The sequence below is a fragment of the Cherax quadricarinatus genome, chromosome 88 (genome assembly GCF_038502225.1).
Source record: "Cherax quadricarinatus isolate ZL_2023a chromosome 88, ASM3850222v1, whole genome shotgun sequence".
Taxonomy (NCBI): Eukaryota; Metazoa; Arthropoda; class Malacostraca; order Decapoda; family Parastacidae; genus Cherax; species Cherax quadricarinatus.
In genome coordinates, this window is record NC_091379.1 from 14,504,039 (window position 1) to 14,576,127 (window position 72,089).

General features: G+C 40.8%; 1 protein-coding gene across 2 annotated transcripts; it reads right to left on the minus strand.

The window, feature by feature from the left end:
* Positions 1-7,053: 7,053 nt before the first annotated feature.
* Positions 7,054-59,636, minus strand: LOC128698633 (NFX1-type zinc finger-containing protein 1-like). Of its 2 annotated transcripts, none has more exons than XM_070103997.1 (4): positions 59,483-59,636; positions 55,617-55,834; positions 30,558-30,799; positions 7,054-8,082 (listed from the first exon to the last, which is right to left on the minus strand). In XM_070103997.1, exons 2-4 carry the CDS (start codon positions 55,742-55,744, stop codon positions 7,400-7,402), a joined length of 1,053 nt encoding a protein of 350 aa, XP_069960098.1. In that variant the 5' UTR covers positions 55,745-55,834; positions 59,483-59,636; the 3' UTR covers positions 7,054-7,399. The 2 variants fall into 2 exon arrangements, with proteins under 2 accessions (XP_069960098.1, XP_069960097.1); XM_070103996.1 differs by lacking the exon at positions 7,054-8,082 and adding an exon at positions 25,279-27,173.
* Between the last annotated feature and the right edge of the window lie 12,453 nt (positions 59,637-72,089).

Consider the following 72,089-nt stretch of genomic DNA (forward strand, 5'->3'; position numbering starts at 1 on the left):
ACCTTTGTAAATTGTGAATTCATTACCTCTGTAACTTGCTCAGCTATCAAAACTTTGAGGCCCAGTCCCTGGACCCATTATGTACCTCTGTAGTCTTTTGACACCGCCCACAGGATGGGTATGGGGTGCATAATAAACATATTAAACTAAAAAACTAACTTGTCATGATTGTGACTAGACCTACCTGGAGTTCATTACCTTTGTAAATTGTGAGTTCATTACCTTTGTAAATTGTGAATTCATTACCTCTGTAACTTGCTCAGCTATCAAAACTTTGAGGCCCAGTCCCTGGACCCATTATGTACCTCTGTAATCTTTTGACTACCGCCCACTGGATGGGTATGGGGTGCATAATAAACATATTAAACTAACTAACAGAGTGCGCATCTCACAACTCACAAGTTCCCACAACATATGTCAAGTGTACCATGGTTTGGTAGGCAACACACTCGCTTCACACACCGAGTGTCCATTGTTCAATCTGTTATAAAAATAATCTTTATTTCTACAAGTACTTGATACAACTTATACAGACCTGACACACTGTTTAGAAAGGCAGAGCATTTTGGATTACTAATAATGTATTTACCACTGAATATATCATTGTTTAGTTAATCTTAAGTTAATTTTAAGCCTGCCCATAATGCTCTGCATACAAGGGGCTTTGGCATGTTGCACTGTAATAACTTTGTACTTCACTGTATCATGTTCAAATTAATAAATAAATAAATAATGTTAATCATGCATCCAGGATGTGATCCACACCAGTCGACTAACACCCAGGTACCTATTTGCTGCTAGGTGAACAGGGACAGCAACTGTAAACACGTCGTATGTTTCCGCCCGTATACCTGGAGAGGGTTTCGGGGATCAACTCCCACGAGGCCTGGTCTGAGACCAGGCCTCGTGGTGGATCAGGGTCTGATCAGCCAAGCTGTTACTGCTGGTGGCACGTAAACCCACGTATGGCTGATCAGGTAGTGACTTGAGGTGTCTGTCCAGCACCTTCTTGAAGACAGACAGGGGTCTATTGGTAATCCCCCTTACGTATGCTGGGAGATAGTTGAACTTATTGTACTGTCTCGTGGCGCCCCTGCGTTTCATTGGGGGAATGTTGCATCTTCTGTCGAGTCTTTTACTTTCATAGGGAGTGATTTTCGTGTGCAAGTTCCTTTAGGATTTTCTACGTGTATATTATCATGCATCTTTCTCGCCTGCATTCCAGGGAATACAAATCAAGGGAATTCAACTGTCCCCAGTAATTTAGGTGCTTTGTCATACGTATGTGCGCCGTGAAAATTCTCTGTACATTCTCCAGGTCAGCAATATCGCCAGCCTTGAAGGGGGCAGTTAGTGTACAGCAGTATTCCAGCCTAGAGAGAACAAGCGATTTGAAGAGAATCATAATGGGCTTGGCGTTCCTAGTTTTGAAGGTTCTCATTAGTCATCCTATCATTTTCCTAGAAGATGAGGTAGATACATTGTTGTGGTCATTGAAGGTGAGATCCTCTGACATTATCACTCCCAGGTCCTTCACATTAGTTTTTCGCTCTATTGTATGGTTAGAATTTATTTTATACTTCTATAAAGTTTTAATTTCCTCATGCTTTCTATATCTGAGTAGTTAAAATTCGTCTTCCTTGAACTTCATATTGTTTTCTGCAGTCCATCTAAAGATTTGGTAGATGTCCACCTGGTGTCTTGCAGTAAGGTCAATGGAGGACACTGTCATGGCAATTCGGGTGTCATCCGCAACTGAAGACACAGAGCTATGGCTCTGTCAGTGTCAAATATGAGGATGAGGAACAGGATGGGAGAGAGTACTGTGCCTTGTGGAACAGAGCTTTTTACTGTATTATTATTATTATAATCAAGGGGGAAGCGCTAAACCCGGTAGCTGCCTCACACTTTACTTTTTGTGTTCTGTTTGTCAGGAAGTTATAGATCCATCTACCAACTTTTCCTGTTATTCCTTTATCACGCATTTTGTGCGCTATTACACCATGGTCACACTTGTCAAAGAATTTTTGCAAAGTCTGTGTATATTACATCTGCATTTTCTTTCTAAAGTTTCCAGGACCTTGTCATAGTGGTCCAGTAGCTGGGACAGGCATATGTGTGTGTGTGTGTGTGTGTGTGTATGTTACGTAGCAACTTTTGCTCCTCTGGCGTCATTGGTTACTCGTTCTGGGTTACTATAAAAAACAAATGCTTTAGGCCTGTTTATCATCAATAACACAAATACATTAAACATCATTATTTCCCCTCAAATCAAAACAAAATCATTAAGAATATAAAGGTGATATCATAATTATCAAAAATTTCATTAATAAACAAGAAATAATATAACTTAAAACATTTCAGATGAAAAAAAATTTTCAGACTTACATATCGTGAATAATATTATTTTTTAATATTTAATAATGAAGCATTATGATTGTTTCCTCAATACATTTTAAAATGTTAAAGGCCTAAGATAATCAGAATTTAGCGTTTACCTTATTTTTAGGCTTAATTTGTGTCTAGTATTTTTTTCAGACTGCAGTGAGAAAAGTTTTAACTTCGTAAGGAATTTGTCGCTGATCACAAGCGACAAATTCCCACGAAGAGCTGGACACTGTCCACGAGCCAGTAATTTGAGGCCCACTGGTGGAACTAACCAAACAATAAAGGATCATAAACATTTAATAAGTCTACAACAAATGAATAACTTTCATCATTCCTAAAACATTAAAAAACAGAGAGGCACAATACCGTAAGTGTAACAATACACACATATCCCGCACAGTGTGACCTGTACATGATCCAAGTTGGATCGAAATGTCGTCATAAGTTCCTCTCTCCTATGTCCGGGTTATTTGTGTAAGACACACATTAACATCTCTGGTTCATTAGTATTGTTCCTCATCATCTGTTAAGCTTGGATAGCGTATTGTACAACCTATCTCTCTTTTACGCTTATATTTGGCTACATTCTGAAGAAAGAAGTGTGTTAAGGTTTCCCTTAGACATATATATATTTAAGTCTGGGCTGTGAGAATCGTGAGAATGATGTACATAGCCTATGTTAGGTCCTTAATTGATTATGCTGCTCCCATGTTGATATTAGCTAGAGAAAGTTCTCTCCGACCCTTGGAGTTAATGCAAAATGAAGCTCTCAGGATTATTCTTGGCTGTCCCAGATCTACAAAAGTTCTTAACATGAGGAAGGAGCTTGGTATTTCTAGTATCAGTGATAGGATTGTTGAAATTAACACTGTACTCGGTATTAGAAAGTTGAGAAACGAACCAGACACTGTCACAGTGAATCTTACCAAGTGTCTAGAGGTAAATACACACAGATCTAAATGGATTGTGAAAACGTGCAATTGCATTAAGTTTTATAACCTGCATGAACTGTATCACTGTAGGCAACAAGAGCATTTCACCCCTCCATGGAAGATGTGTTCATTTAATATCACATACCTACAAGTCCCTCCCAAGAAGCTCATTGCTAGTAATCCCTTCCTTAAATCTCTTGTTAGAGCAACTGCTCAAGAAGAAATTTCTCACCTAGCTGGTAGTAACAAGTTATCACAAGTTATATACACTGATGGATCTAAACAGGAGTCTTCTGGCAGGGCTGCATCTGCTCTTGTTGCCACCTCCCTAGTTAAGAACGATAATAAATTTGTTGAGTTAGGCATAAGAATTAACAACTGGGCGTCTACACTGCAAACTGAATTGTTTGCAATCCTAATGGCGCTAAAGCTAACCTATGACACTGAGCTTGACTCTATCATCATTACTGATTCTATGTCATCATTGAAGGCTCTTGGCTCATATAATGACTCCAACAACATGCTCATTGGGGAAGCCAGGTATAGATACTCAAAAATTAGGGACAAAGGAATTAATGTACAATTGCTATGGATCCCATCACACATTGGATTACTCCTTCATGATAAAGTTGATATGTTAGCCAAGAAGAGTATCGAGAAGGAGAATGTAGAATATAACTTTGGTATAACTGTGTCTAGCATTAGGAATAATATTAGGAGAGAAATAATGAAAATGATTGTTATAGGAATGCAGTTAGAAGCCTGAGTAGATCTATAACCCACTATGATAACATGAACGTAGATAAGTATGTTTATGGAGCAACTTGCAATGTGAACAGACTGACTGATGTTGTAGTGGCCAGGCTTAGGCTTGGTTACAAGTACTTCTGGCAGTTTGGGAGACACACAGATGATGATCAAACTAAATGTAAATTATGTGATCAGGCATATGGTCACTCACTTGAACACTATGTGCTTAATTGTCCACTTATTGAGGAATACAGAGACAGACAGTATAATAACCTATGTGACATGTCAAGATATCTTATTAATGAAAATAAGATACCAGATATACTAAGCAAATTTCCTAAATTTGCTTGTAACAGATAAGTGAACTATAGATATGTAGATATAAATCCATATGTATTCCTGTTAACCCTTTGGGGCCTAGTTCCTAGGCCTTTTGTGTATCCATATGCTCTCGCGCTACCGTCCACAGGATGGATATGGGGTGCACAATAAACTAGCCACTTCGGTGGCAAAATCTAATCTAAAAAAAGACAGTCCAGGTATTTCCTGTCAAAGATCTTCGTCAAAATATGACAGGAACTAGAGAAAGGATTACAATATAATACATCTTAAGATTACATATTGTTAAACTGTACAGGTTAACATTACATATTGTTAAACTGTATTTTTATAACACAGAAGAAAATATATTGGCCCTCACCCCATTATGCACTCCATTAACCACCGCTTCTCTGGTCACCAGATGATTAATATATTTATTAATCACACTATACCCATGGTGTAGGTGGTAGTCAAAAGACTACAGAGGCACATAATGGGTCCAGGAACTGAGCCACAAAGTTCTTATAGCTAAACAAATTAGTGGTAATAAACAATTTACATGTTTATAACTGGTTACAATCGTAATGAGTTATTTATGCAGATGTTAATTCACAAAAATATTGTCTTATATTTTAAGAAGGTGGAAAACATTGAACTTAAGGTGAAGGACTCATACAGGATCCAGGAGAGACAGGAAGAGATAAAAGCAATCAGTGAAATTGAAAGAAATTTGAAATATTTCTTTTCATATGCCAAAAAAAAGGGCAAAAACCACATCTGGTATCGGGCTCCTGCTCAGAAAAGATGGAACTTACACAGATAACAACAAAGAAATGAATGAGATACTGAAATCTCAATACGACTCTGTGTTTAGCGACCCATTAATCAGTCTAAAGGTCAACAATCCAATTTTTTCATGAATGAGCTCAAAACCCTGTCAATGTGCGCCAAATTTCTGACATAACCTTAGCTTCACTAGACTTTGAGAAAGCCATTGACAACATGCCCATGCACTCAACCCCAGGCTCAGACTCGTGGAATTCTGTGGTCATTGAGAACTGCAAGAAACCCCTTTTGCGGCCCTAATTGTGCTTTGGAGGAGCATAGATACAGGTGAAATTCCACAGTCATTAAAAACAATGGCATAGATCCACTCCATAAAGATGGAAGCAAAGCATTAGCTAAGAACAACAGACCAATAGTTCTAGTGTCCAACATCAAAAAAATCTTTAAAAGAGTTCTAAGAAGAATTGTAAACCACTTCGATTCCTAACAACTGCACAATCCAGGGCAACATGGGTTCAGAGCAGGTCACTCCTGCCTCTCTCAACAACTGGACCAATATGAAATGGTCTTGGATGCACTGGAAAACAAACAGAATGCAGATGTAGTATACACAGATTTTGCAAAAGCCTTTGACAAGTGCGACCATGGTGTAATAGCGCACAAAATGCGTGCTAAAGGGATAACTGGCAAAGTAGGCAGATAGATCATCAACTTTCTAACCAATCGAACACAAAGAGTAGAGGTAATCAGAGCCTTAGTAAAAAGCTCTGTTCTACAAGGCACAGTACTTGCGACAATCCTGTTCCTCATCCTCATATCAAACATCATTCTTTGCAGACGATACTAGGATCTGAATGAGCGTGTCGTCCACTGAGGACAGTAAATATCCAAGAAGATATAAACCAAGTTTTCCAATGGGTAACAAAGAACATCATGAAGTTTATTGAAGACAAATTCCAACTACTCCATTATGGAAAACTGGAGGAAATAATAACTAGAACTGAGTATACTACAAACTCTAATCACACAACAGAGTGGAAAAGTAATGTGAGGGACCTGGGAGTGGTAATGTCTGAGGATCTCACCTTTAAGGATCACAACAGTGCCACTCTTACATCCACGAAGAAAATGATAGGATGGATAATGAGAACGTTCAAAACAAGAGATGCCAAGCTACTGATGATCCCTTTTAAATCACTTGTTCTCCTTAGGCTGGAATACTGCTGTACATTAACAGCCCCATTCAAGGCAGGTGAACTTGTAGATCTAGAAAATGTACAGAGAACATTTACTGCACATATAAGTTCTGTCAAATATCTTAACTACTGGAAACGCCTGGAAGAACCTGACTTGTACTCAGTGGAGTGCAGGCGAGAGATACATCAAAATCTACACCTGGAAAATCCTAGAGGGACTGGTCCCTAATCTGCACACAGAAATCACTCTCTCGAAAGCAAAAGACTTGGCAGGTGGTGTAACATACCCCCAATAAAAAGTAAAGGGGGGGGCATTAGTACACAAAGAGAAAACACAGTAAGTGTCCGGGGCCCAAGACTGTTCAACAGCTCCCACCAGCCATAACGGGAATTACCAATAGGCCCTCAAGAGGGAGCTGGACAGATACCTAAAGTCAGTGCCGGATCAGCCGGGTTGTGGTTAGTACGTTGAACTACGTGCGGCCAGCAGTAACAACTTAGTTGATCAGGCCCTGGTCCACCAGGAGGCCTAGTCATGGACCAGGCCGCGGGGGCGTTGATCCCGGGAATACCCTCCAGGTAGGTACCACCGTGGATAAAATACTTTAACATTTCTGAGTTAATTGTCTCTGAATTCATTATTATCGAATTCCAGCACATAATGATGCAAGAAATGCCCATTCAAAGTTTACATTTAATTTGGTCTACATCAGCTGATGATGCTGATGTAACCTTCCAGAGATACTTTTAACCCAGCCGGAGCCGGGAGGTAGTGACATCACGAGTATCAAGAATCACACATGGACAAGGTCAGCCTTAAATACTACAGCAAGGTAAATTTCCCATCTATGCATGGAGGTACTAGTTTAAACATTGATTATTATTATACTAATCACTAACCCATAAGAATCAATTAAATACTAACTCTTTGCTGTTCAAGAGAAATAATTTCACACATACAGTGTATAACCCCTATGAGTAACTAATACAATAAAGGACTTCATAATAGATCAGGTTATTTTGCTTTTACCGGTAACTATTACGAGCAGTGAACAGTTCTGCAGCTACAGTGTTGTCACTGCGAAGCCGATGATTTCTACCACCAATGGGCTTACCACATTCAGGGCATTTGCTCTCAACCACAGCTCGTCCACAATTAGCTATGCAGTAATAATGACCTTTGGGACATTTGTACCAATGGCCCTGTTTCAGTCCCATAGCATTAATTATCTCCATTCTCTCAGCATCAGTAATTCCAAGTTGACCAAGGTATTTCTCGCTTTCTTTTAAGAGTTCTCTCACTTCTCTTTCTTTCTCGTCGTTAAACTTAACTGTTGGACTGAAGATCTTTGTAATCCTTCTGTGTATACTCATTAAAATATGTTCATCATTCTGAATTAATTTTTCTGATAGGTTCCAGTAGGCTGGTAGAATTGCCAGACGTTGAAGTTCACCAGTAATTTCTTCCATCATTTGTGTGGTGATGCGGAGTTTCTGCTCCATGACTCGACTCACTACAAAGTGAACTTTTTCTGCAAGTTTCCTTGTGTACTGTGGAGCTTGTGTGAGTACTGAGTTTGCTCTGTGTATAATACTACCTTGAAACTGAACGAGGTTCAGTTCAGCATCACTAAGATGTCTGTAAGTTTGTTCAACGATTGATTCTAACCTCCTCAGTTTTGTGGTTAAATCCGGATTCAATGAAGAATCTGCAAAAAAACAAAACAAAAAATAATAATAATAAAGTAAAAAAGCGAATGTTAAAATAAACAATACATAGCTTTAAAGTCTTTGTTATTATAATCAAAACTAAGCGCTAAACCCACACGGGTCATACAACGCTGGCATTTCTTTGGAAGATCGATAAACCACTGCAATTTAAACTCATTCCACACCCTAACACCTGCTACCTCCTACTATTTTACTTTACTAAAGTGTTCTTACCATTTTACCTGGAGGACTGGTGGCAAAAACTCTCGCTTCACACGGCGAGGGTCCGGGTTCGATTCCCGGTGAGGGTTGAAACATTGGACGTGTTTCCTTACACCGGTTGTCTATGTTCACTCATCAGTAAAATGGGTACCTGGGTGTTAGTGGACTGGTGTGGGTCACATTCTGGGTGTTAGTGGACTGGTGTGGGTCACATCCTGGGTGTTAGTGGACTGGTGTGGGTCACATCCTGGGTGTTAGTGGACTGGTGTGGGTCACATCCTGGGTGTTAGTGGACTGGTGTGGGTCACATCCTGGGTGTTAGTGGACTGGTGTGGGTCACATCCTGGGTGTTAGTGGACTGGTGTGGGTCACATCCTGGGACACTGACCTAATTTACCCGAAATGCTCTGCATAACAAGTGGCTTTAGTAAGTTTATTCAAGTATACACAAATACAGCTACATAGATTATCATACATAGCAACATATACAATACAATATACTTTATTTGCACATGATACATAGATGCACGAAGAAATACACTGGTTAAGTGTAACATGCCGAAAGTCCCTTGTATACAGAGCATTATGGTCAGCTTAAAATTAACTTAAGATTAACTAAGCAATGATATATTCAGTGGTAAAAATTACAGTAAACAAATTACAATATGAAGTACAAATGAGTATTTTAAACAATGAAATTTGAACATTTCAATTAAGAGGCATTATAATTGTACAAATTTATAGCAGAACATTGTATAACAAAATGATCAATATACTATATCAGTATACTATTTGTAGTGGAGAAACAGGTCATATGGTCATTATGAGTTACTGGGCACTCAAGAGAATGAATTATTCTATTAGGTAATGTAATTTATAAACATAGTTTGATAGGGTCACAGGTTATACATTTATGAAATGCAGTTATTCAATATTTATTTAGTTGTGGGTGAGTAAATGATTTATATGAAGAGACTTGAATTGATAGACAGTTTCTTTTGTATTCACAGGTAATGAATTCCAGATCTTTGAGCCTTTAATGTTCATTGAGTTTTTACATAGTGTGAGATGGACTCGAGGAACATCAAAGAGTGATCTGTGCCTTGTGTTATGGTCATGTGTTCTGTTGAGGTTGGCAAGGAGACATTTGAGGGGAGGGTTTACATCAGAGTTAAGTGTTCTATGTATGTAGTAGGTACAGTAATAAGTATGGATGTTTTGAATGGTGAGTAGGTTTAGAATTTTGAATATTGGTGGAGTGTGCTGCCTGTAGTGGAAATTTGTTATCATTTTGGCTGCAGCCTTTTGTTGGGTAATTAATGGTCTGAGATGGTTTATTGTTGTTGAGCCCCATGCACAAATTCCATAGGTGAGATAGAGGTAAATAAGTGAGTGATATAGGGCCAGGAGGGCTGACTGTGGAACATAGTACCGTATCTTCGATAGTATGCCTACGGTCTTGGAAACTTTCTTGGAAATTTGTTGTATATGTGTATGAAATTTGAGTATTATCAAGGTGGATTCCTAAGAATTTTCCCTCTGTTAGCTTTGTGATAGGTGATCCGTTTATCATTATGTTAAGAGGTACATCTGTAGCTCTGTTACCAAACTGAATGAAGTAGGTTTTGTCAATGTTTAGAGTAAGTTTGTTAGTCCTCATCCAGGTAGATATTTTCTGTAATTCGGCATTTACAGTATTGGCTAGAGTGACTGGGCTCGGGTGAGAGTAGACGTATGTAGTGTCATCTGCAAATAGTGTGGGTTTGAGTAGTTGCAATGCATTTGGTAGGTCATTTATGTATAGGAGAAAGAGAAGAGGGCCAAGGACACTTCCCTGTGGGACACCAACTGTAATTGGTTGCGCAGAAGAGTTTGCCCCATTTGCGTACACATATTGGCTTCTGTTGCTGAGGTATGACTTGAGGTAGTTGAGGGAGTGCCCTCTTATACCATAGTGTGACAATTTTACGTGGAGCAAGTCATGGTCAACTGTATCGAAAGCTTTACGTAAGTCAATGAAGATCTAGGTAAGACACATATGCAATAGTTAGGTATCTTTATTATGAAACGTTTCGCCTACACAGTAGGCTTCTTCAGTCAAGTACAGAAAAGTTGATAGAAGCAGAAGATACTTGAAGACGATGTAATCAGTCCATCACCCTTAAAGTTTTGAGGTGGTCAGTCCCTCAGTCTGGAGAAGAGCATTGTTCCATAGTATGAAACAATATGGAGAAGAAGTGACAGGATGGAGCTTTTTATAGCGCCAAGAGGTGAGACGTAGGCCACTAGGAGAGGTAAGAACTCAGATGTTGAGAGGTCAGGTCCCTCTCAAATCCAGCCCCTCTCACTAGTGGAAGTTGTCGAAGTTGATTGCAGGTCTGTACCAAGATACCCTTGTGTTGCAGTGTCTGACAGATTGAACATTAAAATGGTACAAAATACCGACAGGTTGTTAGGTAAGACACATATGCAACAGTTAGGTATCTTTATTATGAAACGTTTCGCCTACACAGTAGGCTTCTTCAGTCAAGTACAGAAAAGTTGATAGAAGCAGAAGATACTTGAAGACGATGTAATCAGTCCATCACCCTTAAAGTTTTGAGGTGGTCAGTCCCTCAGTCTGGAGAAGAGCATTGTTCCATAGTATGAAACAATATGGAGAAGAAGTGACAGGATGGAGCTTTTTATAGTGCCAAGAGGTGAGACGTAGGCCACTAGGAGAGGTAAGAACTCAGATGTTGAGAGGTCAGGTCCCTCTCAAATCCAGCCCCTCTCACTAGTGGAAGTTGTCGAAGTTGATTGCAGGTCTGTACCAAGATACCCTTGTGTTGCAGTGTCTGACAGATTGAACATTAAAATGGTATAAAATACCGACAGGTTGTTAGGTAAGACACATATGCAACAGTTAGGTATCTTTATTATGAAACGTTTCGCCTACACAGTAGGCTTCTTCAGTCAAGTACAGAAAAGTTGATAGAAGCAGAAGATACTTGAAGACGATGTAATCAGTCCATCACCCTTAAAGTTTTGAGGTGATCAGTCCCTCAGTCTGGAGAAGAGCATTGTTCCATAGTATGAAACAATATGGAGAAGAAGTGACAGGATGGAGCTTTTTATAGCGCCAAGAGGTGAGACGTAGGCCACTAGGAGAGGTAAGAACTCAGATGTTGAGAGGTCAGGTCCCTCTCAAATCCAGCCCCTCTCACTAGTGGAAGTTGTCGAAGTTGATTGCAGGTCTGTACCAAGATACCCTTGTGTTGCAGTGTCTGACAGATTGAACATTAAAATGGTATAAAATACCGACAGGTTGTTAGGTAAGACACATATGCAACAGTTAGGTATCTTTATTATGAAACGTTTCGCCTACACAGTAGGCTTCTTCAGTCAAGTACAGAAAAGTTGATAGAAGCAGAAGATACTTGAAGACGATGTAATCAGTCCATCACCCTTAAAGTTTTGAGGTGGTCAGTCCCTCAGTCTGGAGAAGAGCATTGTTCCATAGTATGAAACAATATGGAGAAGAAGTGACAGGATGGAGCTTTTTATAGCGCCAAGAGGTGAGACGTAGGCCACTAGGAGAGGTAAGAACTCAGATGTTGAGAGGTCAGGTCCCTCTCAAATCCAGCCCCTCTCACTAGTGGAAGTTGTCGAAGTTGATTGCAGGTCTGTACCAAGATACCCTTGTGTTGCAGTGTCTGACAGATTGAACATTAAAATGGTATAAAATACCGACAGGTTGTTAGGTAAGACACATATGCAACAGTTAGGTATCTTTATTATGAAACGTTTCGCCTACACAGTAGGCTTCTTCAGTCAAGTACAGAAAAGTTGATAGAAGCAGAAGATACTTGAAGACGATGTAATCAGTCCATCACCCTTAAAGTTTTGAGGTGGTCAGTCCCTCAGTCTGGAGAAGAGCATTGTTCCATAGTATGAAACAATATGGAGAAGAAGTGACAGGATGGAGCTTTTTATAGCGCCAAGAGGTGAGACGTAGGCCACTAGGAGAGGTAAGAACTCAGATGTTGAGAGGTCAGGTCCCTCTCAAATCCAGCCCCTCTCACTAGTGGAAGTTGTCGAAGTTGATTGCAGGTCTGTACCAAGATACCCTTGTGTTGCAGTGTCTGACAGATTGAACATTAAAATGGTATAAAATACCGACAGGTTGTTAGGTAAGACACATATGCAACAGTTAGGTATCTTTATTATGAAACGTTTCGCCTACACAGTAGGCTTCTTCAGTCAAGTACAGAAAAGTTGATAGAAGCAGAAGATACTTGAAGACGATGTAATCAGTCCATCACCCTTAAAGTTTTGAGGTGGTCAGTCCCTCAGTCTGGAGAAGAGCATTGTTCCATAGTATGAAACAATATGGAGAAGAAGTGACAGGATGGAGCTTTTTATAGCGCCAAGAGGTGAGACGTAGGCCACTAGGAGAGGTAAGAACTCAGATGTTGAGAGGTCAGGTCCCTCTCAAATCCAGCCCCTCTCACTAGTGGAAGTTGTCGAAGTTGATTGCAGGTCTGTACCAAGATACCCTTGTGTTGCAGTGTCTGACAGATTGAACATTAAAATGGTATAAAATACCGACAGGTTGTTAGGTAAGACACATATGCAACAGTTAGGTATCTTTATTATGAAACGTTTCGCCTACACAGTAGGCTTCTTCAGTCAAGTACAGAAAAGTTGATAGAAGCAGAAGATACTTGAAGACGATGTAATCAGTCCATCACCCTTAAAGTTTTGAGGTGGTCAGTCCCTCAGTCTGGAGAAGAGCATTGTTCCATAGTATGAAACAATATGGAGAAGAAGTGACAGGATGGAGCTTTTTATAGCGCCAAGAGGTGAGACGTAGGCCACTAGGAGAGGTAAGAACTCAGATGTTGAGAGGTCAGGTCCCTCTCAAATCCAGCCCCTCTCACTAGTGGAAGTTGTCGAAGTTGATTGCAGGTCTGTACCAAGATACCCTTGTGTTGCAGTGTCTGACAGATTGAACATTAAAATGGTATAAAATACCGACAGGTTGTTAGGTAAGACACATATGCAACAGTTAGGTATCTTTATTATGAAACGTTTCACCTACACAGTAGGCTTCTTCAGTCAAGTACAGAAAAGTTGATAGAAGCAGAAGATACTTGAAGACGATGTAATCAGTCCATCACCCTTAAAGTTTTGAGGTGGTCAGTCCCTCAGTCTGGAGAAGAGCATTGTTCCATAGTATGAAACAATATGGAGAAGAAGTGACAGGATGGAGCTTTTTATAGCGCCAAGAGGTGAGACGTAGGCCACTAGGAGAGGTAAGAACTCAGATGTTGAGAGGTCAGGTCCCTCTCAAATCCAGCCCCTCTCACTAGTGGAAGTTGTCGAAGTTGATTGCAGGTCTGTACCAAGATACCCTTGTGTTGCAGTGTCTGACAGATTGAACATTAAAATGGTATAAAATACCGACAGGTTGTTAGGTAAGACACATATGCAACAGTTAGGTATCTTTATTATGAAACGTTTCGCCTACACAGTAGGCTTCTTCAGTCAAGTACAGAAAAGTTGATAGAAGCAGAAGATACTTGAAGACGATGTAATCAGTCCATCACCCTTAAAGTTTTGAGGTGGTCAGTCCCTCAGTCTGGAGAAGAGCATTGTTCCATAGTATGAAACAATATGGAGAAGAAGTGACAGGATGGAGCTTTTTATAGCGCCAAGAGGTGAGACGTAGGCCACTAGGAGAGGTAAGAACTCAGATGTTGAGAGGTCAGGTCCCTCTCAAATCCAGCCCCTCTCACTAGTGGAAGTTGTCGAAGTTGATTGCAGGTCTGTACCAAGATACCCTTGTGTTGCAGTGTCTGACAGATTGAACATTAAAATGGTATAAAATACCGACAGGTTGTTAGGTAAGACACATATGCAACAGTTAGGTATCTTTATTATGAAACGTTTCGCCTACACAGTAGGCTTCTTCAGTCAAGTACAGAAAAGTTGATAGAAGCAGAAGATACTTGAAGACGATGTAATCAGTCCATCACCCTTAAAGTTTTGAGGTGGTCAGTCCCTCAGTCTGGAGAAGAGCATTGTTCCATAGTATGAAACAATATGGAGAAGAAGTGACAGGATGGAGCTTTTTATAGCGCCAAGAGGTGAGACGTAGGCCACTAGGAGAGGTAAGAACTCAGATGTTGAGAGGTCAGGTCCCTCTCAAATCCAGCCCCTCTCACTAGTGGAAGTTGTCGAAGTTGATTGCAGGTCTGTACCAAGATACCCTTGTGTTGCAGTGTCTGACAGATTGAACATTAAAATGGTATAAAATACCGTTGCCTCAAGCAGGGCTGATGGACTGGTACATCAAAATGGCTCAGCTGTCAACTGCTGCTTCTGTCAACTACCTTGTGACACAACTGTGTGTGGCAGTTTGTAAGATACAACATTTGCATGTGTCTTACTAACTGCTACAATCGTATTTTATGCCATTTTGTCAATCTGTCAGAACACTGCAATTATCAGCAGTACCCAGACACAATCAACGACAACTCCACTGTGATGGCTGGTTGGGGACTGACCTTCCAGCATCTGAGTTCTGCTCTCGCTGACCAACCTCGTCTTTCACCTCTTGGCATATAAGCTCGTTCTCTCTTCATCTCCCGCTGTTATTTCATGCTGTCAGGTAATGTAGCTACTCGAACTGAGAACTTGACACCACCTCCAGAGCTTTCAAAGAGTGATGAGCTGTTACGTAATCTTCAGCTATCTTCTGCTTCTATCCAACTTTCTGTATGACTGAAGCCTGCGTGTGTGAGCAAACATTCAATGACGGTGTTTCCTGACAGGGTTCTTAGACACATGATTAACCGCCACTAGACCTTTTGATCAACTGACCGAGACCTTCTAGTTTATCCGTCCACTTCAAAATTTAAGGTTAAGTGTAATGCCATTATCGCACCACTATGATGAATGAGACTTTTTAAGACAGTACAGGTTCGAATTTCGCCAATATTATGTTACCAGACTCTAGTGCAATTGCAAGTACCATTTCAAATTGTATTTTTATATTATAAGTTTATATTATAATTCCTACCATCTGCCCATTTAACTTTGCTTACCATTACTTAATTTTAGTCCCTTATATGTTTTCTCCTTTATTTTAGCTTTATATAACTATCCTAGTTTATATATTCACAATTGTTAAAATAATCAAGGTGCTATTCTTAGGTGCTAAAGTAGAATAAGTTCACAATTTTGCCATTATATTCCAAAGCTCATTTTTTTGATTACCACTTTATTGGTCACCACAACCTATATTAGTCCCTTTTATATTATAATTTTATACTATAATTCTAACTTTAAAAAATTACCTTTATAGTACTACCTACTATCATATTCCCAAGCTCCACTATTTGATCATCACGTTATTTGTATTAGTCCCTTAGCTCATTATTTTACATTTGTTAAATAATCCAGGTGCTATTTTTAGCTTAAGACTATTTACTTTGTTTTATACTTAATTCAAACTATAGATTCACTACAAATCTTATGATTACAAGCATTGATCCTGATACCAACCTCTTATTTAATGACTTAAATGAATCAAACAGTAACTGTAATTACTACACTGCAGAACAATCAAAGGCACTTCTCAGTGCCAACAACAACATAACTATCTTTAACTACAATATCAGATCTTTAAGCAAGCATTACGATGACCTCATAGCATTACTAAATTCCTTACATGCCAATATGTCCATCATTACACTAACTGAAACCTGGCTAAAGCCTGATAGTACAGATGTCTATGCCATTCCTGGTTACACAGCCATACACAACTGTAGGCCAGATCAACAAGGGGGTGGCACAGCCATATACTACTCAGACCAACTAGAATGTATCACTAATACTTGCACAAGGGATGAACATGGGGAATATATAATAGCTAAATTCAAATCAAAGTACCTACAAAAACCTCTCACATTGATAAACATCTACAGAGTTCCACAGTCAAACATTAGCCAATTTAGTCAAAATCTAGGAAGTATGATAACTGATGCACGCATGAACAAAGATCACTTACTACTCTCAGGTGACTTCAATATAAATCTCCTGCAAGACCAGGACCCACACGTTACTGAATTCACAAACACAATGAGTAACTGTATGTTACTACCAACAGTAACAAAACCTACAAGAGTTACAGAGACTAGTGTTTCCCTACTTGACCACATCTGGACCAACACCATATCCCCTTTAAAATCAGGCATAATTACAGATAATACCACAGACCACTACCCTACTTTCCTCATAACAACTCTTGGTAAACTACCCCAAGACACTACTAAAGTCACCTTCAGACTTCACAATGAGGCAGCCATTAATAACTTCACAACAGCAATAGCAAACATTGATTGGCACACTGAGCTAGAAACCTATACAGATATTGACGAATGTATTAATAATTTTCTAAAAAAAACCCAATACCTCTATAACAAGCACTGCCCTAAAAAAACTAAACAGATGACAGCAAAGAGACTGAACAGTCCCTGGCTAACACCCAGCATTCTCAAATCCATAAATACAAAACACCAATATGAAAAACAGTACAGAATGGGTCACATAACCAGAGACCAAACAAAACGTTACTCGTCAATCCTAACCAGCCTGATAAGAAGGGCAAAAAAATTGTATTATGAGAACAGATTATCCAACTTACGAGGTGATATAAAAAAGACCTGGAAAACCCTATCAGAAATTCTGGGAACAAAAAAGATATCACGAAATAGCGAAATAAAATTAGCAAAAACAGATGAACCCCAACTCCCACCAACAGAAACAGCAAACAGACTCAATGATTTCTTCTCCACTATAGGACAAAACCTTGCCAATAAAATCCCAAGCTCAGATACCCCACCAAATGACTACCTCACCGGCAACTACCCGAACACACTGTTCCTAGCTCCGACTAACCCATACGAAGTCTCCCTTATTATCAACGCACTAAAAAACAAGGCAGGAGATTTAAATACCTTACCACCCCTTATATACAAAAAAGTGTCACAAATGCTATCACCAATCATTGCAACACTCTTTAACAAATCCATTGAATCCTCCACCTTCCCTACAGTACTCAAAATAGCAAGGGTCACCCCGATCCACAAAGGAGGAGACCAAACAGAGTTGAATAACTATAGGCCAATATCCAACTTACACCCTCTCTCAAAAATCTTCGAAAAATTAATTCATAAACGAATCTACTCGTACCTTATCTCCCAAAACATACTCAACCCCTGCCAATTTGGATTCAGGCCTAATAAAAATACTAATGATGCTATTATACACATGCTAGAACATATATACACTGCAATAGAGAAAAAAGAAGTCCCACTGGGGATCTTCATTGACTTACGTAAAGCTTTTGATACAGTTGACCATGACTTGCTCCACGTAAAATTGTCACACTATGGTATAAGAGGGCACTCCCTCAACTACCTCAAGTCTTACCTCAGCAACAGAAGCCAATATGTGTACGCAAATGGGGCAAACTCTTCTGCACAACCAATTACAGTTGGTGTCCCACAGGGAAGTGTCCTTGGCCCTCTTCTCTTTCTCCTATACATAAATGACCTTCCAAATGCTTCGCAATTACTCAAACCCACACTATTTGCAGATGACACTACATACGTCTTCTCTCACCCGAGCCCAGTCACGCTAGCCAATACTGTAAATACCGAATTACAGAAAATATCTACCTGGATGAGGACTAACAAACTTACACTAAACATTGACAAAACCTACTTCATTCAGTTTGGTAACAGAGCTACAGATGTCCCTCTTAACATAATGATAAATGGATCACCTATCACAAAACTAACAGAGGGAAAATTCTTAGGAATCCACCTTGATAATAGACTCAAATTTCATACACATATACATCAAATTTCTAAGAAAATTTCCAAGACTGTAGGCATACTATCGAAGATACGGTACTATGTTCCACAGTCAGCCCTCCTGGCCCTATATCACTCTCTTATTTACCCCTATCTCACCTATGGAATTTGTGCATGGGGCTCAACAACAATTAACCATCTCAGACCACTAATTACCCAACAAAAGGCTGCAGTTAGAATGATAACAAATTCTCACTACAGGCAGCACACTCCACCAATATTCAATACACTAAACCTACTCACCATACAAAACATCCATACTTATTACTGCACCTATTACATACATAGAACACTTAACTCTGATATTAACCCTCCCCTCAAACATCTCCTTGCCAACCTCAACAGAACACATGACCATAACACAAGGCACAGATCACTCTTTGATGTTCCTCGTGTCCATCTCACACTATGCAAAAACTCAATGCACATAAAAGGCCCTAAAATCTGGAATTCATTACCTGTAAATATAAAAGAAACACAACCTGTTTATAAATTCAAGTCTCTTCTCAAAGATTACTTACTCACCCAAAACCAAATAAATACTGAATAACTGAACATTATAAATTGTATATCTTAAATGTTTCTCACAATTATATCACATAAATGTTAAACCTAAAACCCAATCTAACTTTATTATTTTTTAAATACACTACCTAACAGAATCACTACCTAACTGAATGCAACCATATGACCTGTCTTTGTAATACTCACTTGTGCTTTATAGTTATCTGTTTACATTAATGCTTTATCACTGATTTCATCATTGCTTAGTAGCAGCGCTGTATAGTCCTTGTGGCTTAGCGCTTCTTTTTGATTATAATAATAATAATAATCATTGCTTAGTTAATCTTAAGTTAATTTTAAGCCAGCCCGTAATGCTATGCATAGTATAAGTGGCTTTGGCATACTGCTCTTATCTGTATTTTTTTTGTACCTCTGTATGTGTGCACAAATTGGAAATAAATAAATAAATAAATAGAGGTCAGAGAGGAGAGGTACTGCTATTTTGTAAAGAATTTTATGTACAACAGGTAATAGGGAATTGAATAACTATAAAAATTAACTTTTCGATTCTAAATTTGGCTTATAAATAATATATATAGTTTTCCATCAGAAAAAGTATTTATATATTAAATTGTCAAACAATTCAAGTCTATTGAAAAAATCAGCCCCAGGTGTCATCAAGACAGAGTTTGTTATGCACCCTATTATACCCATCCTGTGGGTGGTAGTCACACCATACCCGTCCTGTGGGTGGTAGTCACACCATACCCGTCCTGTGGGTGGTAGTCACACCATACCCGTCCTGTGGGTGGTAGTCACACCATACCCGTCCTGTGGGTGGTAGTCACACCATACCCATCCTGTGGGTGGCAGTCACCCCATACCCGTCCTGTGGGTGGTAGTCACACCATACACATCCTGTGGGTGGTAGTCACACCATACCCATCCTGCAGGTGGTAGTCACCCCATACCCATCCTGTGGATGGTAGTCACACCATACCCATCCTGTGGGTGGTAGTCACCCCATACCCATCCTGTGGGTGGTAGTCACACCATACCCATCCTGTGGGTGGTAGTCACATCATACCCATCCTGTGGGTGGTAGTCACCCCATACCCATCCTGTGGATGGTAGTCACACCATACCCATCCTGTGGGTGGTAGTCACCCCATACCCATCCTGTGGGTGGTAGTCACACCATACCCATCCTGTGGGTGGTAGTCACACCATACCCATCCTGTGGGGGGTAGTCAAAAGATTACAAAGGTACATAATGGGTCCAGGGACTGGGCCTCAAAGTTATGATAGATGAACTAGTTACAAAGGTAATGAACTCCAGGTAGATCTGGTCACAATCATGACAAGTTACAGAGGTAATGAACTCCAGGTAGATCTGGTCACAATCATGACAAGTTACAAAGGTAATGAACTCCAGGTAGATCTGGTCACAATCATGACAAGTTACAGAGGTAATAAACTCCAGGTAGATCTGGTCACAATCATGACAAGTTACAAAGGTAATGAACTCCAGGTAGATCTGGTCACAATCATGACAAGTTACAGAGGTAATGAACCATCTACACTCCTATACATGGTTACAATCATGAACGAGAGGGAGCTGGACCTAAAGTCAGTACCTGACCAATTGGGCTATGGTTCGTATTTTGGTCTGCGTGCAGCCAGCAGTAACAGCCTGGTTGATCAGACCCTGATCCACTGTGAGGCCCGGTCATGGACCGGGTTATGGGGGCATTGACTCCTGGAACACACTCCAGGATTTAAACTTGAAGTTTTCTTTTCATAAAATATTATGTTTATTCTGTAATTCTTGTGAAATCAGTCTCCAACTTGGAAGAGAAGTGATCTTATTTTTTTTTTACACATCAGTTTTACAGGCCAGGAGCTGCTATCCTACTTAAGCTCATTTCAAAGCTTTATACCAACTCGAGGGCAAAAACAACATCCAGTATTGGTTCTCTGCTTAGACGAGGTGGGACTTACACAGATGACAAAGAAATGAGTGAGATACTGAAGTCCCAGTATGACTCAACGATTAGTGAGCCGTTAACCAGACTAAAAGTCGACAGTCTTTTATAGCTGAGACTTAAAATTTAGTTAATTAAAAAATCTTTGATAATATCCTAACACCACAAGACTTTGAAAAAAAACATTAAATTCTTACGTGCACTGCCCCAGGCCCAGACTCGTGGAACTCAGTGTTCATCAGGTACTGTAAGAAGTCCCTTTCACGTGCCTTAAGTATTCTAAAGAGAGGGAGCATGGACACGGGTCATCCCACAGTTGCTAAAAACACCAGACATAGCCCCACTCCACAAAGATGGCAGTAAATCAGTTGCAAAGAATTACAGATCAATAGCATTAACGTCCCACATAAAAATCTTTGAAAGGGTTCTAAGAGGCAAGATCGCCACCCACTTTGATTTTCACCAGTTACACAACCCAGGACAACATGGGTTTACAGCAGGTCCCTCCTGCCTATTCCAAATACTGGACTACTATGACATGGTCTTGGATGCTCTGGAGGACAAGCAAAATGCAGATATAGTATACACAGACTTTGCAAAAGCCTTTGATAAGTGTGACCATAGTGTAATAGCACACAAAACACGTGATAAAGGAATAACAGGAAAAGCTGGTAGATGGATCTATAACTTCCCAACAAATATAACACAAAGAGTAACAGTATACAGAGTAAAATTAGAGGCAGCTAGAGTGAAAATCTCCGTCACACAAGGCACAGTACTTGCCCCCATTCTTTTCCTCATCCTCATATCTGACATAAACATAGATATAAGACACAGCACCGTGTCTTCCTTTGCGGAAGACACCTGAATTTGCATAACAGTGTTATCCACTGAAGTCACTGCAAGTCTCCAAGCGGACATAAAACAAATCTTTAAATGGGCAGCAGTAAACAATACGAAGTTCAATGAAGACAAATTTCAATTATTCCGCTTTGGAAAACTCGAGGAAATTGAAACTGTATTGGATAATAAAACAAATTCTAATGACACATTAGAGCAAAAAACTAATGTGATAATATCAGAGGATCTCACTTTCAAAGATCACAACAATGTATCTACCACATCTGCTACGAAAAATGATTGGATGGATAATGAGAACCTTCAAAACTAGGGATGCTATGCCCATGACGATTCTCTTCAAATCGCTTGTTCTCTCTAGGTTGGAATATTGCTGTACACTAATGGCCCCTTTCAAGGCAGGCAAGATTGCAGACCTGGAGAATATACAATGAACTTTCATGGCATGTATAAGTACGATAAAGTACCTAAATTATTGGGAACGGCTGAAGCCCCTTGATGTGTATTCCCTGAAATGCAGGAGAGAAAGATACATGATAATATATACTTGGAAAATCCTAGAAGGACTAGTCCTATTTTTGCACACGAAAGCAAAAGATTCGGCAGGAGGTGGAACATCTTCCAATGAAAAGAAGGGGCGCCACGAGTACGGTAAAAGACAACACAATAAGTGTCAGGGGTCCAAAACTGTTCAACTGCCTCCCAGCATACATAAGGGGGATTAACAATAGACTTCTGGCTGTCTTCAAGAAGGTACTAGACAGCCACCTAAAATTAGTACCTAACCATCTAGGCTATGGTTCGTATGTCAGTTTGCGTGTGGCCAGGAGTAACAGCCTGGTTGATCAGGCCCTGATTCGCGATGCCTGGTCACAGACCGGGCCACTGACCCTCGAAACTCTTCTCCAGGTATACATATATGCAAACAACCACTGTGAAAAATAGTGACATTCCAACTGCCAACAGTACCTTGATAATGTGAGAATTCACAAAAATGCTTGGAATTTCATTTTTTTTCACATTGTTTGTTCTGCATATTGTGATATCACATACATTTTCCCATGACGCTGGACACATTTGGGATTGGTAAGCCCAGAGACTAATTTCATTCTCCTCCCATCGTATACTAAGCTAACCAAAAATATACAGACCAATAACTCCACGAAAACAAGTGATTTTTAAGGCAAAGAACAGACAGCAACTGTTTGAGATACGAAGATTTGAAGCTAGTTAAAGTCTCGATGCTGTGTGTCCAGTGAGAACTCGAGACATGTTTCCCTTAATGCTGGGCACATTTGGGGCATCTAGGGCATCGAGAGTTTAGCTAGCTTCCCAAACTACTCAGGTTTGCATCTATGTCAGCAGCAGTATGTTTATTTCTTTGAAAACCACTTGTTTACATGGATGCACTGATTTGTGTACTGCTGGTGAGACTGCTATCCAAACGGGTGAATGAATTTACTGTATATTACCAGCAACAAGTCGCACTAAGCCGTAAGATGCTGGGGGATACTTAATCTCAAATAATCAGATATTTGTTAACCCTGGCTATAAGATGTAGTGGTTATATTTTTAGTAAGCCTACTGGCCCATGCTAGACAAGTTTTTCTCAAATCCTCTCTTACTCATATATTTGTCCAACCTATTTTTAAAAGTGCCTGAACGTTTTACTTCCTTACTTACCAAAGAAGAGAAAATGAGCTCTAAGCTACATCAATCACCAGCTAAGAGCTATATCAGCTTGGGAAAACCGATGGCAAGTAACATTTGCACATGAGAAAACACAAATGATGGTCTCTAGGCACCATGGTGGTAATGCCTGAGCAGTAGCGAGTATGAATGGGAGAGTGTTGGTACCTGGGGAAGAAGTTAATATCCTTGGAGTGAAATTTGACTCCAAATTGACCATAAAGAACCACATTGTAAATCTTGCAAACAAAGCAGCCAGGAAACTTACAGCACTTCGACGTATCTCACATTTGCTTGACAGTAGGGGTTGCAAGATTCTGGACAAGGCACAAGTACGCTCACACCTTGAGTATGCTCCACTTTCTTGGTTTGCCTGCCCCCCCCCCCTCTCATCTGCGACTGCTTGACAGAGCAGAGAACAGTGCAAGACGTCTCATCTCTCGATTGGACCCATCCTGGATAGATCTATCATTTCAGCGGAGCCTTCAGCACAGGTGGGATGTAGGCGGCCTTACTGTTATGTACAAGGCCAATGCTGTCAAAGTACCACACTTGGCTCCACTTCGAGGACAGCGTGAAGCAAGCTTCTTTACCACAAGACAGGCAGAAAGCAGCAACTTCACTCTGGCTCAGTTGATCAAATGTAAATGCTGGCCCACAGATGGCTCTAACTTCATCCTATTCCCTACTTATGTAGGTAACAGCTGTTAGCTTGTCAATAAAGTTAGGAATCCTTAACTTGTCAACAGCTTGTCAATAACATGGTTTGACACATGTCATAACTTGTGTAAAAAAGAAAAAAGAAAAAAAAAGAGCATGTAGAAAGCCCTGTTGTAAAAAGCCCTGTTGCAGAAAGCCTTGTTGTGGAAAGCCTAGATGTGGAAAGCCCTGCTGTGGCCTTCCTGCTGTTGCAGTACACCTGCATAAACCCTACAGTGGGTAACTTGGGAACTTGTAGCACTGTAGTTCTGAATCAAGTCAAGTTCACTGTCGTAGCTGGTACTGATCTCCACCCACCTCCCGCCTTCCTTCATAAGTAAGTTCATTCAGGTATACACAAATACAGTTACATGGACTATCATACATAGCAGCATATGTGGAAAGTACTTAAGATAGAATCATAGAATTGATGAGGGAAAAAGAGTGAGTGGTGCACTTAGGAGTCTGTGGAGACAAAGAACTTTGTCCTTGGAGGCAAAGAGGGGAATGTATGAGAGTATAGTTTTACCAACGCTCTTATATGGGTGTGAAGCGTGGGTGATGAATGTTGCAGCGAGGAGAAGGCTGGAGGCAGTGGAGATGTCATGTCTGAGGGCAATGTGTGGTGTGAATATAATGCAGAGAATTCGTAGTTTGGAAGTTAGGAGGAGGTGCGGGATTACCAAAACTGTTGTCCAGAGGGCTGAGGAAGGGTTGTTGAGGTGGTTCGGACATGTAGAGAGAATGGAGCGAAACAGAATGACTTCAAGAGTGTATCAGTCTGTAGTGGAAGGAAGGCGGGGTAGGGGTCGGCCTAGGAAGGGTTGGAGGGAGGGGGTAAAGGAGGTTTTGTGTGCGAGGGGCTTGGACTTCCAGCAGGCATGCGTGAGCGTGTTTGATAGGAGTGAATGGAGACAAATGGTTTTTAATACTTGACGTGCTGTTGGAGTGTGAGCAAAGTAACATTTATGAAGGGATTCAGGGAAACCGGCAGGCCGGACTTGAGTTCTGGAGATGGGAAGTACAGTGCCTGCACTCTGAAGGAGGGGTGTTAATGTTGCAGTTTTAAAAACTGTAGTGTAAAGCACCCTTCTGGCAAGACAGTGATGGAGTGAATGATGGTGAAAGTTTTTCTTTTTCGGGCCACCCTGCCTTGGTGGGAATCGGCCGGTGTGATAATAAAAAAAAAAAAAAAAAATAACTTAAGATAACCCAAAAAAGTCAGAGTGACTTATTTCCATTGGGGTCCTTCAACTTCTGAATGTAAATATTAAAAAAAAACTTTATTTAGAAAGGAAAATGGAAAAACCAGTTTTCATTCTTAACTTTATTTTTATCTATTCAAAAGTGTGCAAATACACAATTGCAAATACACAAAAAAAATCCCTATTTTTGCTGTAGGTTCGTGCCCCCCATGGAAATTATTCACGCACTTTCTAAGGGGGCGAGGCCCCCCAGTTAAGAACCACTGCTCTGTGGTAGCTGTGTTGTGGTAGCTATGTTGTGGTAGCTGTGTTGTGGTAGCTGTGTTGTGGTAGCTGTGTTGTGGTAGCTGTGTTGTGGTAGCTATGTTGTGGTAGCTATGTTGTGGTAGCTGTGTTGTGGTAGCTGTGTTGTGGTAGCTTTGATGTGGTAGCTATGTTGTGGTAGCTATGTTGTGGCAGCTGTGTTGTGGTAGCTGTGCTGTTGCAATCCTGTGGCATTTTTTTCATACAAAATTCACGAATATCAAAAGTCGAATGCAATTAAAAAAAACTGAAAAAATAATGATAAATGTTTTTGTGGTGCCATTCTTTAATTTAACGTCTACTGCTCAGTGTTCCCAGGTGTCGAAGATGCACATAACTGATGTACACACAAAGTTTATCAATTCTGTGTATTTTTGCTTGTTCATGATTTGCTGAGTGTTACTGAAAAAAATATTTTTAGTGCTGGACTTCCCTAAGTTCCACTTTCTGTGTTTGTATTGGGCATTTATGTTAGCTTCTGAATCTCTTGGGTGGTTTGAGTTTCTTGAAGCAGTTGAGGTACAGCTCTTCTGTTCGTTTTGCGTGCATAGGTAAAGGGCATTGGATTATGGGATATGGAAGATAACTTCTTTGAATCACGCAAGGACTGAAACTAATCTAGGTAGTTATAATTATTGCAAAGCATAAAACCAATAAAGGTAATGCAGTGCATGCAGAATATGAAATAATCAGTTCTGAACCAAGAAAGGTTAGGGTAGTTCCATATCTGTGGATCTAGACCCCCTCAATAACCATGAAGGCACCTTGTTGCAAGATTGTGTAATCACAAGTAGCAAGCACAGTGGACCAGTATTATCATAAAATAAATACATTAAATTTCAATATTCACCTTCACATTATAACAATAACACTGAAGTGGATTAGAAAGTTTAGTTCATAACAAGAAACAAACCTCAAAGTATTTAACTGAAATGTGTTATTCGAGCCATTCATAAAAGCCATTTGGAAAACTATTCAAAGTTATCCATATCATAATTGAGCATGTTATTTTCCTCTGACCAAGCAGCATATTGGGCACCATCCATTTCTGAAGCAACAGCATTGTCATCACGAAGCCGATGACTTTCACCACCAATTGCCGCACCACACTCAGGACAAGTGCTCTCTATCATGGCTCCTCCACATTCAGTTATACAGTAAATGTGATTATTGGGACATTTATACCAATGGCCCTGTTTCAGTTCCATGGCCTTGAGTATCTGCATTCTCTCATCATTGGTGATTCCAAGTCCACCAAGGTATTTTTCACTTTCTTTCAAAAGGTTTATTGTTTCTTTTTCTTTTTCTGTGTCAAACTTAACTGTAGGACCCAAGATCATCAAAAGCTTTTTGTGTATTTGTGATAAAATTTGATTGTTATATTGAAATATCCTCTTTGTTAGGCTCCAGAAGGCTGGTAGAACTGCTAAACGCTGAAGTTCACAAGTAACTTCTTCCATCATCTGCGTGGAAATGCGAAGTTTTTGCTCAAATACTCGATTCACAACAAAGTGGACCTTTTCTGTTAGCTTACTTGTACACTCTGGAGCCTTTTTAAGTACTGAGTTAGCTTTATGTATGACCTGAGCTTGAAACTGAAGAAGGTTTAATTCAGAATCACTAAGATGCCTAAATTTTTCACTAACATGTAGTTCTAAGGTTTGTAATTTCACAACAAACTCCAAATGCACTGTGGTATCTGGAATACAACAAAACAATAAAAAAGTTAGCACATAATACATAGTTATGAAATATGGAAAATGTATTTCTGCAAAGTTCTATGAACTACCAGGAGATTTCAGCTCTAAACCAAAATGGTACAGGTTTAATCTTGGGAAGGTAAGACAGCAACTACCTGTTTACTGAGCAGTAAATATGAACCCAGAAGTTAGTAGACAGTTGTTGGTCACATTCTAAAAGAAGAGTTAATTATCTTGATAGAAATAGCCTCTCTGGGATAATACAAATATTTTTAAAGTGTTTTTCTTTATCCAGTGCTTATTCACTATCAGTAAGGAATCACCGCCACCTTTTCACTAAGTATGGTAGCAAAAGTAGAATGTGAAATCCAAGTTCATGACACTGAGATATGAAATTCACAACCTGTAAGCTGGACAGATAAAAACCAAACTGCTCTTTACAAAACCTAGTCCTGATGTGCATACAGAAGATCTCATTACTGGTGGCCCCTAGCAAAACTTCATAATCATTACTAGGAGGTTGGCTGAAGAAAATGCTCCCATCCTGTTTCTCATCCACACATCTGACATAAACAGAGATGTAAGCCAAAGGTCCGTGTCTTCTTTTGTGGATGACACTCGAATTGTTATGACAGTGACCTTCATCAAAGACACTGCAAGACTCCAAGTGGACATCAACCACATCTTTCAATGGGCTGCAGAAAACAATGAAGCGAAATTTCAACTACTCAGATATGGAAAACTTGAGGAAATTAAAACTGTATCAGGGCATAATACAAATTTTAACCACACAATAGAGTGAAAAACTAATGTGAAGGACCTGGGAGTGATAATGTCAGAGGATCTCACCTTCAAAGACCACAACAATATATCTACCTCACCTGCTAGAATAATGATAGTATGGATAATGATAACCTTGAAAGCTAGAGATGCCAAGCCCATGATGATTCTCTTCAAATTGCTTGTTCTCTCTAGGCTGGAATACTGCTGTATACTAACTGCCCCCTTCAAGGCAGGTGAAATTGCTGACCTGGAGAGTGTACAAAGAACTTTCACGGCACACATAAGTACAATAAAGCACCTAAATTACAGAGAATGTTTGAAATCCCTGGATTTGTATTTCCTGAAATGCAGGCAAGAAACATACATAATAAGTGGGATTAATGCCAAACTTGCAGAAGAAAATCACTCCCTACGAAAGCAAAAGACTCGGCAGGAGATGAAACATTCCCCCAATGAAAAGCAGGGGTGCCACTAGCACGATAAGAAACACAGTAAGTGTCAGGGGCCCAAGACTGTTCAAATGCCTCCCAGCAAACATAAAGGGGATTACCAATAGACCTCTGGCTGTATTCAAGGAGCTGGACAGGTACCTTGTCAGTACTCGATTAGCCAGGCTGTGGTTTTTCTTATGTCAGTTTACATGCGACAAGCAATAACAGCCTTTCTGATGAGACCCTGATGAACCGAGGCCTAGTTTCAGACCGGACTGCAGGGGCATTGACCCCAGAAACTATCTCCAGGTATACAACCACAATGACAAAGTTTTGGTTTTCAATATTTCCTGCAAAATCTTCACCTACATCATCTAAGGTGTTTAGTAATTCCGAGGAAATGAGTGACTGTGACATACTGGGCTACCTTCCCTTGTTGCCTGTTTATTCTGTTGCATCTGAATGAGTTATAACCTGGGATCCATATTTTGTTGTCAGTAAAATGAATGGTTGCTGACTCCAGAATTCTTTCCAGTGGTTCTGTAGTCATCTGAATTTATTGCTGGCCTTTCCCCATTCCCCAGTTTATACATGGAAATGTATCCTTTAATAATAATAATAATATCTTTATTTCTACAAGTACATGTACAAGGTATATAGGCCTAGTTGAAATCAATGACATACTAATACTATATAGAAAGCCGCTTGTTTTGCAGAGCATTTCGGGTAAATTAGGTCAATTTTGTCCCAGGATGTGACCCATATTGCTGCACACTAACAGCACCTTTCAAGGCAGGTGAAATTGCTGACCTAGAAATAACACCTCATTTACTGGGAACACTTGAAGTTCCTCAACCTGTACTCTCTGGTGACTGGTGGCCTGGTGGCTAAAGCTCTCGCTTCACACGGCAAGTGTCTGGGTTCGATTCCCAGCCAGGGTAGAAACATTGGGCGTGTTTCTTTACACCTTTTGTCTATGTTCACTCATCAGTAAAATGGGTACCTGGGTGTTAGTCGACTGGCGCGGGTCACATCCTGGGACAAAAGTTACCTAATTTGTCCGAAATGCTCGGCATAACAAGGGGCTTTCTATATAGTAGTATGTCACTGATGTCAACTAGGCCTGTATACCTTGTACATGTACTTGTAGTACATAAAGATATTATTATATTATATTATTATTAGAACACAGGCAGGAGAGATACATGATTAGATATACTTGGAAAATCCTAGAGGGATTAGTACCAAACTTGCACATGAAAATCACTCCTTATGAAAGCAAAAGACTTGGCAGACAATGCAACATCTCCCCAGTGAAAAGCAGGGGTGCCACTTGCACAATAAGAGACAACACAATAAGTGTCAGGGGCCCAAGACTGCTCAACTGCCTCCCAGTATACATAAGGGGGGATTACCAATAGACCCCTGGCTGCCTTCAAGAAGGCACTGGACAGGAACTTAAAGTCAGTACCTGACCAGCTGGGCTGTGGTTCATACGTTGGATTGCATGTGGCCAGCAGTAACAGCCTGGCTGATCAGGCCCTGATCTACTACGAGGCCTGGTTATGGACCAGGCCATGGGGGCTTTGACCCCCAGAATACCCTCCAGGTATCAAGTATACTCTAGGGGGAAAGGAACCCAAGCACATAAAACAATAAGGTAAGTTTTTATTTTAACGATGAGATCTGAGTATGTACTAAAAGTCTTCTCAAACCTGTAAAAAAACAATGAATTCAGTCAACAGGCCAGTTCAGAGAAATCTGATATGGCATCCTGCATATTGCCAATACTATATGTCTAAAATTTTATCTAATTATTAATATTTTTACCTTTTTACACTAATTCTTGCCAGGAATCTCAGCTTCTTATTCATTAGATATGTTCATATTAAAAATAATTCAAACCTATAAATGAAGATATTTTCATTTACCTATATTTTACATGAAATTTAGATACACTTTACCTTTTAATTAGTAATACAGTGTAAGTTTCCCAGTACTTAATTAATGGAGTTTAAGAATACTTTTATCATATTGGACTCTGAACCTTCACATCTCACCTTCCACATATAAACCTCTGAACTCTTGCAGCTCACTTTCTAAAGACAAAACTCTAAGCCTTAGTCTCCCACCTTCATGGAAAAGCCAGAAAAAAAATCTAATATTTACCTTGTAATAATAAGAGAAGATCTTGTTTTCGAACTGTTTTTTTCTCTCTGAAGTACTTTTTCTTGACTGCCTCTACATCTTTATAGGCTTTCAGCAAAAATCCATAATAACGACGATTATTATAAATGGGTTTCTTGCATCGAGGACACTGTTTCATGCCGATCTCTCCTCCATCCTGAGCGAGCCATTCTTTTAACCCTTCAGCTTCTATGGTGTGTCCACAGTCCTCCAATAACACAAACCTGTGAGGGTAATAAAATATGTTTTTTAAATCATTTAGCATGGGAGACAGTGGTTTCCTGTTTCTGCCTACATGTGGATCCCTGCCTTTCGTCAGCAAGTGTTCATTACATTTCTTTGGAATACAAATGCATGCACACATACATACACAACACAGAATACACACACAACACAACACACAGAATACACACACAACAAAACACACAGAATACACAACACAACACAAGAAGAAAGGCAGAAACTGAAAGAGATGGTACAAAGACAAAAGGAGGAAAGAGAGGTGAAGATAGAGATGGACAGGAGAACCCAGACTCAGGAGGAAGATCAAATACGGACTCCCTCGCAACCACCTACAGAAGCCACCCAACCAGGACAACTCCAATGCAATCAAACATTCTAACCCAAAACACACATGCCATATCCAATGCCCCTACCCACCTCATTACAAACTCCACACAGCAACCACCTATAGCTCCTCATCAGGTCTCCCACTTCCCCAACCCCAATGTACCCCCAGACCACAGTTTTAGAAAAGAAGTTGAAGGTGTGGTATACAAATGCAGATGGAATAACAAATAAGTGTGAGGAGTAGCATGAAAGAATCAAGGAGACATCCCCAGACATAATAGCACTCACAGAAACAAAACTCACCAGGATGATAACAGATGCAATCTTTCCACCTGGATATCAAATCCTCAGGAAAGACAGAGGGACGAGAGGGAAAGGGGGAGTTGCACTGCTCATTAAAAACCGGTGGGGGATTTGAGAAAATGGAAGGAATGGATGGTATGGACGAAAGGGACTACTTAATAGGAACAATCCAGTCTGAAGGCTATAAGGTGGTAATTGCAGTAATGTATAACCCGCCACAGAACTGCAGGAGGCCAAGAGAAGAATACGACGAGAGCAACAGAGCAATGGCCGACAAACTAGCCGAGGTGGCCAGAAGAGCTCACATGGGGTAGCAAAGTTACTAGTTATGGGTGATTTCAATCACAAGGAGATTGACTGGGAAAACCTGGAGTCCCATGGGGGTCCTGAAACATGGAGAGCGAAGATGATGGATGTGGTACTGGAAAACCTCATGCATCAACATGTTAGAGACACTACCAGAGAGAGCAGTGAGGATGATCCAGGAAGACTGGACCTTGTATTCACCTTGAGTAGTTCGGACATCGAGGATATCATGTATGAAAGGCCCCTAGGAGCTAGTGATCATGTGGTTCTGTGCTTTGACTACATAGTTGAGCTACAAGTGGAGAGAGTAGCAGGAATAGGATGGGAAAAACCAAACTACAAAAGAGGGGACTACACAAGCATGAGGATCTTCCTGCAAGATGTTCAGTGGGAGAAAGAACTGGCAGGAAAACCAGTAAAAGAAAAGATGGGTTATGTGACAACAAAATGCAAGGAGGCAGAGGAGAGGTTTCTTCTCAAGGATAACAGAAATAATGGGAAGACCAGAACGAGTCCTTGGCTCACCCAAAGGTGTAGGGAGGTGAAAACTAGGTGTACTAGAGAATGGAAAAGGTACAAGAGACAAAGGGCCCAGGAAAATAAAGAGATCAGTCAAAGAGCCAGAAAAGAATATGAACAGATGAGAAGGGAGGCTCAACGACAATATGAAAATGACGTAGCATCGAAAGTCAAGTCTGATCAAAGCTGTTGTATAGCCACATCAGGAGGAAAACAACAGTCAAGGACCAGGTAATCAAACTCAGGAAGGTTGATGAGGGGGTTCACAAGGAATGACCAAGAGGTATGTGAGGAGCTCAACACGAGATTTAAAGAAATATTTTCAGTGAAAACAGGTAGGACTCCATGAAATCAGAATAGGGAGGTACACCAACAAGTGCTGGATGAGTTACACATAACTGAGGAGGAGGTGAAGAAGCTGCTATGTGAACTTGATACCTCAAAGGTGGTGGGAAAAGACAACATCTCTCCATGAGTTCTTGGAGAGGGAGCAGAGATGCTGTGTGTGCCGCTAACAAAGATCTTCAACATATTCATTGAAACTAGGCAACTACCTGATGTATGGAAGATGGCAAATGTAGTCCCAGTTTTTAAAAAAGGAGACAGACATGAGGCATTAAACTACAGACTTGTGCCACTAACATGTATAGTATGCAAAGTCATGGAGTAGATCATCAGGAGGAGAGTGGTGGAGCACCTGTAAAGAAACACGCATATAAATAACAACCAGCACAGTTTCAGGGAAGGAAAATCCTGTGTTACAAACCTACTGGAGTTTTATGGCAAGGTGGCAGAAATAAGATAAGAGAGAGAGGGGTAGATAGACTGCATTTTCTTGGAATGCAAGAAGACCTTTGATACAGTTCCTCATAAGAGGTTAATGCAAAAGCTAGAGGATCAGGCACACATAACAGGAAAGGTACTGCAATGGATCAGAGAATATCTGACAGGGATGCAACAACGAGTCATGGTACGCGACAAGGTGTCAAAGTGGGCGCCTGTGACAAGCAGTGTTCTACATGGGTCAGTCCTAGGACCTGTGCTGCTTTTGGTATATGTGAATGACATAATGGAAGGGATAGACTCAGAAGTGTCCTTGTTTGCAGATAATGTGAAGTTAATGAGGTGAATCAAATCAGCTGACGATCAGGCAGGACTACAAAGAGGCCTGGACAGGCTGGACATGTGGTCCAGCAACTGGCTCCTTGAATTTAACCCTGCCAAATGCAAAGTCATGAAGATCGGGGAAGGGCAAAGAAGACTGCAGACAGAGGATAATCTAGGTGGCCAAAGACTGCATACCCCACTCAAGGAAAAAAGATCTTGGGGTGAGTATAATATCAAAAGCACATCTCCTGAGGTGCACATCAATCAGAGAACTGCTGCAGCATACGGGTATCCGGCAAATCTAAGGATAGCATTCTGATATCTCAGTAAGGAACCGTTCAAGACTCTGTATACCATATACATCAGGCCTATACTGGAGTATGCAACACAAGTTTGGAATCTACACCTGGTCAAGCACGTCAAGAAATTTGAGAAAGTGCAATGGTTTGCAACAAGACTAGTCCGAGACGACACTGGAGGATAAAAGGGTCAAAGGGGACATGATAACGACATATAAAATACTGCACGGAATAGACAAGGTGGACAAAGATGGGACACAGAAACATGGGGTCATAATTGGAAAGTGAATACTCAAATGAGTCAAAGGAATGTTAGGAAGTATTTCTTCAGTTATAGAGTTGTCAGGCAATGGAATAGCCTAGAAAGTGATGTAGTGTAGTAGAGGTGGGAACCATACATAGTTTTAAGATAAGGTTTGATAAAGCTCATGGAGCAGGAAGGGAGAGGACCTAGTAGCAATCAGTGAAGAGGTGGAGCCAGGAGGTATGACTCAACCCCTGAAACCACAAATAGGTGAGTATACAACCATACACTCACACACACAACCATGCACATCTGGAATGGAACAAGAATATAAAAGACAACCAGCATGGATTCATGGAAGGCAAATCCTGTGTCACAAACCTCCTGGAGTTTTATGACAAGGTAACAGAAGTAAAACACAAAAGAGAGGGGTGGGTTGACTGCATTTTCTTGGACTGCAAGAAAGCCTTCGACACAGTTCCCCACAAGAAATTAGTGCAGAAGCTAGAGGATCAGGCACGTATAACAGGAAGGGCACTGCAATGGATCAGAGAGTACCTGACAAGGAGGCAACAACGAGTCAAGGTACGAGATGAGGTATCACAATGGGCACCTGCGACAAGCGGGGTTGCATAAGTGTCTTAATCTTCAACTTATCAGTTGTAATCCATTTATCACAGGACAATGTTTGTTGTAAAGGCTTTGTATTTTTCATAAAAATTTTTTAACCCATGCGTTAATGATCCTGTCATTGGTAAATTCTATGTGCCAGTCAATGTAACTTAGTGCTGTAGTGAAGTTAATTACTGATGTCTCACCATAGATATGAAATAAGATCCGACTAGATTCAGTTACAAATGTTAATTATGAAGGTGGGACAGTGACCAGTAGTGTTGTCTGTGATTACACCTAATATATGATCAATTATGGTTGCACTCATCTCGGTTATCCTTGTTGGTTTCATTATTGGTGGTATGTGCTGTGGACTGTTCATACTATTTATGAAGTCAGTTACTGGTGGGCCTTCAATCAGGCCAAGGTTAATGTTGATATCACCAGGGAGTAAAAGGTAATGTTTGTTTAGTTTCTTGTTAGTTATTAGGTTCTTTAGGTTGCCACTAAAGGTTGGGATATTATTATGAGGTAGACTGTAGACTGCAATAACTGCAAAAGTTTTTTTGTAGAAAAGTGGAACCACAGTCGATGGCCTCCACTCCAAACCAACAGATACAGATACTAATGCCGGAAAAAAAATCCCCCCCCAGTACCAACAATACCACCAGTCTGATGACATTCTTCTTTGCAAATATACAGGGTCTAAAGCCAGCAACAAACAACAGAATACCTTTCATCCGTGGACTGCTTGCAGAGGCAAAGGCAATGTTCGCGGCTTTCACTGAGACCCACATAAAGGATCACTTGGACAATGAAATATGGATCCCAGGTTACAACCTATACAGATGTGACAGAGTGAACAGGCAAAAAGGATGGGGGGGTTGGCCTGTACATTGCAGAGTCACTTGTTTGCACAGAACTGCTTAATGCCTCAAATGATGTAGTGGAAGTTTTAGCAGTAAAGGTCGAGAACCAAAACCTAGTCATCGTGGTAGTCTACAAGCCTCCGGATGCAACATCCCAGCAATTCCAGGAACAGCTGTTAAAAATTGACCACTGTCTGGAAAATCTTCCAGCTCCTGCACCCAACATCTTGCTCCTGGGGGATTTCAACTTAAGGCACCTAAAATGGAGGAATATAGCAAATAATATTGTTGCAGTAATAACACCAGGAGGCAGCTCTGATGAAAACTCACACTCACACGAGCTTTTAAATCTCTGCACAAAATTCAATTTAAACCAGCAAATAATAGAGCCTACTAGACTGGAGAATACACTAGACCTCATCTTCACTAACAATGATGATCTGATAAGAAATGTCACCATATCAAAAACAATATACTCAGATCACAACATAATTGAGGTTCAGACATGTATGCGTGGAGCCCCAGACCGACATAATGAGATTAGTCACGAGGGAGCATTTACCAAATTCAACTTCAATAACAAAAACATAAAGTGGGACCAAGTAAACCAAGTCCTAACCGATATAAGCTGGGAAGATATACTAAGCAACACAGACCCCAACTTATGCCTAGAACAGATTGACTTGGTGGCACTCGATGTATGCACAAGGCTTATTCCTCTAAGAAAAAGGAGGAGTAGATGCAAAATAGAAAGAGACAAGCACTCCCTTTACAGGTGACGGAAAAGAACAACAGAGCGGCTAAAAGAGGTCAATATATCTGAAATGCGTAGGGAGACACTGGTCAGAGAAATAGCAAGCATCGAACTTAAGCTAAAGGAATCTTATAGGAGTCAGGAATCGCGGGAAGAACTAAAAGCCATAAATGAAATCGAAAGAAACCCAAAGTATTTCTTCTCCTATGCCAAATCAAAGTCGAGAACAATGTCCAGTATTGGGCCCCTACTTAAACAAGATGGGTCCTACACAGATGACAGCAAGGAAACGAGTGAGCTACTCAAGTCCCAATATGACTCAGTTTTCAGCAAGCCGCTAACCAGACTGAGAGTTGAAGATCAAAATGAATTTTTTATGAGAGAGCCACAGAATTTGGTTAACACAAGCCTATCCGATGTTATCCTGATGCCAAATGACTTCGAACAGGCGATAAATGACATGCCCATGCACTCTGCCCCAGGGCCAGACTCATGGAACTCCGTGTTCATCAAGAACTGCAAGAAGCCCCTATCACAAGCCTTTTCCATCCTATGGAGAGGGAGCATGGACACAGGGGTCGTCCCACAGTTACTAAAAACAACAGACATAGCCCCACTCCACAAAGGGGGCAGTAAAGCAACAGCAAAGAACTACAGACCGATAGCACTAACATCCCATATCATAAAAATCTTTGAAAGGGTCCTAAGAAGCAAGATCACCACCCATCTAGAAACCCATCAGTTACTCAACCCAGGGCAACATGGGTTTAGAACAGGTCGCTCCTGTCTGTCTCAACTATTGGATCACAACGACAAGGTCCTAGATGCACTAGAAGACAAAAAAAATGTAGATGTAATATATACAGACTTTGCAAAAGCCTTCGACAAGTGTGACCATGACGTAATAGCGCACAAAATGCGTGCTAAAGGAATAACAGGAAAAGTCGGTCGATGGATCTATAATTTCCTCACTAACAGAACACAGAGAGAAGTCGTCAACAGAGTAAAGTCCAAGGCAGCTACGGTGAAAAGCTCTGTTCCACAAGGCACAGTACTCGCTCCCGTCTTGTTCCTCATCCTCATATCCGACATAGACAAGGATATCAGCCACAGCACCGTGTCTTCCTTTGCAGATGACACCCGAATCTGCATGACAGTGTCTTCCATTGCAGACACTGCAAGGCTCCAGGCGGACATCAACCAAATCTTTCAGTGGGCTGCAGAATACAATATGAAGTTCAACGATGAGAAATTTCAATTATTCAGATATGGTAAACACGAGGAAATTAAATCTTCATCAGAGTACAAAACAAATTCTGGCCACAAAATAGAGTGAAACACCAACGTCAAAGACCTGGGAGTGATCATGTTGGAGGATCTCACCTTCAAGGACCATAACATTGTATCAATCGCATCTGCTAGAAAAATGACAGGATGGATAATGAGAACCTTCAAAACTAGGGAGGCCAAGCCCATGATGACACTCTTCAGGTCACTTGTTCTGTCTAGGCTGGAATATTGCTGCACACTAACAGCACCTTTCAAGGCAGGCGAAATTGCTGACCTAGAAAATGTACAGAGAACCTTCACGGCGCGCATAACGGAGATAAAACACCTCAATTACTGGGAGCGCTTGAGGTTCCTAAACCTGTATTCCCTGGAACACAGGCGGGAGAGATACATGATTATATACACCTGGAAAATCCTAGAGGGACTAATACCGAACTTGCACACGAAAATCACTCACTACGAAAGCAAAAGACTTGGCAGACGATGCAACATCCCCTCAATGAAAAGCAGAGGTGTCACTGGCACGTTAAGAGACCATACAATAAGTGTCAGGTTCCCGAGACTGTTCAACTGCCTCTCAGCATACATAAGGGGGATTACCAACAGACCCCTGGCAGTCTTCAAGCTGGCACTGGACAAGCACCTAAAGTCGGTTCCTGACCAGCCGGGCTGTGGCTCGTACGTTGGTTTGCATACAGCCAGCAGTAACAGCCTGGTTGATCAGGCTCTGATCCACCAGGAGGCCTGGTCACAGACCGGGCCGCGGGGGTGTTGACCCCCGGAACTCTCTCCAGGTAAACTCCAGGTAATATATGCAGTAGGGCCCTGCTGTATGGTATTTTGCCTTACGGCATTACGCTACTATGGCAATTTCAAATTATGATCAAAACTTGCTATACAGTGATTCAAATACGGTGTGCCCCACCCGGTTTGTTTACATTCTCCATGAGCACACCTCTATTATGTCTGTCCAAAATTTCAAGTGTTTTAAAGTTATTGCATATTTTATATGTACATACTCTGATAATTATACTTATGTGTACCTGTACCTAAATATACTTACAGACTGTGCTGGCATGCAGGCACACATTAAAATCACTAAGAGTCTTTCTACTCTTGATGCAATACGTAATCTCTTGGGCACATTAAATGTTGTATATTACGTTAATACATACAGACATTTCCATTAATCCATCTATGGTATTTTTTCAAAATTATATAATAAACATGCTACATAGCATATAAACATGATAAATACACCTCACAGTAGAATAAATTAACATAAATATGAGATGTGGTAGCCAGGCAGGTGACTTATAGGACTTGTGGTAGTCAGACGACTTGTAGTCCAACATCAGAGAAAATGTGTCACTATAATGTTACTGGGGGTAACTAGAAAATTATTCCTTTCGTATGCCTTCACTCAGAGTGTCATTTCTTCAAAAAATGGTGTTACAGGAGAATGGAAGTGTTTTCATTTATTCTACTGTATCAACGTGGAGACAACTTGTACACATAGTAAAGTGATGAAAACCAGATGCGTTCGCCTGGTTTATTTACAATACGTGTGGGTGGAGTGGGGCTGGGCTGGCTATAACCTGACTTCCTACAAATAAAACTCATTACTTTTATTTATTTATTTATTATTAATTTGGACATGATACATAGATGCACAAAGAAATACAGTGGCTAAGGGTAACATGCCAAAAGCCCCTTGTATGCAGAGCATTATGGGCAGGCTTAAAATTAACTTGAGATTAACTAAGCAATGATGTATTCAGTGGTAAAAATTATAGTAAACAAATAACAATTAAACACAAATGAATATTACAAAGATAGGTCATATGGTTATTTACTAAGTTGCTGTGTATTCAATAGAATGGAGTATTCTGTTAGGTAGTGTAATTAAAAAAAAAAAAAAGTTTGATAGGGTCACAGGTTAAACATTTATGAGATACAATTATTCAGTATTTATTTAGTTGTGGGTGAGTGATTGATTTTTAAGAGTGGTGAGTGGTGCACTTAGGAGTCTGTGGAGACAAAGAACTTTGTCCTTGGAGGCAAAGAGGGGAATGTATGAGAGTATAGTTTTACCAACGCTCTTATATGGGTGTGAAGCATGGGTGATGAATGTTGCAGCGAGGAGAAGACTGGAGGCAGTGGAGATGTCATGTCTGAGGGCAATGTGTGCTGTGAATATAATGCAGAGAATTCGTAGTTTGGAAGTTAGGAGGGGGTGCGGGATTACCAAAACTGTTGTCCAGAGGGCTGAGGAAGGGTTGTTGAGGTGGTTCGGACATGTAGAGAGAATGGAGCGAAACAGAATGACTTCAAGAGTGTATCAGTCTGTAGTGGAAGGAAGGCGGGGTAGGGGTCGGCCTAGGAAAGGTTGGAGGGAGGGGGTAAAGGAGGTTTTGTGTGCGAGGGGCTTGGACTTCCAGCAGGCATGCGTGAGCGTGTTTGATAGGAGTGAATGGAGACAAATGGTTTTTAATACTTGACGTGCTGTTGGAGTGTGAGCAAAGTAACATTTATGAAGGGGTTCAGGGAAACCGGCAGGCTGGACTTGAGTCCTGGAGATGGGAAGTACAGTGCCTGCACTCTGAAGGAGGGGTGTTAATGTTGCAGTTTAAAAACTGTAGTGTAAAGTACCCTTCTGGCAAGACAGTGATGGAGTGGATGATGGTGAAAGGTTAACTTTTTCGGGCCACCCTGCCTTGGTGGGAATCGGCCAGTGTGATAATAATAATAATAATAAATTGAATTTATAAACAGGTGAGTAAGTGATTTTTAAGAAGAGACTTGAATTTATATTCACAGGTAATGAATTCCAGATTTTTGGGCCTTTTATGTGCATTGAGTGTCTGCACAGTGTGAGATGGACATGAGGAACATCAAAGAGTGATCTGTGCCTTGTGTTATGGTCATGTGTTCTGTTGAGGTTGGTAAGGAGACGTTTGAGGGGAGGGTGTATATCAGAGTTAAGTGTTCTATGTATGTAGTAGGTGCAATAATAAGTATGGATGTTTTGTATGGTGAGTAAGTTTAGAGTTTTGAATATTGGTGGAGTATGCTGCCTGGAGTGGGAATTTGTTATCATTCTGACTGCAGCCTTTTGTTGAGTAATTAATGGTGTGAGATGGTTTATTGTTGTTGAGCCCCATGCACAAATTCCATAGGTGAGATAGGGGTAAATAAGTGAGTGATATAAGGCCAGGAGGGCTGACTGTGGAACATAGTACCGTATCTTCGATAGTATGCCTACGGTCTTGGAAATTTGTTGTACATGTGTTTGAAATTTGAGTCTATTATCAAGGTGGACTCCTAAGAATTTTCCCTCTGTGAGCTTTGTGATAGTTGATCCATTTATCATTATGTTAAGAGGGACATCTGTAGCTCTGTTTCCAAACTGAATGAAGTAGGTTTTGTCAATATTGACAGTAAGTTTGTCAGTCCTCATCCAGGTAGATATTTTCTGTAATTCGGTATTTACAATATTGGCTAGCATGACTGGGCTCGGGTGAGAGAAGACGTATGTAGTGTCATCTGCAAATAGTGTGGGTTTGAGTAATTGCGAAGCATTTGGTAGGTCATTTATGTAAACGAGAAAGAGAAGAGGGCCAAGAACACTTCCCTGTGGGACACCAACTGTAACTGGCTGTGCGGAAGAGCTTGCACCATTTGTGTACACATATTCAAATCAAATCAAATCAAGTCAAAGTTTATTCTCTATAAGGATTACAATGCGGGGTTTACAGATTTTGGTTATTGTGTGGTTTACATGTAATAAAATACTAATTACAGAGGTGGCCACTAGAACACCTAGCATGGCTAGGCATTTCGGGCAAACTTAGATTAATTCTGTTGCTGAGGTATGACTTTAGGTAGTTGAGGAAGTGTCCTCTTATACCTTAGTGCGACAATTTTATGTGGAGCAAATCATGGTCAACTGTATCAAAAGCTTTACGTAAATCAATGAAGATCCCCAGTGGGACTTTTTTCCTCTAGTGCAGTGTATATTTGTTCTAGCATGTGTATAATAGCATCATTCGTATTTTTTATTAGGCCTGAACCCAAACTGACAGGGGTTGAGTATGTTGTGGGAGATGAGGTAGGAATAGATTCGCTTATGAATTAATTTATCGAAGATTTTAGAGAGAGGGTGTAAGTTGAATATTGGCCTATAGTTATTCAAGTTTGTTTGGTCTCCTCCTTTATGGATCGGGGTGACCCTTGCTATTTTGAGAACTGTAGGGAAGGTAGAGGATTCAATGGATTTGTTAAATAGTGTTGCAATGATTGGTGACAGCACTTGCAACACTGTTTTGTATATAAAGGGTGGTAAGGTATTTTTAGTGTGTTGATAATAAGGGAGACTTCTGATGGGTTAGTCGGAGCTAGGAACAGTGTGTTCAGGTAGTTGCCAGTGAGGTAGTCATTGGGTGGGGTATTTGAGCTTTGGATTTTATTGGCAAGGTTTTTTCCTATGATGGAGAAGAAATCATTGAGTTTGTTTGCTGTATCAGTTGGTGGGAGTTGGGGTTCATCTGGTTTTGTTAGTTCAATTTCGCTATTTCGTGATATCTTTTTTGTTCCTAGAATTTCTGATAGGGTTTTCCAGGTCTTTTTTATATCACCTCGTAAGTTGGATAATCTGTTCTCATAATACAGTTTTTTAGCCCTTCTTATCAGGCTGGTTAGGATTGATGAGTAATGTTTTGTTTGGTCTCTGGCTATGTGACCCATTCTGTACTGTTTTTCGTATAGGTGCTTTGTATTTATGGATTTGAGGATGCTGGGTTTTAGCCAGGGACTGTTCAGTCTCTTAGCTGTCATCTGTTTAGTTTTTTTAGGGCAGTGCTTGTTACAGAGGTATTGGGTCTTTTTTAGAAAATTATTAATACATTCATCAATATCTGTATAGATTTCTAGCTCAGTGTACCAGTCAATGTTTGTAATTGCTGTTGTGTATGTAATTTATTAATAAGAAATATTTACATTTTAATTTATAAATAAGAAATATTTACATTTTAATTTATAAATAAGAAATATTTATATTTTAATTTATAAATAAGAAATATTTACATTTTAATTTATAAATATGTAAGTTTATTCAGGTATACACAAATATAGTTACATAGATTATCATACATGGCAGTACATGTGTGAAGTACCTAGGATAACCCAAAAAAGTCAGAGTGACTTGCATATTTCCACTGGGGTCCTTTTATATTTATACTTAATATATTTACTTTTATGCTTACACTTTTATATTTACACTTACCTTGGAGGAGATGTTAGTTTAATTAGTATGATGGAGGAGATGCTGGCAGAGGTTTAGGGTGGTGGAAGATAGCAGGCCGGTGTATATTCAGCAGATATACAATTCAATTCAATTCAAAGTTTATTCTCTATAAGGATTACAATGCTGAGTTTACAGAATTTGGATATTGTGTGGTTTACATGTTTAAAATACTAATTACAGAGTGTACCACTAGAACACCTAGCATGGCTAGGCATTTCAGGCAGACTTAGATTAATTCTTAAATTTAAAACATTACAAATTATGAGGTAAGTTGGTATTATGGCTAAGTGACTAAATACTATTTTGTGAGTTTAGCAATGTGAATGCTTTTGTTTTTGCACAATACATAGTTTCAGTATTGGAGTACCACAGGCCAACTTATGACTAGTTAGGATTCATTATTTTAAGATTGAGATTGATATTTCTGTTTATGGTCAAATGGGTGAGTGAGTGTAAGTGTGAACCACCAGGTGGTATTCGTGTAATTAGTTAATGGGGTGTATCAGGGAGATAAGATGTTTTCTAATGGTAGTTTTGAAGGTGATGAATGTATCTGCAGCTCTAGAGTTTTCAGGTAGGGTGTTCCAGATTTTAGGGCCTTTGACAAACATTGAATTTTTGTAAAGGTTTAGTCGGACATAGGAAATGTCATAGAGATGTTTGTATCTGGTGTTATGCCTGTGGATCCTGTCACAACTATCAAGAAAGCTTTTTAGGTCAAGGTTAATATTGGAATTTAAGGTCCTGTAGATGTAGATTGCACAGTAGTAAGTGTGGATGTACTGAACAGGGAGTAAGTTTACATCTATGAAGAGTGGGGGGGGGGGGGGGTGTTGCCAGGGATGGGATATAGTGATTATTCTTACTGCGGCTTTTTGTTGGGTTATTATTGGCTTTAGGTGTGTTGCTGCAGTTGATCCCCAAGCACTTTTGTGTTGTTTTTTCTATCGCTTACTCGCTTCACTTACTTGCTACACTTAATTCTACACTTTATCGCTGGCTGGCTATAGTGCCAGCCAGCGATAAAGTGTAGCTGCTTTAGTATCGTACATATCGTAGAATCGCTGAATCACTGCAGAAAGCACATTGTCCCCTCTCACTTCCTCCTCCACTTTGGTACTTTGCTATTGAGTTTTTTCTTGAATTTTATTGTGTTTCTTTCCTTCTTTATCACAGGGCTGGCACTAGAAACTTTCTTTGGTCCCATGGTGGCTTATTTAGCAGTTACAAGCACTAAAAAAATGTCATTTTTCTAGCAGATGCGATTGATACAATGTTATGGTCCTTGAAGGTGAGATCCTCCGACATAATCACTCCCAGGTCTTTGACATTGGTGTTTCGCTCTATTTTGTGGCCAGAATTTGTTTTGTACTCTGATGAAGATTTAATTTCCTCATGTTTACCATATCTGAGTAATTGAAATTTCTCATCGTTGAACTTCATATTGTTTTCTGCAGCCCACTGAAAGATTTGGTTGATGTCCGCCTGGAGCCTTGCAGTGTCTGCAATGGAAGACACTGTCATGCAGATTCGGGTGTCATCTGCAAAGGAAGACACGGTGCTGTGGCTGACATCCTTGTCTATGTCGGATATGAGGATGAGGAACAAGATGGGAGCTAGTACTGTGCCTTGTGGAACAGAGCTTTTCACCGTAGCTGCCTCGGACTTTACTCTGTTGACGACTACTCTCTGTGTTCTGTTAGTGAGGAAATTATAGATCCATCGACCGACTTTTCCTGTTATTCCTTTAGCGCGCATTTTGTGCGCTATTACGCCATGGTCACACTTGTCGAAGGCTTTTGCAAAGTCTGTATATATTACATCTGCATTCTTTTTGTCTTCTAGTGCATTTAGGACCTTGTCGTAGTGATCCAGTAGTTGAGACAGACAGGAGCGACCTGTTCTAAACCCATGTTGCCCTGGGTTGTGTAACTGATGGGTTTCTAGATGGGTGGTGATCTTGCTTCTTAGGACCCTTTCAAAGATTTTTATGATATGGGATGTTAGTGCTATTGGTCTGTAGTTCTTTGCTGTTGCTTTACTGCCCCCTTTGTGGAGTGGGGCTATGTCTGTTGTTTTTAGTAACTGAGGGACGACCCCCGTGTCCATGCTCCCTCTCCATAGGATGGAAAAGGCTCGTGATAGGGGCTTCTTGCAGTTCTTGATGAACACAGAGTTCCATGAGTCTGGCCCTGGGGCAGAGTGCATGGGCATGTCATTTATCGCCTGTTCGAAGTCATTTGGCGTCAGGATAACATCGGATAGGCTTGTGTTAATCAAATTTTGTGGCTCTCTCATAAAAAATTCATTTTGATCTTCGACTCTCAGTCTGGTTAGCGGCTTGCTAAAAACTGAGTCATATTGGGACTTGAGTAGCTCACTCATTTCCTTGCTGTCATCTGTGTAGGACCCATCTTGTTTAAGTAGGGGCCCAATACTGGGCGTTGTTCTCGATTTTGATTTGGCATAGGAGAAGAAATACTTTGGGTTTCTTTCGATTTCATTTATAGCTTTTAGTTCTTCCCGCGATTCCTGACTCCTAAAGGATTCTTTTAGCTTAAGTTCGATGCTTGCTATTTCTCTGACCAGTGTCTCCCTGCGCATTTCAGATATATTGACCTCTTTTAGCCGCTCTGTTATTCTTTTCCGTCGCCTGTAAAGGGAGCGCCTGTCTCTTTCTATTTTACATCTACTCCTCCTTTTTCTTAGAGGAATAAGCCTTGTGCATACATCGAGTGCCACCGAGTTAATCTGTTCTAGGCATAAGTTTGGGTCTGTGTTGCTTAGTATATCTTCCCAGCTTATATCGGTTAGGACTTGGTTTACTTGGTCCCACTTTATGTTTTTGTTATTGAAGTTGAATTTGGTGAATGCTCCCTCGTGACTAGTCTCATTTTGTCGGTCTGGGGCTCCTCGCATACATGTCTGAACCTCAATTATGTTGTGATCTGAGTATATTGTTTTTGATATGGTGACATTTCTTATCAGATCATCATTGTTAGTGAATATGAGGTCTAGTGTATTCTCCAGTCTAGTAGGCTCTCTTATTTGCTGGTTTAAATTGAATTTTGTGCAGAGATTTAAAAGCTCGTGTGAGTGTGAGTTTTCATCAGAGCTGCCTCCTGGTGTTATTACTGCAACAATATTATTTGCTATATTCCTCCATTTTAGGTGCCTTAAGTTGAAATCCCCCAGGAGCAAGATGTTGGGTGCAGGAGCTGGAAGATTTTCCAGACAGTGGTCAATTTTTAACAGCTGTTCCTGGAATTGCTGGGATGTTGCATCCGGAGGCTTGTAGACTACCACAATGACTAGGTTTTGGTTCTCGACCTTTACTGCTAAAACTTCCACTACGTCATTTGAGGCATTAAGCAGTTCTGTGCAAACAAGTGACTCTGCAATGTACAGGCCAACCCCCCCCTTTTGCCTGTTCACTCTGTCACATCTGTATAGGTTGTAACCTGGGATCCATATTTCATTGTCCAGGTGATCCTTTATGTGGGTCTCAGTGAAAGCCGCGAACATTGCCTTTGCCTCTGCAAGCAGTCCACGGATGAAAGGTATTTTGTTGTTTGTTGCTGGCTTTAGACCCTGTATATTTGCAAAGAAGAATGTTATCGGACTGGTGGTATTGTTGGTACTGGGGGGGGATTTTTTTTCCGGCATTAGTATCTGTATCTGTTGGTTTGGAGTGGAGGCCATCGACTGTGGTTCCACTCCAGGAATGACTGGATTTGGTGTACGATTTCTGCCATTTCCTGCCAGTTTTTTTTCCTTCCTGGCACTAAAAAACCTCTCCCTCTTGAGTGGCTGTGGCTACCCAGGTTTTCCCATGGCCTGGATGTTTTGTATCTTTTTGTCCCCTTTAGATGGTATGCCTGGCAATTTAAGTTATAGCACAGTCTTTCCTGTACTGAAGAGGTACACATTTCAGGGTGAAAAAGCTTACAGGAAGGGAGTTTGCATTTTCCTGTTGTCATATGGGCATGGCATTTTCTAGGGTGGTCATAGTTGCACGTCCCATCTGTTTTTCCAGATTTCCCATGCCAGCAGATACCAAGTGCATAGTATGTGCACAGGCTCGGTTTCCGCTTGCCTTGGGTTTCTGTGACTGTATTCCCTGTTGGTGCATGTTTCCCTGTCTTACTTCTATCCTCCCTAGCACCAACAATGGAGCTCCCACCAGTTGTTTTTGGTAATTTATCCTCACTATTGCTATTGGAGTCCTCTTGTTTGCTATTTCCTGCGGTATTTCTAGTTTGCAATATTGGTTTTATCTTATCTTTGACTACACTTGTTTCCCTACTATGGCTCCTGTCCCCTATGAGGTCATTTATATGTATTCCTTCCTGCGTATAATTCCCGACTACCTGGACAAAATCTCCAGCTTCACCATTACTGTCTCCCAGGACAGTATCTCCAGCTTCACCATTTCTGTCTCCCAGGACAGCACCTCCAGCTTCACCATTACTGTCTCCCAGGACAGCACCTCCAGCTTTACTATTACTGTCTCGCAGGACATCACCTCCAGCCTTACAGTTTGTGACTACATGGCCAGTATCAAGGGCAGTACCATTCAGCCCAGACTTTTTATGTTCCCATCTGTTGTAGAAAGCTTCCAGGTTTTCTATGAAAGCAGCTTTGATGTTGTCCTCTTTTAATACCCTTGTGATTTTAGTCCACAGATTTTCCTCATTTGGGCATACCCAGAAACACTTCTCTGTTTTAATACTGCTTGTAGCTAGTTCTGGGATATCAGCACAAGGAGCGTGACACCAATTTCCACAAAAATGACAATTTATCCATGTGGAAGCCCGTTTGTTTGACTGACCACAGACTACACACAGCTTCATAATGATTTGAATGGTTGATTTACTGCAATTCTACTAGCAACCTCTTGAATATTATATTAATAACCTTAAATGAAGCTCTAGCTATTTGTATTTCTGTTTCTAACTCTTTTTGTATATTGGACAGCTTACCGTCACGTTCCTGATTTTTAATGTTTGTGTTTATAAGGGCGCCTACAACCCCATCCGTTTACAGTCTGCTTTATTGTCCAACGAAACTGTTTGAAACCAGTCCCGGGTTCGGACCAGTCAAGGGTCCAGGCCAGTCGATCTGCTCTGATCAGTGGGTCACTTATTTAAAACATACTGGTCGGTGATTTCAGCTAACACATGAAGGATCTACTGGAAATTATCTACCCGAGTAATATGTGATTTGACTGATACAAAAGTATAACTTGCGTGTTGAAGAGCCGGTGATATCTGGCAGCTCCTACAATGACGAACGGTCACCTCCTTGTTTATCAATCGCTGTATCTGGCTTTTCTATTTTTTTTTTTTTTCCGTCTCCACCGCAATAAATGCTATATTATCACTATAGTTGACTGGTGCAAATTTTGGAGGAAGGACGCTTTTTCTGTAGTAATAATTGCTTCTTGTTGTGTATATCGCGACCGCTGGTAACTACAGGTTATATGAAATTCACAGTAACGTCTCGTATTTCAAGAAAAGAAACTAATGAAAGTCACTCCACTCCACTAAGTACCATTATAATACTGGTTAGTTGCTACTACAACACTGTATTCTGCTATTCACCGGTATCACTAGATTATATGCGAGTACACTAGCAAGCCAGGAAGATTATATATAGGGTGCACAATAAACTAGCCACTTCGGTGGCAAAATCTAAATCTAAATGTACGCATGGAATCGACCACAGTGGCTTGTAAACAATGGCATACTGGCTATACATGGAGTCTTGGAGAGGCTGGACCCACTCAGGACAAAAGCCTTTAGACAAGTTTTTCAGAGCTGGTAGAGCCAATATTTTGATGCCAAAGAGAGCCGTTAGTCGATTTTGGTGTTAGACGATGCCGCTGTTAGTTGAGGGTCCACTATACTGTATATGTATGTCATCACTCGGGGCGCTTTAATTAAATGTCGTAGCATATTACGTGTGGGTGGGGTGGGGTGGGCTGATCTGGCTGGCTATCATACCTCCCAAATAAAACTCACCTCTCGCCCTATGGTAAACATGAGGAAATTAAATCTTCATCAGAGTACAAAACAAATTCTGGCCACAAAATAGAGCGAAACACCAACGTCAAAGACCTGGGAGTGATCATGTCGGAGGATCTCACCTTCAAGGACCATAACATTGTATCAATCGCATCTGCTAGAAAAATGACAGGATGGATAATGAGAACCTTCAAAACTAGGGAGGCCAAGCCCATGATGACACTCTTCAGGTCACTTGTTCTATCTAGGCTGGAATATTGCTGCACTCTAACAGCACCTTTCAAGGCAGGTGAAATTGCCGACCTAGAAAATGTACAGAGAACTTTCACGGCGCGCATAAGGGAGATAAAACACCTCAATTACTGGGAGCGCTTGAGGTTTCTAAACCTGTATTCCCTGGAACGCAGGAGGGAGAGATACATGATTATATACACCTGGAAAATCCTAGAGGGACTAGTACCAAACTTGCACAAGAAAATCACTCACTACGAAAGCAAAAGACTTGGCAGACGATGCACCATCCCCCCAATGAAAAGCAGGGGTGTCACTAGCACGTTAAGAGACCATACAATAAGTGTCAGGGGCCCGAGACTGTTAAACTGCTTCCCAGCACACATAAGGGGGATTACCAACAGACCCCTGGCAGTCTTCAAGCTGGCACTGGACAAGTACCTAAAGTCAGTTCCTGATCAGCCGGGCTGTGGCTCGTACGTTGGTTTGCGTGCAGCCAGCAGCAACAGCCTGGTTGATCAGGGGCTGATCCACCAGGAGGCCTGGTCACAGACCGGGCCGCGGGGGCGTTGACCCCCGAAACTCTCTCCAGGTAAACTCCAGGTATGTTAGGACTACAAATATTTTAAGGTAATTAATGAATGTACTGTATATGTATGTTATCACTCTGGGGTGTTTTTATTAAATGTTGTAGCATATTACGTGTGGGTGGGGGTGGGGTGGGCTGACCTGGCTGGCTATCATACCACCCAAACCTGACTTCTTACAAATAAAACTCACCTCTCACCCTACGTTAGGACTACAAATATTTTAAGGTAAGTAATGAGTGTACTGTGTGTGTATTTTACTTTTTATTGTTTTTCGTGCCTATTTCTGTTGCTAACTTAATAAATGTTAGTGTAAACTTATCTGGTATTTATATGTATTTATAAATGGAAAAAATGGCATTCTGCTTTCCGGCGATGTCTGCTTTCTGGCAGTAGCATGGAACCTAACCTGCCATATAAATGAGGCCCTGCTTTATTCACAGTTTTCATCACTGATACATGTAGAGCCACTACACATTACATAATTTGTTGGAATAGTAGATGGCAATCTCTCCCCTCATATGATCAGGCCTGTGGTTGTGAGTCGCTGTGTACCAAGGTAGAGTAAAGATGTCAGATGTAACATGTTCAAGCCAGGTTTCAGCAAGCATAATTGAGATGTTTGGATGTAAAGAACCTAAGAGTGCAAGGACATCATCATAGTGCTTACTCAGGGACTTAATAATGTAGGTGAATATTGATATATTCCTGGTGTTGCTGAGAACAGTTTTTGTTTGACTTGCTGTGTAGTATAGACTGTAGTATACACTGCAAATCTTCAAGCAGATATAAATCAAGTCTTCAAATGGGCCTCAGAAAGCAACATTAAGTTCACTGAGGACAAATTTCAATTACTCTGTTATGGAAAATGTTAGGAAATATGAACTGGATCAGAGTAAAAATCAAATTCTAATCACACATTAGAGCAAAAAAACTAATGTGAATGATTTGGGTGTGATAATATCAGAGAATTTCACTTCAAAAATCACAACAGTCATTATCATATCTGCCTGGAAAATGATAGGATGGATAATGAAAACCTTCAAAACAAAGCATGCCAAGCCAATTATGATCCTTAGCGGCTGGTTTCAAGGCAGACAAAATTGCAGATCTGAAGAATGTACAGAGAACTTTAACTGGAAGTATTACCTTAATTACCAGGAACGGTTGAAGTAGCCTGAATGAAATGCAGGTGAGAAAGATACGTCATAATTTGCACATGGAAAATCCTAGAGGGTCTAGTCCCTAATTTGCACACACATATCACTCCCTATGAAAGCAAAAGATTCAGTAGGTGGTGCAACATCACCCCAATGAAAAGCAGGGGTGTCTCAAGTACATATGCCAAGAGATATAATAAGGGTCAGAGGTTCAAGACTGTTCAGTTGCCTCCAAGCATACATAACCCCCAGCTGTCTTAAATTAGGGGGAGCTGGACAGACACCAAAAGTCAGTACATGACCAGCTGGGTTGTGGTTTGCACACTGAATTGCATGCAGCCAGCTGTAACAGACCATACCACAGGCGGGATTGAACCCGCGGTCAGAGAGTCTCAAGTTGTAACAGCTGGTTGATCAGGCCCTGATCCACTGCAAGGCCTGGTCATGAATCAAACTGAAGGGGTGTTGATCCCCCAAACACCCTACAGTTATTCTCCAGGGACAGATGAACAGGCACAATGTACAGACTTGTAGTCCATGACAATGTAATTTAAACAAAGAGTATAAAAAATTGAAGTTAATTAAATAAAAACAGAGCTGGTTAATACAAGGTAAGATGCAACACATAGAACTAATATATAGGATATAAAAAAGAAAAACCTAGGTCATAGGTTAGTAGATGACAACCACCCAGAGATGTACTACCATCCTGCCAAGTGAGTATAAAATGGAAGCCTGTAATTGTTTTGCATGATGGTAGGATTGCTGGTGTCTTTTTTCTATCTCATGAACAATGCAAGGTTTCAGGTACATCTTGCTACTTCTACTTACACTTAGGTCACACTACACATGCAGGTACAAGCATATATATATATACACACCTCTCTGGGTTTTCTTCTATATTCTTACTGGTACTTGTTCTTGTTTATTTCCTCTTATCTTCATAGGGAAGTGGAACAGAATTTCCTCTGTAACCCATGTGTGCCGTAAGAGGCGACTAAAATGCCGGGAGCAAGGTGCCAGTAACCCCTTCTCCTGTATATATTACTAAAGTTAAAAAGAGAATCTTTTGTTTTTCTTTTTGGGTCACCCTGCCTTGGTGGGATATGGCTGGTTTGTTGAAAGAAGAAGAAAAAGGGAAAGGATGATGTAACTTATTACAAAAAAAAAAAAAGGTAGAGAGTTACCTGGAGTTACCTGGAGAGAGTTCCGGGGGTCAACGCCCCCGCGGCCCGGTCTGAGACCAGGCCTCCTGGTGGATCACAGCCTGATCAACCAGGCTGTTGCTGCTGGCTGCACGCAAACCAACATACGAGCTACAGCCCGGCTGATCCGGAACTGACTTTAGGTGCTTGTCCAGTGCCAGCTTGAAGACTGCCAGGGGTCTGTTGGTAATCCCCCTTATGTGTGCTGGGAGGCAGTTGAACAGTCTCGGGCCCCTGACACTTATTGTATGGTCTCTTAACGTGCTAGTGACACCCCTGCTTTTCATTGGGGGGATGGTGCATCGTCTGCCAAGTCTTTTGCTTTCGTAATGAGTGATTTTCGTGTGCAAGTTCGGTACTAGTCCCTCTAGGATTTTCCAGGTGTATATAATCATGTATCTCTCCCTCCTGCGTTCCAGGGAATACAGGTTTAGGAACCTCAAGCGCTCCCAATAATTGAGGTGTTTTATCTCCGTTATGCGTGCCGTGAAAGTTCTCTGTACATTTTCTAGGTCGGCAATTTCACCTGCCTTGAAAGGTGCTGTTAGTGTGCAGCAATATTCCAGCCTAGATAGAACAAGTGACCTGAAGAGTGTCATCATGGGCTTGGCCTCCCTAGTTTTGAAGGTTCTCATTATCCATCCTGTCATTTTTCTAGCAGATGCGATTGATACAATGTTATGGTCCTTGAAGGTGAGATCCTCCGACATGATCACTCCCAGGTCTTTGACGTTGGTGTTTCGCTCTATTTTGTGGCCAGAATTTGTTTTGTACTCTGATGACGATTTAATTTCCTCATGTTTACCATATCTGAGTAATTGAAATTTCTCATCGTTGAACTTCATATTGTTTTCTGCAGCCCACTGAAAGATTTGGTTGATGTCTGCCTGGAGCTTTGCAGTGTCTGCAATGGAAGACACTGTCATGCAGATTCGGGTGTCATCTGCAAAGGAAGACACGGTGCTGTGGCTGACATCCTTGTCTATGTCGGATATAAGGATGAGGAACAAGATGGGAGCGAGTACTGTGCCTTGTGGAACAGAGCTTTTCACCGTAGCTGCCTCGGACTTTACTCTGTTGACGACTACTCTCTGTGTTCTGTTAGTGAGGAAATTATAGATCCATCGACCGACTTTTCCTGTTATTCCTTTAGCACGCATTTTGTGCGCTATTACGCCATGGTCACACTTGTCGAAGGCTTTTGCAAAGTCTGTATATATTACATCTGCATTCTTTTTGTCTTCTAGTGCATTTAGGACCTTGTCGTAGTGGTCCAATAGTTGAGACAGACAGGAGCGACCTGTTCTAAACCCATGTTGCCCTGGGTTGTGTAACTGATGGGTTTCTAGATGCGTGGTGATCTTGCTTCTTAGGACCCTTTCAAAGATTTTTATGATATGGGATGTTAGTGCTATTGGTCTGTAGTTCTTTGCTGTTGCTTTACTGCCCCCTTTGTGGAGTGGGGCTATGTCTGTTGTTTTTAGTAACTGTGGGACGACCCCCGTGTCCATGCTCCCTCTCCATAGGATGGAAAAGGCTCGTGATAGGGGCTTCTTGCAGTTCTTGATGAACACAGAGTTCCATGAGTCTGGCCCTGGGGCAGAGTGCATGGGCATGTCATTTATCGCCTGTTCGAAGTCATTTGGCGTCAGGATAACATCGGATAGGCTTGTGTTAATCAAATTTTGTGGCTCTCTCATAAAAAATTCATTTTGATCTTCGACTCTCAGTCTGGTTAGCGGCTTGCTAAAAACTGAGTCATATTGGGACTTGAGTAGCTCACTCATTTCCTTGCTGTCATCTGTGTAGGACCCATCTTGTTTAAGTAGGGGCCCAATACTGGACGTTGTTCTCGATTTTGATTTGGCATAGGAGAAGAAATACTTTGGGTTTCTTTCGATTTCATTTATGGCTTTTAGTTCTTCCCGCGATTCCTGACTCCTAAAGGATTCTTTTAGCTTAAGTTCGATGCTTGCTATTTCTCTGACCAGTGTCTCCCTGCGCATTTCAGATATATTGACCTCTTTTAGCCGCTCTGTTATTCTTTTCCGTCGCCTGTAAAGGGAGCGCCTGTCTCTTTCTATTTTACATCTACTCCTCCTTTTTCTTAGAGGAATAAGCCTTGTGCATACATCGAGTGCCACCGAGTTAATCTGTTCTAGGCATAAGTTTGGGTCTGTGTTGCTTAGTATATCTTCCCAGCTTATATCGGTTAGGACTTGGTTTACTTGGTCCCACTTTATGTTTTTGTTATTGAAGTTGAATTTGGTGAATGCTCCCTCGTGACTAGTCTCATTTTGTCGGTCTGGGGCTCCACGCATACATGTCTGAACCTCAATTATGTTGTGATCTGAGTATATTGTTTTTGATATGGTGACATTTCTTATCAGATCATCATTGTTAGTGAATATGAGGTCTAGTGTATTCTCCAGTCTAGTAGGCTCTATTATTTGCTGGTTTAAATTGAATTTTGTGCAGAGATTTAAAAGCTCGTGTGAGTGTGAGTTTTCATCAGAGCTGCCTCCTGGTGTTATTTCTGCAACAATATTATTTGCTATATTCCTCCATTTTAGGTGCCTTAAGTTGAAATCCCCCAGGAGCAAGATGAACGAAAAAGTTGAGCTAATACAAGGAGTCAAGGTTGCAAATTACAGAAAGCTAGAATGAGGAGTGCAAGGTTGTAAATTACAGGAAGCTAGTGTGAGGAGTGCAAGGTTGTAAATTACAGGAAGCTAGTGTGAGGAGTGCAAGGTTGTAAATTACAGAAAGCTAGTATGAGGAGTGCAAGGTTGTAAATTACAGAAAGCTAGTATGAGGAGTGCAAGGTTGTAAATTACAGAAAGCTAGTATGAGGAGTGCAAGGTTGTAAATTACAGAAAGCTAGTATGAGGAGTGCAAGGTTGTAAATTACAGAAAGCTAGTATGAGGAGTTCAAGGTTGTAAATTACAGAAAGCTAGTGTGAGGAGTGCAAGGTTGTAAATTACAGAAATCTAGTGTGCAGAGTACAAGGTTGCAAATTACAGAAAGCTAGTGTGAGGAGTGCAAGGTTGTAAATTACAGAAAGCTAGTATGAGGAGTGCAAGGTTGTAAATTACAGAAATCTAGTGTGCAGAGTACAAGGTTGCAAATTACAGAAAGCTAGTGTGAGGAGTGCAAGGTTGTAAATTACAGAAAGCTAGTATGAGGAGTACAAGGTTGCAAATTACAGAAAGCTAGTGTGAGGAGTGCAAGGTTGTAAATTACAGAAAGCTAGTGTGCAGAGTACAAGGTTGCAAATTACAGGAAGCTAGTATGAGGAGTACAAGGTTGTAAATTACACAATAATCTAGTACATGGAAAATAGCAAGAGGATTTATCTATAATATACATGTAACAAACAAAATAATGGTGAACAAGACGTAAAATGACACTTTTAATTACACAGCAATGAGACAGGTGGTACACTCCACTATATGTGGACTAGAGTAGGTATAATCTATTCACTATTCAATTTCAGCCAAGCCTATGTTTTACCTGGATTTATTGACTATATGCCTTTAAAGGATGAAAACTAGATGTAGTGGAAAGCATTGGTGGTTGTTATTCGTGAACAGTTACTCACAGTGACTAATATGGTTTAATATTATAACTTTTATATGATATTTCTCTCTTACCTTGCATCATCCTCATCTTCAGAACCAAATAATATCTCAGTAAGTTCTTCACGGTCACAGGTACGACACAGTGGTGGGCAAGGATCACCACAGAACCCAACACATGGATGACCACATGGTAACTTCATAAAACAAGCTTCTTCACATGGACTAACTGAACACTTCTCACCACAAAGAGTGACACACCTCTGATGTTTGCACTTCTTCACGCACTTCTCCTGAAAGTAGAAAAAAAAAATCGATAACAAAATATTGCATATTGACATCAAAAAATACATATGATGTTGAGTTACATAATAACATCCCCAAAATCAATATATACAGTAGGGCCCCAATTATATGGCAGGTTAGGTTCCAGGCTATTGCCGGAAAGCAGAAAGCCATTTTTTCCACTTACAAATGCATATAAATGCCAGACAACAAGTTTACCCTAACTTATATTAAGTTAGTAATAGAACTAGGCATTAACAAACACAATAAAAAGTAAAATATATATACAGTAATTCAAATTTATTTATTTCTTTGCAAGTAGTACATTGAGGTTATGTATTTACAATAATGGGCTGCAGTGCAAAGAGAGCCTCTATTATGCCTAGGCATTATTACTTATCTTAAAACATTTGTAGTCTTATTAATGTAGGGCAAGAGGTGAGTAGTTCTTATTTGTAGAAAGTCAGGTGTAGGTAGTCCTGGCTCCCCATCGCAAACTTAATATTCAATATTTAAAGCAGCCCAGAGAGATAAAACACACATACAATACACTCATTATTTACCTTAAAATATGTGTAGTCTTAATGTTGGATGAGAGGTGAGTAGTATTAATTTGTAGGAAGTCAGGAGTAGGTAGCCGGTAGGTGTAGCCTGCCTGGGCTACACCTACTGGTTACCTACACTGTGGCCCAGAACCATATTACGTATTATCATCGACATACCTTGTTCACTGAATTTAATAATTTCTAACAACTACCTTTAAATACCATCATAAATGAAAGGAGAAGTAATGAATAATTTATGCTGAGAATTGTAAACAAAAGCAGAATGTTAAGGGGAGTGGCTGGGCCAAATGCAGATTCATACATGTTTTCTCTGGTGCTGAACCAGAGAAAAACGTAAAGTTTTCCCTCCGCCCGGCTACCACACCTCCATAGCATCTAAACATAGCATGTTTATATGCAGGCATAATTAAACACTATTTATCAGTTCTCACCAAACTAATAAAAAAAGCCAAACAACTGTACTACTCCAGCAGATTCACTGAAACAAGAGGAGATATAAAAAAGACCTGGAAAACACTCTCTCAGATTCTGGGAACCCACAAACTGAAAAAATCTAGGGATATTGTCCTAACTAAACAGAAGGAAACACCACTACAGCCTATTGATACAGTTAACAAGATAAACGACTTCTCAATCATAGCATCAAATCTCGCCAGTAAAATCCCAAGTATCAATGCCCGAGCAAGTGATTACTTAGATGGGAATTTTCCAGACTCCTTCTATCTTGCACCTACTGAGTCCACTGAAGTCACAACAATTATCAAGTCACTTAAAAATAAATAAGGGAATCTGTCTCAAGTCCCACCATTATTAGATTAGATTTTTTATTTTGATAAATTACATGGTTGTACAGAGGAATATAATAGCTGGTTGTACATGCCAAAAACCCCTCTATATGCTGAGCATTTCGGGCAAACTTAAAGATTAACTTAAGAATAGTAAGGCAATAATACATAGTTCATATGGTCATTAGATGAGTAAGAGTGAGTACATTAATATTATATCAGGGGATGCTACATGGTTTTGATAAGTCTAGTAGAGACTTTTTACACTACTGAATTAGTTAACAATTTAAAACATTTTACAGTGTGATGTATTACAGTTTAGTAATGTTTAAAACAATAAAATTTGGTATTACAATGGAACAATTTACATGAAGATGTACTGTATTACAATCTACTACCATTTAAAATAGTGAAAAGAACAGACATCCTAATTTCAAATGAGCAGCTCATGTCCTTTTGCATGCTATTTCATTACTTTTTAACAAGTCACTAGAAACTAGCACTTTCTCAACACTACTCAAGACAGCAAGGGTTACACCAGTACACAAGGGTGGCAACCCCACAGATGTAAACAAATATAGGCCAATATTAAACTCTACCGTTGCTGTCCAAAATCCTCAAGAAACTTGAACACAAGAGATTATATTCATTTATAACAGCACAAAGCATACTCAACCCCTGTCAATTTGGCTTCAGAAAAAATACAAGTACAAACGATGCAATTGTAAAAATGTTAGATCTGCTTTACACAGCATTGGAAAATCAGGAATATCCATTAGGACTTTTTGTTGATCTAAGGAAAGTTTTTGATATCAAATTAAATCAAATCAAATGAAGTTTATTCTCTATAAGGATTACAATGCTGAGTTTACAGAATTTGGATATTGTGTGGTTTACATGTTTAAAATACTAATTACAGAGTGTACCACTAGAACACCTAGCATGGCTAGGCATTTCGGGCAGACTTAGATTAATTCTCAAGTTTAAGATATTACAAATTATGAGGTAAGTTGGTATTATGGCTAAGTGACTAAATACTAGTTTGTGAGTTTAGCAATATAAATGCTTTTGTTTTTGCACAGTACATAGTTTCAGTATTGGAGTACCACAGGCCAACTTATGACTAGTTAGGATTCATTATTTTAAGATTAAGATTGATATTTCTGTGTTTATGGTCAAGTGGGTGAGTGAGTGTAAGTGTGAACCACCAGGTGGTATTCGTGTAGTTAGTTGACGGGGTGTATCAGGGAGATAAGATGTTTTCAAATGGTAGTTTTGAAGGTGATGAATGTGTCTGCAGTTCTAGAGTTCTCAGGTAGGTTGTTCCAGATTTTAGGTCCTTTGACAAACATTGAATTTCGTATTTCTCACCAAGAAGGTGAGAAATACGATTGAATTTAAGAAAAACATCATTGAACAATATGAAAGTGGCACAAGTGCGGCCGAAATGGCCAGGATGTATAAGAAACCCTACACAACCATATGTTCCATATTGGCCAAGAAAAAGGAAATCAAGGACACTGTTGCTGTTCCTGCTGCAAGACCTTCAGCAGGAACAGCAACAGATCACAGCTCAGAATCTTGCTGCAGAGAAGGAGGAAGAGAAATGGAAGAAGGTGCCTTCTTCTGAAATTAAAGAGATTTTTGCTATGTGGGGTAAGATGGAAAGCTTTATGGAGAAACATCACTCTGACAAGGTTGTTGCAAGCCATGTTGGCAACATGTACAGTGACAAAGTCTTGGGCCATTTTAGGAAAGTGTTAAAGAGATGCCAGAAACAGAGCTCTCTCCACAGTTATTTTGCGAGACAGGACTCCAGTGACTCTCAAGGTGGTACTAGTGGCATTAAGAAACAGAGAAGAGAAGCAACCCTAGAAAAGCAATTGGTACCTGAGGTGTTGCTGGAAGGGGATTCCCCTTCCAAACTGTAAACAATCCAATCTCTCTCCTCCTCCAGTCTCCCATACACTAAGAAGAATCTCCAATAAAGGTAAGTGTTATGCTGTTAATGTTTCATTCATCATTTCCCATTGTACTGTTTATGTACTACATCTATATTTCATGTAAAAATTTTTTTGTTTTAATACTTCTGGGTGTCAGGAACAGATTAATTGTATTTACATTATTTCTTATGGGGAAAATTGATTCGCAAATCGTAGATTTCGATAATAGTAGCAACTCCAGGAACGGATTAACTACGAAAAATGAGGGACCACTGTACTTCTATGTTTTGATCATTTACTCATATTTTTTATTAATATATATATCAGTAACCATCCAGAATACTTTGTTAATGGAAACTAACCTGACAAGGTCTGCAGGGTTCTCCACACTTACTGGTACAGCGACTGTGTACACAACGCAGTGGACACTGATTCTGGCATGGTGGACAATCACTGCTGCAGTCAGCCTTGCATCTGTCAAAGAGGTTAAAGGAAATGACAGTATTGTATCAGAAATATATTTTATTCAGAAACTTTTAATTCCAGTGGAAAGTTTCCAGAGAGAATGTTATTTTAGTTAGTTATGGACATAGTATAGTCAATTAAATGAACAAGAAGTAATTCTGTAAACCCAAACTGCCTACTCATTAGTATGTTATTATTTTATGAAGCTTGCAACTGAGAACTCATAGTGAATCCACTAAACTGTGATAGGCCTCACTGTTGTCATTTTTACAGAAATCTTAATGCTGTCAAAGGATAATTAATGACAGGCCTTATGTCTGCTTATTTTAGCATGTACATACATGCCATATGTATGCATGTTTATATGAATGTATGCATATTTATGCATGTATGGATGCATACTTGTGAATATTTATACAAATGCATATGTGCATGAATTAACAAGGCAGGCAAAATTGTTGACCTGGAGAGTATACAAAGAACTTTCACAGCACACATAAGTATGATGAGGTACCTTAATTACTGGGAATGGTTGAAGGCCCTTGATTTGTATTCCCTGGAATGCAGGCAAGAGAGATACATGATAATATACACTTGGAAAATCCTAGAGGGATTAGCACCAAACTTGCGCACAAAAATCACTCCCTGTGAAAGCAAAAGACTTGGCAGGAGATGCAACATTCCACTGATGAAAAGCAGGGGTGCCACGAGTACACTGAGAGACAACACAGTAAGTGTCTGGGGCCCAAGACTGTTCAATTGCCTCCCAATATACATAAAGGGGATTACCAATAGGCCCCTGGCTGTCTTCAAGAAAGCACTGGACAGGCACCTAGAGTCAGTACCTGACCAATTGGGCTGTGGTTCGTATGTGGCTCCAGGTGGACATCAACCAAATCTTTCAGTGGGTTGCAGAAAACAATATGAAGTCCAACGATGAGAAATTTCAATTACTCAGATATGGTAAACACGAGGAAATTAAATCTTCATCAGAGTACAAAACAAATTCTGGCCACAAAATAGAGCGAAACACAAACGTCAAAGACCTGGGAGTGATCATGTCGGAGGATCTCACCTTCAAGGACCATAACATTGTATCAATCACATCTGCTAGAAAAATGACAGGACGGATAATGAGAACCTTCAAAACGAGGGATGCCAAGCCCATGATGACACTCTTCAGGTCACTTGTTCTATCTAGGCTGGAATATTGCTGCACACTAACAGCACCTTTCAAGGTAGGTGAAATTGCTGACCTAGAAAATGTACAGAGAACTTTCACGGCGCGCATAACGGAGATAAAACACCTCAATTACTGGGAGCGCTTGAGGTTCCTAAACCTATATTCCCTGGAATGCAGGCGGGAGAGATACATGATTATATACACCTGGAAAATCCTAGAGGGACTAGTACCGAACTTGCACACGAAAATCACTCACTACGAAAGCAAAAGACTTGGCAGATGATGCAACATCCCCCCATTGAAAAGCAGGGGTGTCACTAGCACGTTAAGAGACCATACAACAAGTGTCAGGGGCCCGAGACTGTTCAACTGCCTCCCAGCATACATAAGGGGGATTACCAACAGACCCCTGGCAGTCTTCAAGCTGGCACTGGACAAGCACCTAAAGTTGGTTCCTGATCAGCCGGGCTGTGGCTCGTACGTTGGTTTGCGTGCAGCCAGCAGTAACAGCCTGGTTGATCAGGCTCTGACCCACCAGGAGGCCTGGTCACAGACCGGGACGCGGGGGCATTGACCCCCGGAACTCTCTCCAGGTAAACTTGTAGCCAGCAGTAACAGCCTGGTTAATCAGACCCTGATCCATCATGTGGCCTGGTCTCAGACTGAGCTGCAGTGGCACTGACCCCCAAAACCCTCTCCATGTAAACTCCAGGTAATGAAGTAACTCAAGAAATCCACTGGAAACTGGATTCAAATTTGTAATACAGTGGACCCTCGCCTAACAATATTAATCCGTTCCTGAGAGCTCAACATTAGGCGAAATTATCATTAGCCGAATTAATTTTCCCCATAAGAAATAATGGAAATCATATTAATCCGTTCCTGACACCCGAAAGTATGAAAAAAAAAAAAATTTACCACATGAAGAAGACATGCACAGTTACATGACACTTACCTTTATTGAAGATCTGGTGATGAGTGATGGGATGGGAGGAGGGGAGACTGTGGATGGTGTTAATGTTTAGAAGGGGAATCCCCTTCCATTAGGACTTGAGGTGGCAAGTCCTTTTCTGGGGTTACTTCCCTTGTTCTTTTGATGCCACTAGGACCAGCTTCAGAGTCACTGGACCTCTGTCGCACAACATATCTGTCCATAGAGGCCTGTACCTCCCGTTCCTTTATGACATTCCTAAAGTGTTTCACAACACTGTCAGTGTAATAGTCATCAGCACAACTTGCAATAGCTGTGTGAGGGTGATTTCCATCAAAAAAGGTTTGCACTTTAAGCCACATTGCACACATTTCCTTAATCTTTGAAGTAGACAACTTCTTCAATTTCTCTATCCCCTCCTCTGGAGCAGTTTCCTCAGGTCTGGCCTCTTGCTGTTGAAGATGATCCAGCAGCTCATCAGTGGTTAGTTCATCATTGTCCTCCTCCACCAACTCTTCCACATCCTCCCCACTAACCTCCAACCCCAAGGACTTCCCCAATGCCAAAATGGATTCCTCAACTGGCATAGGATTCCCAGGGTTAGCCTCAAACCCTTCAACATCCCTTTTGTCTACACATTCTAGCAACAGTTTCTTCCAAGCAGAGTTCAAGGTCCTCTTACTCACTTCCTCCTAAGCCTTACCTATAATGTTTACACAATTGAGGATGCTAAGGTGATCACTCCAAAACTCTCTTAGAGTCAATTGAGTTTCTGAGGTCACTACAAAGCACCTTTCAAACATAGCGTTTGTGTACAGTTTCTTGAAGTTGGAAATGACCTGCTGGTCCATGGGCTACAGGAGAGGGGTGGTATTAGGAGGCAAAAACTTTACCTTAATGAAGCTCATTTCCACAGAAAGTCGCTCTACCACGTCTGAAGGATGACCAGGAGCATTGTCTAATACCAGGAGGCACTTAAGGTCTAATTTCTTTTCAATTAGGTAATTTTTCACAGTGGGGCAAATGCATGGTGTAACCAGTCATAGAAAAAGTCCCTAGTGACCCATGCCTTACTGTTTGCCCTCCACAGCACACACAAATTAGCCTTGAGGACATTGTTTTTCCTGAACACTCTGGGAGTTTCAGAGTGATACACCAATAAAGGCTTCACTTTGCAATCACCACTAGCATTAGCACACATCAACAGAGTAAGCCTGTCTTTCATAGGCTTATGTCCTGGGAGTGCCTTTTCCTCCTGAGTAATGTAGGTCCTGCTTGGCATTTTGTTCCAAAACAGGCCTATTTCGTCACAATTAAACACTTGTTCAGGTTTCAGTCCTTCACTGTCTACGTACTCCTTGAATTCCTGCACATATTTTTCAGCCGCTTTGTGGTCCGAACTGGCAGCCTCACCATGCCTTATCACACTATGTATGCCAATACGATTCTTAAATCTCTCAAACCAACCTTTGCTGGCCTTAAATTCACTCACATCACCACTAGTTGCAGGCATTTTTCGAATTAAATCCTCATGCAACTTCCTAGCCTTTTCACATATGATCGCTTGAGAGATGCTATCTCCTGCTATCTGTTTTTCGTTTATCCACACCAATAACAGTCTCTCAACATCTTCTATCACTTGCAATCTCTGTTTCAAAAACAAAGTTGCACCTTTGGCAAGAACAGCTTCCTTGATTGCCATTTTCTTGGCCACAATAGCAACGATGGTTGACTGGGGTTTTGTGTACAACCTGGCCAGCTTGGAGACACACACTCCACTCTCATACTTAGCAATGATCTCTTTCTTCATATCCATAATAATTCTCACCCTTTTTCCTGTAGGGTTGGACTAGAAGCTTTCTTGGGGCCCATGGTGACTTATTTTGCAGGTGCAATCACTAAAAAGGCTGTGATAATAAGAAATGTTCCGATTGTATGCTTGTAAGCAACCGCTGTGGCTGGCTTGTAAACACTGGCACCCATGGAACCAGTGAGGCAAGCTCAGGCCACACGTGGACGCGTCTCGAACGAATCGCATTGAGCGAGTTTTTTAGCGCTAGCCGAGGCAAAATTTTTGTGTTAAAATGTATTGCTAGACGGATTTAATGTTATGCAATGCGTTCGTTAGGTGAGGGTCCACTGTACTGGTATATTCCACCTAAATTACTGCAATGGTTGAAGTCCCTTGATTTGTACTCCTGGAATGCAGGCAAGAAAGATACATGGGCTCAGAAAATCCTAGAGGGACCAAATCTGCACATGAAAATCACTCCTTACGAAAGCAAAAGACTCAGCAGTAGGTGCAACATACCCCCAACGAACCCATGAAAAGCAGGGGTGCCATGAGTATGTTAAGAGACAACACATTAAGTGTCAGGGGTCCAACTGCCTCCCAGCATACATACGGGGGATTACCAATATACCCCTGGCTGTCTTCAAGAAGGCGCTGGACAGGCACCTTAAGTCAGTACCTGACTAGCCGGGCTGTGGCTTGTACGCCGGTTTACGTATAACCACCAGTAGCAGCCTGGCTGATCAGGTCCTGATCCACCACAGGGCCTAGTCACAGACTGGGCCATGGGGTCATTGACTCCCGAAACCCACTCCAGGTACACTTAGGAAAAGGCTTGGATGGATTTTAAGCTTAGTAGGTGCAAATTTGCTAAGTTTATAATGTTTCACACACATCACATAGTCTGGGCTGAGTGGGTGAGGGGTGAGGACACGTGTGTGCATTGTGTGAGGTCCTAGGCCTTCTATCTTAGGACTACTTATTTCACCCAACTGATAACTCATTATGCAACTCATATCGTTGGATTGCTGGAACTCTTATGTGTGAGCTGTGACTAGTGATATACCTAGTGAAACATGAAAGTGTCGGTTTAAAGTGGCTTGATTTGGAACTCAGCCATTCACCTCTATTTACTTATGGTCTAGGGGCAAATTTTATTTATTTATTTATTTATTTATTTATTTATTTTATAATTTGAACATACATACAGAGGTGCAAAAAAATACAGGTAAGAGCATGCATAGCATTACGGGCAGGCTTAGAATTAACTGAAGATTAACCAAGCAATGATGTAATCAGTGATAAAACATTATTGTAAACAGATAACAATAAAGCACAAATGGGTATTACAAAGACAAGTCATATGGTTGCATGCATTGCTGTACATTCAGAAGAATGGAGTATTCTGTTAGGTAGTGCATTTAAAAAATAACAAAGTTAGATTGGGTCTTAGGTTTAACATTTATGCAATATAATTGTGAGAAACATTTAAGATATACAATTTATAAGGTTCAGTTATTCAGTATTTATTTGGTTTTGGGTGAGTAAGTGATCTTTGAGAAGAGACTTGAATTTATAAACAGGTAGTGTTTCTTTTATATTTACAGGTAATGAATTCCAGATTTTAGGGCCTTTTATGTGCATTGAGTTTTTGCATAGCATGAGATGGACATGAGGAACATCAAAGAGTGATCTGTGCCTTGTGTTATGGTTATGTGTTCTGTTGAGGTTGGCAAGGAGATGTTTGAGGGGAGAGTTAATATCAGAGTTAAGTGTTCTATGTATGTAATAGGTGCAGCAATAAGTATGGATGTTTTGTATGGTGAGTAGGTTTAGTGTTTTGAATATTGGTGGAGTGTGCTGCCTGTAGTGGGAATTTGTTATCATTCTGACTGCAGCCTTTTGTTAGGTAATTAGTGGTCTGAGATGGTTAATTGTTGTTGAGCCCCATGCACAAATTCCATAGGTGAGATAGGGGTAAATAAGAGAGTGGTATAGGGCCAGGAGGGCTGACTGTGGAACATAGTACCGTATCTTCAATAGTATGCCTACGGTCTTGGAAATTTTCTTAGAAATTTGTTGTATATGTGTATGAAATTTGAGTCTATTATCAAGGTGGATTCCTAAGAATTTTCCCTCTGTTAGCTTTGTGATAGGTGATCCGTTTATCATTATGTTAAGAGGGACATCTGTAGCTCTGTTACCAAACTGAATGAAGTAGGTTTTGTCAATGTTTCGTGTAAGTTTGTTAGTCCTCATCCAGGTAGATATTTTCTGTAATTCGGTATTTACAGTACTGGCTAGCATGACTGGGCTCGGGTGAGAGAAGACGTATGTAGTGTCATCTGCAAATAGTGTGGGTTTGAGTAATTGCAAAGCATTTGGTAGGTCATTTATGTATAGGAGAAAGAGAAGAGGGCCAAAAACACTTCCCAGTGGGACACCAACTGTAATTGGTTGTGCGGAAGAGTTTGCCCAATTTGTGTACACATATGGGCTTCTGTTGCTGAGGTATGACTTTAGGTAGTTGAGGGAGTGCCCTCTTATACCATAGTGTGACAATTTTACGTGGAGCAAGTCATAGTCAACTGTATCAAAAGCTTTACATAAGTCAATGAAGATCCCCAGTGGGGCTTCTTTTTTCTCTATTGCAATATATATATATGTTCTAGCATGTGTATAATAGCATCATTAGTATTTTTATTAGGCTTGAATCCAAATTGGCAGGGGTTGAGTATGTTTTGGGAGATGAGGTAGGAGTAGATTCATTTATGAATTAATTTTTTGAAGATTTTTGAGAGAGGGTGTAAGTTGGATATTGGCCTATAGTTATTCAACTCTGTTTGGTCTCCTGCTTTATGGATCGGGGTGACCCTTGCTATTTTGAGAACTGTAGGGAAGGTAGAGGATTCAGTGGATTTGTTAAAGAGTGTTGCAGTGATTGGTGATTGGTGCAGTGATTGGTGACCTAGAAAATGTACAGAGAACCTTCACGGCGCGCATAACGGAGATAAAACACCTCAATTACTGGGAGCGCTTGAGGTTCCTAAACCTGTATTCCCTGAAACGCAGGCGGGAGAGATACATGATTATATACACCTGGAAAATCCTAGAGGGACTAGTACCGAACTTGCACATGAAAATCACTCACTACGAAAGCAAAAGACTTGGCAGACGATGCACCATCCCCCCCAATGAAAAGCAGGGGTGTCACTAGCACGTTAAGAGACCATACAATAAGTGTCAGGGGCCCGAGACTGTTCAACTGCCTCCCAGCATACATAAGGGGGATTACCAACAGACCCCTGGCAGTCTTCAAGCTGGCACTGGACAAGCACCTAAAGTCGGTTCCTGACCAGCCGGGCTGTGGCTCGTACGTTGGTTTGCGTGCAGCCAGCAGTAACAGCCTGGTTGATCAGGCTCTGATCCACCAGGAGGCCTGGTCACAGACCGGGCTGCGGGGGCGTTGACCCCCGGAACTCTCTCCAGGTACTCCAGGTAATAGCACTTGTGACACTTTTTTGTATATAAAGGGTGGTAAGGCATTTAAATCTCCTGCCTTGTTTTTTAGTGTGTTGATAATAAGGGAGACTTCGTATGGGTTAGTCAGAGCTAGGAACAGTGTGTTCGGGTAGTTGCCAGTGAGGTAGTCATTTGGTGGGGTATCTGAGCTTGGGATTTTATTGGCAAGGTTTTGTCCTATAGTGGAGAAGAAACCATTGAGTCTGTTTGCTGTTTCTGTTGGTGGGAGTTGGGGCTCACCTGATTTTGCTAATTTTATTTCGCTATTTCGTGATATCTTTTTTGTTCCTAGAATTTCTGATAGGGTTTTCCAGGTCTTTTTTATATCACTTCATAAGTTGGATAATCTATTCTCATAATACAATTTTTTTGCCCTTCTTATCAGGCTGGTTAGGATTGATGAGTAACGTTTTGTTTGGTCTCTGGTTATGTGACCCATTCTGTACTGTTTTTCATATAGGTATTTTGTATTTATGGATTTGAGAATGCTGGGTGTTAGCCAGGGACTGTTCAGTCTCTTAGCTGTCATCTGTTTAGTTTTTTTAGGGCAGTGCTTGTTATAAAGGTATTGGGTCTTTTTTAGAAAATTATTAATACATTCGTCAATATGTGTATAGATTTCTAGCTCAATGTGCCAGTCAATATTTGTTACTGCTGTTGTGAAGTTATTAATGGCTGCCTCATTGTGAAGTCTGAAGGTGACTTTAGGAGTGTCTTGGGGTAATTTACCAAGAGTTGTTATGAGGAAAGTAGGGTAGTGGTCTGTGGTATTATCTGTGATTATGCCTGATTTTAAAGCGGATATGGTGTTGGTCCAGATGTGGTCAAGTAGGGAAACACTAGTCTCTGTAACTCTTGTAGGTTTTATTACTGTTGGTAGCAACATGCAGTTACTCATTGTGTTTGTGAATTCAGAAACGTGTGGGTCCTGGTCTTGCAGGAGATTTATACTGAAGTCTCCTGAGAGTAGTAAGTGACCTTTGTTCATGCGTGCATCAGTTATCATACTTACTAGGTTGTCACTAAATTGGCTAATGTTTGACTGTGGAACTCTGTAGATGTTTATCAATGTCCACGTAAGTGCTTGAATGCCCTTGTCAGTCGTCCTGCCAGCACTCCACGATTTCTCCCTCACCCTTCTTACAAATGTGACTCCTGTGCGCCTATTTGCCTGCTACAAGCAAATCTCCAAGTGGTTGACACAGGTTTAGCAAGCACATTCAAGCAGGCTTCAAAGCAACACTCCAAGCCAGCCAGAACAAGCTAAGGTATCCTGCAGTTACAGCTGTCCTGACCCCCAGCACGTCTATGTGAACGTTATATAGTGTTCCTGCCATACCAGTGTATCATAGAAACTCATGCTGTTGGATCACAGCTACAGTGTTGTGAGAACTCTTTTGTGTGAATTGTAACTATTGATATACTTAGTGAAACACTGGAAATAGTTTTCCATTTGAAACAGCCCTCACAGGCCTCTGCTCCCCTCTTCCTCTCATTTGGCCTCAGCCATTCATCTCTATCAACATACAGCACAGAGGCGAATTTTGCTAGTCCACTGTTACCCATGCCTCTGAATACCACACAGCTCATCCCCTTACCAACCTGAGGAATAAAGATGGCCCTGCAGTCCTATGTGAGTTTGTAACCCAGGTGTGCACACAGTGAAAATTCGTCTGTCATTCCAATACACGTGTGCTAGAAGTGTTAAGTTCTGCAAATTTGGAGTAACTATTTGCACAAGTATCGCGGTGTTTGGTAATTCTTGAGAACTCTGGCTCAGTCAGTGATCTTGAGAGAAAGGCACTACGTCACCTACTTGTGACTGTCACCCATATTCAATATGTGAACAGAGGTGAAGGTGCCTTCTTCACCCCTGTATTTTCCTGTATTCTCAACTCTCCTCTTTTACCAAAGCATCCAGTAAAGGCAAAATTTGCTGAACCAGGAAAGTGTGTGAGCATCAGTACCAACGTAGGCCTAATGTAGCTGAGGAATGTACGAAGAAGGTGGGTAGCCAACAGGCAACAGTTCGCTGGTAGTGGTTATCATATTAAGATGGAATAAGTGTTCCTGCCTTCACAGCTAGCCAATCTCTTCCTTTTTACTCTTTGAACCGTTGAGGTGGAGTAAAATGTATTAGAGCCCAGGCTAGCTCATTCTAAAGGCAACACCTAGCAATCCACTCACTGCTGCCCGCTCCCCAAGTGCCACCAACACCCACAACCCCTCCTTCCTCTCCTGCCCTTCCCTCAATGACTCAAATGTGGTGCTCTGCTTTCTCTCACCATCTCCCTGCCACAATTTAATACATCTAGACATTGTGTGCAAAGCCAATAGATGCCTCTAGGCATGATAGAACTGAAGACAAGTTTTAGATTTTTGGTGCCCAGTTTTAAAAGGCCTAGTTGTAGTGGCGGCGACAGATGGCACTGCTGACTTTGGTCGCCTGGCTTGAGTAAACATCAGCTGGTTCTCTACTCAAATTATTCATGGCCAAGAATGCTACTCATCTCACTGGTGTTTCTCAGTTATAGAAGAGACCTAAGGATGCTATCGCGTGTGATTTATATACAGGTTAAGTTAGTATCAGCAGAAGTGGATTCTAAGTGATAGTGTGTGGTGTACACTTGGTGTACATGATAACAGTTGTCATATGTGATAACATGTGTAAGTGAGATTGGGTACTGGTTAATCTATGTACAGCTGCACAAACACCCATACTTGCATACATGCATGCATACATAGTAACGTGTGAGTTACCTAGGATGGCCCAAGGAAGTCAGACAGAGTGATTTATCTCACTGTCATTGCAACATAGCTAGCTAGGAGTGTTTTTTTTTTTTCATGTTAATGTGCAAGGAAAAGGTCATATTGCATACCTACAATCCTTTCTGTTCTTATGTAACCCATATACAGTAGGGCCCCACTTATATGGCAGGTTAGGTTCCAGGCTACCGCCGTAAAGCGGAAATCGACGTAAAGTGGAACACATTTTTTTCCACTTATAAATGCATACAAATACTAGATAAGAAGTTTACACTAACATATATTAAGTTAGCAATAGAACCAGGCATCAAAAAACAATAAAAAAGTACAATACACACATAGTGCACTCACTACTTACCTTAAAATATTTACAGTCTTAATCTAAGGTGAGACAAGTAGTATTTATTGTAAGAAATCAAGTGTGGTATGTATGGTAGTCAGCCGGGCTACCATAACAGGTTACATAATATTCTACTACATTTAAGCATCCTAGAGCGATAAAATGCATATACAGTTTACTCATTACTTACCTAAAATATTTGTAGTCTTAATCTAGGGTGAGATGAGTAGTATTTATTGTAAAAAAAATCAAGTGTGGCATGTACGGTAGCCAGCCAGGCTACCATACCAGGCCAACCCACCCACACATACTATTCTATGATATTTAAGCATCCCAGAGCGATAAAATGTATACAAGGTCTCCCTCAACATTCGCGAGGGTTAGGGGATCAAGAGCCTCGCGAATGTTGAAAAATCGGGAATGTTTGGTGCCTCAATATGTTGTAGGGAAATATAATACAATACTGCTTCCTTAACTTGTTGAACCATGAACAATCATAAAATACATGAAAATGTCATAAAATATTGTACTAAATACATACATTTTATGGTTTAATAACATGTATGTTATTAAATACCACTGCCTCTACTAGTTCCTCTACCACTGCCTCTACCACTGCCTCCACCACTGCCTCCACCACTGCCTCCACCACTGCCTCCACCACTGCCTCGACCAATGCCTCAACCACTGCCTCCACCACTGCCTCCACCACTGCCTCCACCACTGCCTCGACCAATGCCTCAACCATTGCCTCAACCATTGCCTCAACCACTGCCTCCACTGTTGCCTCAACCACTGCCTCAACCACTGCCTAAACCACTGCCTCAACCACTGCCTCTACCACTGCCTCCACCACTGCCTCAACCACTGCCTCCACCACTGCCTCCACCACTGCCTCAACCACTGCCTCTACCACTGCCTCCACCACTGCCTCAACCACTGCCTCTACCACTGCCTCCACCACTGCCTCAACCACTGCCTCTGCCACTGCCTCCACCACTGCCTCCACCACTGCCTCAACCACTGCCTCTACCACTGCCTCAACCACTGCCTCCACCACTGCCTCAACCACTGCCTCAGCCACTGCCTCAACCACTGCCTCAACCACTGCCTCACCCAATGCCTCAACCACTGCCTCAACCACTGCCTCTACCACTGCCTGTTCAAGAATAAACACATGATGTCACTGTCCAATACCTGTCCCAATAGCCATTCCAATATGCCGTCATGAATGGGTTTACAATATTTATACTGTAGTTTAATAGCAAATAATGAACAAACAAAACGCCACACAGTGGTGGGAGGGCTGGGTTCCAGTTGCCGGGGTCAGAGGGAGGGTAGAAGGGACTCGCGGGTGGCGGGAAACTTAAATATGATGTGGCAGCTTGGAATTTGGCAGTTGGGAATTTGGCATTTGGGAATTTGACATTTGGGAATTCGCGAATGTGTGAAGCCCGTGAAAATTGAAAACACGAATGTTGAGGGAGACCTGTATACAGTTCACTCATTACTTACCTTAAAATATTTGTAGTCTTAATGTAGGGTCAGGAGTAAGTAAATGAGATAAAACAAATAAATGAGAGAAAGAATGAGTGGATGAGAGAGGACAGGCGCTGAGTTATGTAAACAAACCAGGCGAACGTAAGTTTTGTAAACAAAGTGTACATCTCTGGTTTGTGTACAAGTTACATTGTGTACAAGTTGTCTCTACATTGATACAGTAGAATAATAAAGAATAACACTCCCATTCTCATGTAACATCATTTTGAGAAGAAATGACGCTCTGAGTGAAGGCAATGGAAATAAGTCACTCTGACTTTTTTCGGTTATCCCAGGTTCTCTACACATATGCTGCTATGTATAATAATCTATGTAACTGTATTTGTGTATACCTGAATAAACTTACATACGACAGGAATAATTTTCTACAGTTACCCCCAGAAATACATTTTCTCTTATGTTATATTAGA

Excerpts from the sequence above, each read along its gene's own strand:
- LOC128698633 (XM_070103996.1), bottom strand. The coding sequence starts at position 55,744 with ATGAAGTTACCATGTGGTCATCCATGTGTTGGGTTCTGTGGTGATCCT. Across the intron at positions 30,800-55,616 it reads GAAGATGAGGATGATGCAAG|GTTTGTGTTATTGGAGGACT; the intron begins GTAAGAGAGAAA and ends TTACCCTCACAG. Across the intron at positions 27,174-30,557 it reads TCTTCTCTTATTATTACAAG|ATACCACAGTGCATTTGGAG; the intron begins GTAAATATTAGA and ends GTTGTATTCCAG.